This window comes from Balaenoptera borealis (genome assembly GCF_965194805.1).
Source record: "Balaenoptera borealis genome assembly, chromosome: 4".
NCBI classification, from domain to species: Eukaryota; Metazoa; Chordata; class Mammalia; order Artiodactyla; family Balaenopteridae; genus Balaenoptera; species Balaenoptera borealis.
The window spans coordinates 98,221,608-98,287,622 of NC_138861.1; the positions used below are offsets into that span (position 1 = coordinate 98,221,608).

The following is a 66,015-nucleotide window of genomic DNA, read 5'->3' on the forward strand; positions in this document are numbered from 1 at the left end:
CCCTGATTGCTGAGCTCTGCGCACAGTCAGGGGTACAGCTTCGGCAGGTTGCCCCCAAGGGGCAGAGGCCCAGGAGGAATGCTCAGGCCCGTGCGGGCGCAGCAGAGGCAGCGGGCCGGCCGGCGGGGGGCGTCTGGGGGTGCCGAGGGGCGCTGCCCCGGCCTGGCCCGGTCCACGGTTGCCCCCGTCCACCTGCGGGGAGCAGCGGCTTTCCTCCCCAGCCCGCCGGCCTGGGAGCTCGGCTTTCGCGGGGCGCTGCTGCCCCCTCCCGGGTGCGCTCGCAGACCCCGGGCGCCGCGGGAGCTGCTTCGCCGCCGGGAACCTCAGGGCTGGGGCGTGGCCTGCGGGCCGCTTCCCGTGGCGATTCCCTCCCTGGTGTCCGACTCCGCTGCTCAAGCTCGGCCCCTCTAACGCATCTGCCTTCGAAATCACTTCAGTCCCTCCTCCGTCCCGGGCCGCATCCCCGTGTCTTCTGTGGCGGCTCCACTGTCTTGTGCGTCGCACGGTGGAACTTGGTGATGAAGGTGCCACCGTGGGATCACACGCGCGTCCGGGCCCCAGGCGGTCCTTGAGTCCCTGAATCTCAGGTGCTCCCCGGGCGGAACAGGGTCCCAGGGAGGATGCTTGTCAAGGGGCTGGTGGCACCGGTCCTCCCACAGGGGAAGTTCAGGTCACTAGTGTCCACCTTCTTCTCCGTCTCCCTGCACCCCTCTCTCTCTGCCCTCCTCTGTCCACAGAAGCTCAGACTGGAGATTCTCCCCACAATCTCCCAGCCCATCCCCGCGGGGCACTCGGGCTTCCCAGCCCCGCGGTGGGCCATTTTCCACCCTCTGGGCGTGGGGCAAAGACCCTGGCCCAGCTTTGGGTCCTCTCACAGACATCAAGCCCGCACTTCTCATCTTCCTAAGGCTCTTTCTAGCATCTTACTTTCCTTGCATTTTCTTCTCTTTATTAGTTCCTACTACAGCATAACTCTTTCCTCACCTTCACGCAAACCCTCTCCCCGATCGTTCACTCTCCTTTACAGCTCCACTGACCACACTCTGCCTTCCAGCCCCATCATCACCCTGAGTTCTGATGGCCCTGCTGACCCTCAGTTAACAACCCTGGGGCCCCAGTGACTTCTTTGCTGCTCAACCCCAAGCCCAATTCTCAGACCTTATTTGATAGCTCTGCCACACTTAGGACTACTGACGCTTCTTTGTGCAAATTTTCTCTCCTTTGAATTTCCTGGGACACTCCTTCTGCTTTTCCTGTGACCTTGAACCCAGTCTTCTTCAGTTTCCTTGATGACTCCTTTTTGTCCACCAGCACCAGCCACAGGGCTCCTCCCTCTTGGCCTTCTTCTCTTTTCATTCTACCCACTCACCTGTGGGCTGTGATCTCATCCCCCATCCCGGCTCCAGCTCAGATCCTTGCCTGGCTCCACACCTACCCACGCAGGTGAACACTGGTCATCTCCATGTGGACAGCCAGAGAGAACACCAACTCTGCAGATCCGAAACTGGAATCATTGTCTTTCTCCCCAGATTGGTTCTTCCACAGAAGTCTTTTTAATTCCTTTCTCTCTCTTACTCACCCCTCCTACCATCCAACTGGTGTCAGCATTCTGTTGATTCCATCTTCTTCTACATTATTGCCTAGAATCTGTCTTTCACTGCCACACACTCAGCAACAATTTAGTGGGTGCCAGGTACTGCTCTAAGCATTGTGCATGCATGGCCTCATTGAATTCTCTTAACAATCTCATGGAGATAGGAAGGGACTGAGGCATTGAGAAGTCATTTGCTCAGGGTCATATAGCTAATAAGTTGCAAAGCCCAGATGGGACCCCAAGTCTTGCTGAGAGTAGAGCACTTGCTATTTTTTTCTTAGCACTGTTGTACTGCATTATTTCAGGATCATTTCATTCCTTGCAGAGACTGTCACATCAACTCTCATACTAGTTTTCCTGACTCCATTCTTTCCCCTCCTTTAAGTGTAGCTATCAAAACCTAAATTGCTTCCTAAAGCTAAAATTCAATACCGAGACTCTCCTCAAATCTTTGCAGTGGCCTCTGCTACTCTTAAGCTAAAATCTGTACTCTGGAGCTTCCTCCTACCCTTTTACCCAATTCTTTCCTACTTATTCTTCATAATCTGCAGCAAATTGTCCCTGGATCTCCAAGAGTGTATCAGGTGATTTATTAGCTAGGACTACGCGCAGCTATAATATGTAACAGACACCCCAATTAATGGCTTAAATGAGATAGTTAATTCCTCCCTCTTAAAGAGTTTGGAGTAGGCAATTCAGGGTTGGTATGGTGGCTCCACTTTATCACCAACGACCCAGGATCCTTGTGTCTTTCTGCTCCATCATTCCTAACATTCACTTCCCTATTTAATACCTCCTCATGGCTGCAAGATGGCTGCTGCAGCTCTAGTTATCACAATGATATTCCTAGCAGCAGGAAGGAAGAAGGGTCAAGAGCCAAAGTGTGTGCCTCCCAGGTGGCTAGGCTGTTTTAATAAGTTTTCCCAGAAACTCTAACCAATGACTTCTGCTTATACATCTTTGGTCTCTCAAAAGAGGAATTGGAGAATGTAGTTTTTGAGTTGGGTACATTGGAAACCCTAGTAGTACAAAGGCCCAGTTAGTGAGGAAGAAGAGGAAGCTGGATATGGGATAGACAGCTAGATGTCTCTGCCCAGATTTCCTTTCTCTACATTCCCCTGGCACTCCTGCTTGCATCTGCCATTGCTCTTTCCAAGTTTCAGTGTAGATATCTGCCTATTGATTTGCTTCTCATACCAGTCTGAACACTCAGTACAGAGGATGGCACCTTGCACACAACAGGTGCTCAGTACAGGTTTGCTGTTGAAGGCCCTTGACACTTAAGGAGAGCATAGGACTCTGGATTGCAGAGCCAGTCCTGAATTTGATCATTGTACTATGGTCATGTAAGAGAATGCTCTCATTCGTAGGAAATGCATGCTGAAGTGTTTAAGGATGAAGGTTGTGTTGTTTGTAACTTACTCTTAAATGGCTCGGCAATAATATGTATTATAATTAGATATGGATATTATATATGTATGTACAATGTATTGATTAATAGGTAGGTGGATGATAGAGAAAGCAAATATGGCAAAATTTTAATAATTGGTGAATCCTAGTGGAGATTTATAGGAGTTCATTATTCTATTCTTGCAATTTTTCTATAGAATTCTTTTTACAAAAATGAGAAGTTAAAAGGGTCACAAAGACTATATTTTCAGGGATCATTTCTACAGTTTATTATTAGAGAAGTTCCTCTGAACATGTCACCACCAGTATCATCTTGAAAATTTAAAAAAAAAAAGAAAAGAAGAGTATCACCAAACTCCAGAATGTGAGACTATGTAAAAGGAGGACCCTGTAAATTGCTTAGTCTATTCTCCCAGAGAGGTGACAGGCCTTTCCTGAGACACAGGCTTCCCTGGTGTTCCTCAGCCGTAATGAGAGTTAACTTCTTACATGTGCCTGCAATCCCTTCTCCACAGAGCTTTGCACATGCTGTTCCCTCAGCCTGGAACGTTCATTCTTCCCCTTGTTACCTAATGTCTTCTATTCATCCTTCAGGTCTCTGGTCAAGTGCCACTTCCTCAAGGAAGCCCTCCCCGACTCTCCTGATTATGTCAGATTCCCCCGTTACAGGCTTCCTGACATCATGTATTTCTCTGCATCAGCTCAGCACAGTTGTAAATTTGTATTGGTTTCATCGACGCCTGTCTCCTCTACTCCAGTGACCGTTAGTGACAGGTCAGCGTCACACAGTGCTTGCTGTGTACCAGGCTACCTTCTAAACACTTTGTATACAGTTAACGTCCACTGCAAGTCCCAAATCCACACGTCCAGGTCGATCAGATCTCTCTCCTGAGCTTCCGACCTGTATTTCATTCTGCGAATTGGTGATGTCCACTTGGATGCTACACAGGCATCTAAAACTTGGCATGTTCACCGTTGAACTCCTTGTCTTCCTCCCAGGGCTTCTCCTCCTCCTCCTCTTCTGTTTCTACTTCAAGAAACAACAGCACCATCCATCCAGCTGCTCCCCGCTCCCCACACACACCGGGCGCATCTTAGACTCCCCATCCTTCCCCCGCCGCCTTCAAAGCTACTTTACCGCCAAGTTCTGTTCCTTTGCCTCTAAATGTCTCAGTACATCCACTTCTCTCCTTCTCTGCTCTGATTCCTCTTATTCAAATTGCCATTTATCATCTCTGCAATGGAATTAAATCAGCTCTTTCTGTCTTTGTTTTACCCCACACCTGAAACCTGAAATCCATTCTCCACACTGTAGCCAGAATTACCTTCTACTGATAAATCATCCAGTTGACCGTGCCACTCTCCTGCTGAAAATCAGCCCAGCAAACTGATGAGCTAAACTAACTTGGAAATCCATATATATATGTAAAAACACCTAGAAATTTAAATACATAACTGAGTTGATAAGAAAGAAAGATAAATGTCCTCCTGTCCAAACCAAAAAGGGACACTGAAAACGAGGGCAGCTAGCACATGAGTGGTTAGTGCATGTGGTTGGCGCATGAGTTGATGCCATGGCTGTCCTGGGAGTGATCATTTGACCTTGAATGGACCCTCATGGTAAGGGGCTGGGTTTTATCAAGAGATGCAACAAAGTGCAACTTTGGCCTCCATATTTGGCTAATATCTGCTCTTCAGCTCTGGCTTTAGCTTTGGCCCTTGGAAATCCAAATATTCAAATACCTGCTTCATTGGCATCCTGGCATCCTGGAATTTGTGCATCATCAATAATCATGTGATTGTATCCACCCATTTACTCACCTATTTCACCAGTTTTTCTATTTACGTCCTTTCTCTTTTCCAGGATCCAATCCAGGATACCATATTGCATGTAGATTTATTCAATTTTTAGCTACGTAGTCTTTAATCACCTCTTCATGTGTGATTTTGTAATATCATTTTCTATAGATAGACCAGAAAGACAATACATTTTCCCCTCTAACATGATTAACCAAATTTGTTTTCCATTATTGATAATTTAAATTTTTTTCTTTCAGCTTTACAACTCTTTTTTTGGTAGTGTCACGTAAATATTTAGGATTGTTGTCAACTTTGGGAAAACCTCTACAAAATTTCTTTCACATACGGGGTGTAAATATGTAGTATATTTATAATTGTATACACTGTATTATCAAATATATTCTTAATGGAAGAAAACTTCCATTTTGATTAGATATTGGATAAGAATGAATCCTCTACATTTCTGATGTCAGGAGAATTTTCCACAGACTAGAAAATTATATATGGCTCTATACATCTTAAACCTTGTTTCTCAGCCATCCACATATTTTTGGTGCCGGGCATTGTAGGATTTTTTGCATCTCCATCCAACCTCTGACACTGTGTGCCAGGCAAGGCAGCATTTGGATGGTAGGAGTATTTCTGGAAGACATTCCAAAATCTGTACGCCCGTAATAACTAAATTATACACGGAAATGACTTCAAACCACCTAACATATCCCATGAAACCCAAAATAAATGTAGGCGAACTCATCTTCCTCCTACTCAAACCCCAAAAGGCTTATGGTCTTTCCAATGCCACCATCATGAGGAGAAGTTAGAAAATATTATAGGTAATTAATAAAAAAGTTATTTTTCTGGATTTTGTACTGTTTGTCTTATTTGTCAGCTTTCTAAACTCTGTGGAGATTTCTTTTCTTGTCAATATTTACTTTCTTTTTTTTTAAGTGTGCTTCTTAAAAAAATTTTTTTTATTGCAGTATAGTTGATTTACAATGTTGTGTTAGTTTCTGCTGTACAGCAAAGTGAGTCAGTTATACATACACATATTTCCACTCTTTTTTAGATTCTATTCCCATATAGGTCATTACAGAGTACTGAATAGAGTTCCCTGTGCTATTCAGTAGGTTCTTTTCTTCCTTTTTTTGTTTTTATTAATTAATTTTTATTTTTGGCTGCATTGGGTCTTCGTTGCTGCACACGGGCTTTCTCTAGTTGCGGCGAACGGGGGCTACTCTTCGTTGTGGTGTGCGGGCTTCTCATTGCGGTGGCTTCTCTTGTTGCGGAGCACGGGCTCTAGGTGCTCGGGCTTCAGTAGCTGTGGCACGCGGGCTCAGTAATTGTGGCTCGCGGGCTCTAGAGCACAGGCTCAGTAGTTGTGGCGCATGGGCTTAGTTGCTCTGCGGCATGTGGGATCTTCCCGGACCAGGGCTCGAACCCGCATCCCCTGCATTGGTAGGCGGATTCTCAACCACTGCACCACCAGGGAAGCCCCTTAGCTTTGTATTTATAGTTGGCATTGTTTCTCTTAAAGAAGGACCCCAAACTGCATAAGCTCCAGGCTCCAAGAAAACTGGATCCACCCTTGACTGAGTGAGTTCACCACTCACAGTCGTCAGTGAAGAGCTACTAAAAGACGGTCTTCAGGAAGAAAGGAATTGAACGCAGAAGGAAGAGGTGGGATTCAAGAGGCAATGAAACAGATAAGTATTGATAAATGTTAATTAAATAATAACAATAACAATAATACCAGGCCATTCCCCATTGCTCTGGTATACAGCGTAAACGCTGTGAGGTGGCCGCCAAGGTCTTGTACGATCAGGTCTTTGTTGGCGTCCATCTTTATCACGTATCACTGCCACTCACCACCGACTAGAGAACAGCCCCGACTCTGTACATGTGCACTGGTGCCTCCAGGCATTCTCACACTCTGCTCCTTCTCGCTGGAATACTCTTCCCCTCCCTTCTCAAGGAAGGGACACCTGACCCTACCAGCCTAGACGAGGGGCCCCTCCGGCCTGCTGCCACACTCACATGCATTAACGCCTTGCTTGTCTGCTCCCGCCACTAGACTGCGGTCTTCCAAGGCAGAGCCAGAGCTTGGCTTGCTCCCCACTGAACCCCAGCACCAAGCACACAGCCTGACACAGGTGGGCCAGCTGTAAATATCTGCTAAGTAAATGGATGAACAGCAAACTGAGAGTGGAATCAAAGCCTTTTGCTTTTCAGCCCTTGTTGTTTCTCCTAGTGTTAACAGGTATTCATATTCGCCCACTTCCCTGCCTTAGTAAACACAGTCCAGGGAGAATAGTCCCGTCTCTTTCTGATGACTCTGCCCTTCCTTATGTCACCTTAGGGTACAGCAGATGCTGTAGACACGGCTGGTGCCCCTTCCATAGCCCCTCACCCTACCCTGGAAGTGATCTCCAGAGAGTTCCACGCTGGCCTGGGGCTTCATGTCTCTCTCCTCCTGAGGACATCCTCTGGCTCCAAGAGTGGCTTCCACTCTGCTCCAGGGAGCTAGCACACCAGGAGCAGACCCCAACACCAGGGGCAACTTCCTTGCCCGTCAGTGACACGATCGGAGTCATATTGCACACAGTCTGTCACAGGGTGCCCGGCAGGACTGAGCTCCAGCTGCCCAGGGTCACCTCCTCTCTCCCTCACATGCTTCCTGGGCTCACCTCTCTGCTAAACTACTTGCACCCCCATCTTCTAAGACACAGGGCCATTGTCCCAGCGCCTCCTGTCATGGCCCAGCAGTAGAGCAGTAGCAGGTGCAGGAGATGGGGCAGAATTTCGTTTGGCCCCGGGATACAGCTCTAGAAGACAGTGGTTTGAAAAGAAATTCCTGAGATGCGTGAATTTCGATAGAACAAATCTTTCTCCTAAAAGCTTCGCGAGGTTTCAAACTTCAAACACTGAAGGAGGAGAGTCTTAAAAGCGGAAGAGTTTACAGACTCATTCAGAGGGAGAGGAGCATTGAAAAACCAAATCGTGGTTAACAGAAGTTTCGCTGCAGTGACTCAGTATAAAGTGCTTCTCTGGCAGGCACGCCGGCCGGTCTCCTCCATTTAACATGAGCGAGCCGAGCAGGGGAGACTGCCTCTCAGGTTCTTAGGCTGGGATCTAGCTTCCAAGGAGTTTAGGAAACCTGCTTCTGCCACCTACATAAACTCTTAGTATTTGAAAACAACCAGGACTCCTTGGGCTGTCCCTGTCCTCTGACTTATCCCACAGAGGCAGGGCTACTGGGAAGAAGCCTCCAAGAAGGGACCCTGGAGTGGTCCTCGCCGTCGTCTGGTTTGCATCTTGCTCAAAGGGGAGGGGAAAGGCTACTGCCCAGCGCCTCCAAAGGCTCTTCCCAATGCCTTGGATGTGGGTTCAACTGACCAGGAGCAATCCGTCTCCGCGGAGTCGCTCGCCTTACGCAGAGGAACCCAGCCAGGTGCTCGGCAGCTTCCCAGACGGTAAATATCTCTGCATTTCGTTGGAGGTGTCAGACCCCAACCCGCGGCAATGAAAGTGGGAAGGCTTGAAAGCTGAACAGTTTATAGGCAGAGAGAGATTCCAAAGGAAGAGTCCATCGCCGGACTCGGTCGTCTGGAGAGAAGGCGGCAGACTCACAAAGAGGTTTCCAGAGAGGACCAAGCGTGCAGATGGTAAAGCTGTCAGCGGAGGCCACGCCGGAGATCCACACAATGGGTGCCCTGTGTGCTGTTTGGGGAACTTTGTGTTTATATGTTAGCGATCCCTGTGCCCCCTGAAACCCCAGGCTGGGGTCTGCTAAGAAAAATAACCTGGTTTGCAACAGCCTTCTTCCAGCTCCACTTGAAAGTTTGAAAAACCCTTGGATAGGAAAATAACCTCAGGGAGCCAAGGCTTTCTGCACTTGGCGAAGCCCTGGACCCAAAATACACATAAGAACACTTTGCTTTGAAAGGCCTGCAGTATTCCTATCTGAGTCATCTGAAAACAAATAAAAAGAGACCTAAACAAACAAACCTAATTGTGCACGGAAACACGGCCAGGTTTCCAGCCTGGCTTCCCCTCTGTTTTCATTAGTCAGAAGCCAATATATGCAGCTCTCCCAGTATCCAGAACAAGCAAAATAGTAAAAACAAATTGCCGAGGTTTCTCCCCTCCCCTCCTTCCCTCATGGTGCACTGCACAGGCCAAGCTCCCGACTTCTCTCCGCCTTGGCTTTTGAATCTCTTTCCTTCAGTCTTGATGGGCAGCTGCCTGCTTACCGGGCTGCCTGTCATCAACCAGCAACCCCGGTTGACAGTGACCTTCATAAACGTCAGCCATTACTGGACACTCAGATGAAATTTAGAAAGAAATGTCTAGGTGTTGAGACATTATCATTTTTACTAATAGTCAATGCAACTGGTTTGAAAATCAGGCCTGCCAACCTAAATTTGCTTAGCACAGACCTATCCATTGCTCTTTGCCTGCACCCTACCAGCTGCCTTCCTTTTTCCCCATTCTAGTGATTTCACCATTAAGTAGGCATTTTATTGTAATGCACATCTCTTGGTTTTGCCCAATCATTGCCCTTTCTGGGAATATCATCTACTTTTTCTTTGGAGAATCAGTCCTCCCCCAAAGTTTAGTCCCTGTAGTTTGGTTGGGGTTTGCCTCGCTCACCTTGCTTGAGGAGTGTGTGATCAAGGCCTGGCCAATCAGAGTCACCAAAACTGGTGTAGGGGTGGACATATCCCTTTAGGCTATTGAGACAGAAGGCTGAGACTTTTGCAAAGACTATTGGTAACAGAGCACATCTATTTCTCCAGGGTTTTGAAGCTGGCAGAATTAAGTCTGAAGCTGCTGGCGGTCATAATGACACCGTGTGGGAAGAGCTTGTCTGACAAGAAGAGTAGAGCTGAGTGATAAAGAGGGAAAAAAACTCATGCAACATCATCTGGATCTAGCCATGACTGAAGGGTAATCTACCACGGACTTTTCTGTTATGTGAACAACTGAAACCCCCATTTTCAGTTGGGTTGTTTGATCTTGCAACTGAAAGAGACCTAAAAACACACGCGTGCACACACACCTTTCAAAATGCCTTGTGAAATTAAAGTTTTGCATCTTCCAAGTGGACTGTTAAACTCATGTTTTTGTTTCAGGAGATGATATTCTCAAAAGGAAGATCTTTTCCCCCTGAATTTCAGTTTCAGCTAAATGTGGCAGGGAAGTCTAGGAGACAATCTACTTTAGCCCTGAGTCCTATGAGGAAAATTGCCTCTGTCACTCAGTGTAGTAAGAGATGAATGAATTCTTTCACCTAATTCATTTTTGACACAAAGAACCAAATAATGTAGTAATTACTGAGGAATTTCTTTGCAGTCCTTGGCTTGTTCTGATGACCAATTCCAGGCATCTTATTCTGTGAGGCCAGGGGGACATCTAAGTGCCAAGATTAGTCTAGATCCAAAGCATGTGAAAAACACCAATAAATCCCTGCCAAACAAAAACCAAAGTAACCATGACACATAGACAATTTGAAGGGAGCAATTGAAACTATAGGGCCAAGATTCTTTTCCATGTTTCATATGACATGAATAGGGAGAACTTGGGCCTCTTGTCCCCTCCTGATAACTATCTAAAAAAGGAACTCATGTTAACTCCTTTAGTCCAGTCTCTAATTGATAGTGAATATCAGGATGGGGTGGGGGACTGCATGAAGGGATGTAACAGGGGCCTGAGGAATTAGACTAAGTAATCAGAAGAATGAACACATCTTAAAATCATTAGTTTTAAAATTACTAACTATCTTTCTCGAAGGAGTTTCATTAGAGCTTGGTTCAAATGTCACCTCCTCCAGGAAGCCTTCCTTCATGCTTTCATTAGAAAGTATCACTCTTTCCTGTTGCTCTTGCACAAAGTTCAAAATGCTTGATATTAGAAGTGGTTGTAAGAAGATGGAGAAAATTTTTACTCATAAAAGTCTCCTTGGGGAAAACACCAGAATAAATAACTCAGTAAGTCCTTTGGGATGAGGTAAGGGATAAGATCTGGAAGTGCATGGTTGAGTAGCACAGGATGGTTCCTATCCTGACTTCTAACGTGGGTGGGTCTAATTTTGCAAATAGAAGAAGAAGAAATATTTTGATGTGGGAGAGCTGAGAGAGAGCTGTGTTACTCTGCATGACAAAGAGGAATGGCAGTTCTTCAAGAAAATCTGGGAAGAGGGGAAGGGAGCTAGTGAGGCTGCAGGCTGCTCCAGGGAAGTGTTAGGGAGGTAAGAGGATAAAACTCTCCTGGAAGTAAGCAAAAGAGGAGGAGCTTTGAAGAACAGAAACATCCAGATGGGCTGTTTAAGCTGATGACTGTGATGGGTACCAGGTGCCCCTTTTTTGGTTTCCTCAGTGAAGCCTCCAGTAAAATCGCCATTGCTCACAAACACATTTGTCTGATGTGGAACTTTGAAGGGGAAGGTTTTCTGTGTGCAGGTTGACACAGGCAAAAGCAGAGAAAACACATGCAGACAGACATAAATCTGAAGTTCAAGTGGACTTCTGGGTTCCATTTACCTGCATGCCTCTCGAAGTGAATGATAAAGCTCCTGGGAAGAAAGGCGGGAGGCATTTGCACTCATTTTAAAATTTTCACTGGGGGCTTCCCTGGTGGCGCAGTGGTTGAGAATCTGCCTGCCAATGCAGGGGACACGGGTTCGAGCCCTGGTCTGGGAAGATCCCACATGCCGCGGAGCAACTGGGCCCGTGAGCCACAACTACTGAGCCTGCGCGTCTGGAGCCTGTGCTCCGCAACAAGAAAGGCCGCGATAGCGAGAGGCCCGCGCACCGCAATGAAGAGTGTCCCCTGCTCTCCGCAACTAGAGAAAGCCCTCGCACAGAAACGAGGACCCAACACAGCCAAAAATAAATAAATAAATAAATAAATTTATTTAAAAAAAAAAAAAAAATTTTCACTGGGATGAATTAATGACCTAACCCACAAAGGAAACATTTGCCACAAAAATGATGGCCTGCGCATCAAAGAAATTTTTGTCAGTGACTTAACTCCTGGGGCTCAAAATATATTGTGACCTTTATTATCATTATGAGCACATGAGTACTAAGGAAAAGACCAGGAAGGTCCTAGTTGCTGGGGCTGAAGCGCCAGTGGGGCTTTTATTTTATTTTATATTTCATTTCATTTTATTTTATTTTATGTACATAGGTATAGCAAGGTGAGCTATGTTGGTATTTCTCCCACACTGACTCTGGACTGGCCTTGCCTAGCCTTGACCAACGGAACATTAGCAAACAGAGGCATGAAAAGTACATTGTGGTTCCTTCCCTTGCAGCTTCCAGAACCCCATGACCGCCATCATGCGAACCAGCCTGGGCTAGCCTGCTGGATGATGGGGGATGCAGACACCAGCCGAGTCACCTCTATCACCCCAGCTGACATCAAGCCAACTGCCAGACATCTGGGGTGGCCATCCTAGGCCATCCAGCCCTGGCAGAGCCAGTCCAGACCAGAAGAGAGACCAGCCATCCCACAGAGTTGCGAGAAAGCTTAAACGTTGTGCTTTCAGCAACTAAGTTTTGGGGATGGTTTATTGCCCAGTAGAAACTAATAGACCATTATCCCATTTTATTGGTTAGGAAACCAAGGCTCAGAGAGACTGAGAAAATGGCCTCAAGTCAAACCTCTAGTTAAATGGTGGAGCTGGGATTTGAACCCAGGTCGGTCTTATGCCAGCCACTAGTTCCTGATCTATGTAGTCCTAAGGCCTCCCTTCATCAGAAGGAGCTTAGTTTCAAGCCCAAGGTAAGAAAGAGCCTGCTCTCCAGCACTGGGGGAACCATGATTAGAAGGGGCCTGATGGCAGTTCTCACTTGAGGCTGAAGTGCTGGGTGTTAACCTACAATTCCTGCCTCCGGTGGTTTCCAAACTTGTCCACACGTGAGAATCATAGGGGAGTTTTTAAAAATCCTGAAGCCCAGGCCCAGATCAAATAAGTCAGACTCTCTGAGGATTAGAGTCAGTATTTTTTAAAAATTAATTAATTAATTTGTTTATTTTTGCCTGCATTGGGTCTTTGTTCCTGTGCGCGGGCTCTCTCTGGTTGTGGCGAGCGGGGGCTACTCTTCGTTGCGGTGCACGGGCTTCCCATTACAGTGGCTTCTCTTGTTGCGGAGCACGGGCTCTAGGTGCGTGGGCTTCAGTAGTTGCAGCACGTGGGCTCTAGAGCGCAGGCTCAGTAGTTGTGGCGCACAGGCTTAGTTGCTCTGCGGCATGTGGGATCTTCCTGGACCAGGGCTCGAACCTGTGTGCCCTACGTTGGCAGTCGGATTCTTAACCAATGCAGCGCCAGGGAAGCCCCAGAGTCAGTATTTTTAAAACACCTCCATTAATTCTAAAACAGAGCCAAGGTTGACAGTCAATGTCTTCAACTCCCCTGAACAGGGAGGGTGGAGGTTGGAGAAAATTGGTGCTATTTAACCTAGAAATGTCTCCGAGGAAGTGAGGTTGGGGCCTCCTGAGAAAGAGAGATTGAGAATAACGCATAACTGATTCAACAAATATATGATCTGCACCGGGCACTGCCTTATTATTCCCACCCTCCAGGATCGCAGAAGTGACAGTTACATAGATGTATCATCGCAATCACATTGTGACACATATCATGCTTATATGATCTAGGTCAGAGTAGTGGCCTAGAAGAGGCAATTACTCTTTTCAGTTCGGTCCAGTTTGGTCCAGTTTGGTCAGCCCTGGAAGCTGCAGAGGAGAACCTAACACTTAGAGGACAAATCAGAGTGGGTAAAGGGGAATAATGACCCTGAAGACCCCATCCAAACATTTATCTTATGTGTCTCTCAAGGGATTGGGTACCCAAGCTTGGGGAGGGGTTCTGCTGGTGGGGGCTAAGTGGCCCAGGCAGAGAGTCAGCTGCTCATTATAATGAGGGTGCTGTTGGGAACCCTGTTCCTGGAAATTCCAAGTCCTGACCCCATAGCAATAGCTGCAGAGCCTTCTGTCCCTTTCCTTCTCCATGTGCGGTCCCGCTGATGCTGGGGCTTCCTGGAAATGCAGAAACTTGGGATCCACCCAAACACTGAAACACAATTGCATTTTAACAAGAGCCCTGGTAATTCCTAGGCACATTAAAGTTTAAGAAGTACTATTCTTGTGCCCTCAAGCCCCCAGCGGGATGAATATATTCCCAGCCCGTACATGATCAAAATCCAGAGCGCCCCGTGCAAATTGAGCCAAGCCACCCCTCCCCTATCCCATCCTTGGATCCTTTTACCAAATGTTTGCAAACTATAAACGTTGGCACAGCCAGCAAAACTGCAAGTATGGATCTGCCTTCAGCCACCATTTCCTCCCCCTATTGTCAGATTCAAGGACTTATGAAGTTAAAAACAAAGTTGGGGTGCCAGAGCCTCGCTCTGCCAGGACTCAGGTGGTCAAAGGGTCCTGGAAGGCCCATGTCCACCCGTACATGAGCCCCAGGATGCTCAGCTGAGAGCCGGCCGAGGGCAGAGCCTTCACTCGCTAAGGCAGACCGAGGTCCCTGGGCGCACGCTGATGGTCCTGCCTGCTGATCACGTCCCCCCCTGCTCTTTCCTTCAGAATCCCCAGCAAGCTGCATTCCTGACCAGAGATGTCAGGGGGACCTCATGTGAACTGCCAGCTACTGACTCGCTTCTGAGGTTAGAGGAAATCGCTGGGAGGCTGCCTCACCTTCCAGCCTGGAACTGGGTCCAGTGCAGTCCCATTGCTCACTCACTGGGTCCAGTATAGTTCTGGCAAACCTTGCCCCTGGCAGACTGGACCCACAAGAACCCTGTCTTTTCTGAGCGAGTGTCAGGGCTTGTGGAGGGAGAATGCAGTTTTGCCAAAGGGGAAGCCAAGGCCAGGGAAATGGCCCTGCATGAGGAGGGCAGGGAGATCCAGTCAACAGCAGATATGAGGGGGTTGGGAGTCAGAATTTCTGGACCCTGAAATTATCCTGGTGAGGCACTGGGAGGTCAATTCTGAGGATCATGAGATGGACTGTGGGGTCAATGGTGACCTCCAAAGCCAATTACAAGCATTTGGCTCAGTGACATAAGCTGATTGACAAGCCAGCCCAGTACCACCTCCTCCAGGAAGGCCTCTTTGGTTCCCCCCACCAGCTTCTCTGTTGGTGGCTGCTGCTAAGACCCCTAGAATAAGAGGGGATAATTCTCTGCTAAATTTTTCCCACCACCAAATTCTTCTTGTAAGGTTTTGTTGAGCTTTAGGGCAACAGAGTCATAAACCAGAGAGGGCTTTATGACCACTGTCTGAGCTCGGCATCCCCACCTCCTTGGCAGAACTCCAGGTGACATGGGACCATGGCACTCCTGTTCCCAAAATGGCTCTGTGAACTTCCCTCAGAATGTCACTTCCCAGGTGTCTTCTCCCATCACCGTATAGGTCTAACTGCCCTTTGGCCCCTAAGAGAAGAGGAAAGTTTCCTGCTCTCTAGACTAAGACCGTGTCCTTTTCCTGGCCCAAAATGATTGGTAAACTATTGCTTGTAGGAAAAAGCCTATTGATCCATTGACTCATGGATCCATTGACCAATTAACTTATTGCTTGGAAGAGAAACCCCATCCTACACACTGGGATGCAGTCTTGTCCCCCTGCCTCGTATAAGACACAGTCAGTACGTTTTCACAGCCTGAGTTTTTCTGTCTTAAATGATGCCACCTGGTAGCCTGACTAGCCTGGCCCGGGCCAGGTCTTGGTCATAGTTTTTCCTCTGGCATCAGGAGCAGAGAAGATCAGGCTTTCTGTCCTCTAGCCATAGCTGCCTCCTAATCTCCTGTGATCAAAGGTAGGCCAAGGGGACACACAGTGCCCAAAGACGAGCAATTCTTTCCAGTTGTGATGCTGCATAAATATGGATTGAGGAAGGAAAAGGTTCTCTAACTCAGCAAGGATACAAAGCTGGGAGCATAATATTACTATTGCGTATGTATGTTACTGTTGCAAAATAAATAGAGTACAACTTCTCAGTCTTCCTTTCCGTCACTTCATGCTGTTGTGGCTCCCTGCACCCCCTCTAGTAGGGGGTAAAGCACTGGTATTAGGACTAAGAGTTCCCCAACGAAAACAAACAAAAAAAGGAGTGGAGAATGTGCCCCACCAACAAAGTGTTTCCTGCAACCGCCTCCAGCCTGGCAGATGTCCCAGCTTCAGTACTTGTACTTGCTACAAATACGTAACAAATATTTACTCTGTGCCAGGCATGGAGTTGAGTTCTTTTGCATAAGACCTTGTTTCATTCTCACAGAAAGCCTGGCAAGTGGCTTTCATTGTTCTTTTCAATCAACAGATGAGGAAACAGACTCAGAGAGGTTAGATATATTGTCCGAAGTCTCATTATGAGTGGCTGAGGCAGATTCAAACCTTTGTCACCGCCAAGCCCATTCTCTCAGCCAGCACACTGTATAACCTCCAAAGTGGGGTGACATCACCACGTGCAGGAGAACCTCACGCCCTGGGATTTCCAAACGCACATACATTTCAAATATCCTGTACTTTGTTTTCATAAAAACACTTGAGTTTGTCAGACATGTCTTGATCTGGGTGTTGGCAATATGCTCACTCTAATGCCTTGTTTTCTAAACTTGCCTCAATGAAAGCCTATATCATGGTACTTTTGAAAATCCAGGTCCCAGCATCTTACCCCAAGCCTACTAAGTCAGCGTCTCCGGGAGAGAAGTCATGGTATCTGTATTTCTAAAACAGATTCCCAAAGTGATGCTTGTGATCAGGTAAGTATAAGAAACTATCTCCTGCCGGATGCCGAGATGGAGGGAGGGAAATAAAAGACGGGCAAGTGATGGTCCTTACCGTCAGGGAGCATATAATCCAGTTAGGAGGCAGGATGGATGGAGTCAAATCCCGCAACGTGCCACAATTAGATGATAGCTGTGTAGTTCTGATTATGGAACAACTATTATACAGAAAAAGGGTAAATTGTAGGGAAGGAGACTCAGAAAGAATCAGGGAGGGCTGTATGGAAGAGGTGGAACTTAAAGTGGGCTTTATAGGATTGGAGGTGGGAGGAAGAAGAAGGAAGGGTATTTTAGACAGGGAGAGCATCAGGTACAGAAGCCTTAAGAGGAGAATGAGTTTGGCATTTTTACGAGGCGGGGAGTGGGTCAGCCACCCAGTCTGGAGTGTGGAGAGAGACTATGCAGGAAGGAAGTTAGTCTAATTGGGGCAGTTTCTATCGGTAGCACTAGGGAACCATGGCGGGCTCTGGAGTGAGTGCTCGCATGATAAAAGGGGTGATTAAGTAAGGTGGAGACCCCTGTTCCCCAACTCCTTGAACTATGACCGCAGACAAGAGGTAACACCTCCAGCTTCAGAGAACACCCAGTGGTGCCTTAAATCTGGGGGCCCCTGGGACCTTACACAGAGTTTGCAAGCAGGGCTCCTGAACCTGCAAGAGCTGTCTTCACATGAGGCATCAGGCTGAGAGGGAGGCATGCAGGGAAAGAGGTGGTGAGGCTGTGCACACCTGTGGCCTAGATGGAGAGGTAAGGAAGGAGACAGTGTTGACAAATGTATATCAATGTAGGGAAAGGCTACAGACAAAGCCAGCAAGCACTGGAAATTCTGCGTAAGTGACCTTCAGCAATTTGATGTGCCTTTAAATTATTTTAGCGTCAAAGCCCGATTGACTATATGGAAAAAAAAACTGCCAAAAAAGAGAGGCTTATGCTGAAAGAAACCACGATCCTGGCCTGATTGCCCCGACACAGAGCAGACATGAACCAAGGCTTTCTAGAGAAGATGTGGGACATTCAGAGGAACCAGCCTTGCTGGTTGCCATGATATGTGCCACACGATTTGTCCTGAAAATTAGAGGCTGAGTTGGTTGGACCCTTGGTTTAAGTGACAGGAACCCAAATTCAAAGTAGTTCAAGCAAAAGGGAAATTTACTGGCCCAAGTGGTAGAGTCATGTAGTCATTTGGCTTCAGGTACGGCTGAATCCAGGGCACTCTTGTGATATCATCAGGACTTTCTCTGGGCAGCTCTCAGATTTGTTTTCTTCTGTGTGGCCTCATTTTCTGGCACTGTTTTTCCATGTCATAGAAAAGGGGATGTCCATCAGCTCCAGCCAAGGTCCTTCAGAAGGAGGGAGACCCTCTCTCTCCTAGGACCCATATTGGTCCTTTGCCCACCCCTGGACCAATCACTGTGTCCCATGAACAGGGCACTCTGATTGGTCAGCCTGAGTTTTATGTCCATTCATGTAGTGGGGGAATCCTGGCCCTCCTTTGACAGCGCATCAGAATCCCAAAGTGCTGGAAGGAAGGAAAGTCCCCAAAAGGAAAAAATGTGGGGCAGAAAAAAAGAATCAGATATTCATGACAGTGCTATAGGAGTTCAGAGTCTAGAGCGGATAGTCTTGGAAGGCTTCTCCAGGGAGCACAGGCATTGGAAGAAGACAATGAGGTGATAAGGCAGAGGGATGGCTGGGGCAAACACGTTAGCATTCCCTGCTCCAAAAAGTTTCCTCCAATTTGGCATATTCAAATGTTAATTTTTGTCTCCTTTTCCTTCCTTCCTTCCTTCCTTCCTTCCTTCCTTCCTTCCTTCCTTCCTTTCTTTCTCTTTCTTTCTTTCTTTCTTTCTTTCTTTCTTTCTTTCTTTCTTTCTTTCTTTCTTTCTTTCTTTCCTTCTTTCTCATGTGTGCCTACCTAGTGATAGCTGACATACTATATAGCACAGGGAACTCTGCTCAATACTCTGTAATAACCTAAATAGGAAAAGAATTTGAAAAAGAACAGATACATGTATATGTATAACTGAATCACTTTGCTGTACACTTGAAACTAACACAACATTGTTAATCAACTATACTCCAATATAAAAAAAAAAAAAAAAAAAGAGCACAGGACTGAGGGGCACTAAAAAGCTGGATCACTTATTCCCCCAGGCCACAAAATGAAAGAGAATCAGTTCCCCCTCTCTCCCCAAAAATTGCTGGGCAGGAGGAAAGATTGTCCTTATTTCCCAAGAGCACACTCCCAAAAACCAGTAGCCTTGCTGGAGGCGGCCAAGCTCAATGGGAGCAGAGTTCTGAGCAGTGACCCCCCTGCACGGTGCTTTAGGTGATGGTCACATTTGTCCTCCAAAGGGGTCCCATCGATGAGGAAAGTAGTCAACTGCTACTTCTCTCCTTTCCCATTCACTCATTTGGGGCCTGGTTGGGGAGGGACTTCTGTCTCAAACTGTGGGATTCCAAGTGGCCTTGGGGAGAGGAGAAGATGCTTCAGGCTGGCAGGTCCTGGCTTCCACTCACTCACTCGCTCATTCTTTGGTCATTTACTGAAGCTCTGTGACATGTAAGGCACAGCACTAAGCTCAGGAACTGCAGGAACAATAAAACATTTCCTTTGCCCTTAAGGAGCTCAGTTTGCTGGGGAGACAGACGGGTGGCAGATAAAAAATGCTTTTGGTACTGAAGCTTCCCATCCATTTTGAGAGAATTGCTTCTTCCTTGCCTCAGCCATGTGTAATATACCATAGACTGTCAATCACAGACCCCATCTTCCCCCAATCGCCCCACCGCCAGCATCATTGGCCAAGGCACGGGTACATGAAGAAACCCGATAAAAAATCCTTTATTGGCATTTTCCCAATTGGAGCCTGCCAGCACCATATTCTTTTCTCTTTGTTTCTCATGGTGATCTGACCCAGGGTGCTATGAATGAGATTTTGTTTTCCAATTAAAATTTTGAATTAGTTATTGGTCTTTATAAAAAAAATCGTTTTTAAAATGTTGACTGCATGAAGCAACCTTGTTAAACTCATTTATACATTCTAATAATTTGACAGTGGATTTTCTTGGGGTTTTTCTTGGGGTTTCTACACAGATGATCATTCTACCTGCAAATAAAAAGAGTTTTGTCTTTTTCCTTCCAATTATTATACTGCTCATTGTTTCGGCAAGGAGCTCCAGTAAAATATTGAATAGTTAGTTGGTTGGAAGTGGGCATTCTTGTCTTATTTCTGATTTTAATGGAATGCTTCTAAAGTTTCACAATTAATACCAAGCAGCCATTTAAAACAAAAAAAAAAGAAGGAAAATCTTCAACATATATTATTAATTGAAACTTGTATATGTTCCTTATAACTTTTTTATGCCAAGGGTAGCATACTACAAACATTGTTATGCACCTTCCTAAGCCTATATCTATATGCTTGTATATGTTTTTGAATATCTATGGAAGGATCCAGAAGAAACTGGAAGTAGCTGGGGGAGTGGGACTTCCCTGGTGGTCCAGTGGTTAAGAATCCACCTTCCAGGGCTTCCCTGGTGGCGCAGTGGTTGAGAATCTGCCTGCCAATGCAGGGGACACGGGTTCGAGCCCTGGTCTGGGAAGATCCCACATGCCACGGAGCGACTAGGCCCGTGAGCCACAACTACTGAGCCTGCGCGTCTGGAGCCTGTGCTCTGCAACAAGAGAGGCCACGACAGTGAAAGGCCCGCGCACTGCGATGAAGAGTGGCCCCCACTTGCCGCAACTAGAGAAAGCCCTCGCACAGAAACGAAGACCCAACACAGCCATAAATAAATAAATAAAATTAAAAAAAAAAAAAAAAAAAAGAATCCACCTTCCAATGCAGGGGACGCAGGTTCAATTTTTGGTTGGGGAACTAAGATCCCACTTGCCGTGGGGCAACAAAGCCTGCATGCCGCAACTACTGAGTCCACTTGCTCTAGAGCCCACGCTGCAAGTAGAGAGAAGCCTGCACACCGCAACAAAGGATCCTGCATGCCGCAACAAAGATCCTATGTGCCGCAAATAAGACATGACGCAGCCAAATAAATAAATAAATTTTTAAAAAAAGTTCCTTTCTGGCTATTTTTGTTTCACAATTTTAAATCTTACGCATTTCATATTATTCATTCACTTTCTTATTTAAAAGCCTTAAACACATTTATTTAAAATTCTTTTGCAGACTGTTTTATTATCTTAGTTTCACCTGAAGTGAACAATTTATCAATATTGATTTGTTGGTTATTATCTGAAAAGATAGATTTCTTTGTGTCTTTTGGATTTTTTGTTTGCCGAGTCGTTTTAAGCTTGAGCCCTCTCTCTCTTCTCTCTTTTCTTCTTTTTCTCTCCACTCTTCTCCTTTCCTTGTCTAGTTTCATAGCTTCCTCGATCAGCCCTCCCTCTAACTGAACCTTAGATTGATGATCGTAGCTCTTGCTAATGGACACTGTGTGTGGCTCACTCCGTGAGCAGATTGCTCAGTTCAGGTTCTGGTTCCTGTGTTGTCCTGGTCACGGTCCACCTAGACATTCGGCTTCACATAAGCTATAGCCTTGAGCACCGGTTAGGAGAAGCCTTATCAGTCTCTCACCCTAAGCAGAGAAACCATCAGTCCTACTTCCAGCCTTCAGTTCGACCCTGGCCCCTGCCTCACCTGGAATATGTTTAGTCCCTGTTTCCTGGGAGCCAGTCTAGCTTAGTTACATACAGGAGCCAGAGCCTGTTCATTTCTGCCTGCTTCTGCCCCAGAGCCAGCAGGCCCAGGGCTTAGCCTCACTCACTGCTCTGTGTTTTTCTTCTCTTTCTGGTCTGCAAAGATGCTTCTCTTCTCTGTGAGCTCAGTTATGCCTTTTTATATCTTCAGTATTTCAAAGTTTAATTTATACTGTAACTGCTATGTGTTTATAGCAGAATGGGTGCCACAAATGGTTATTTACACCAACACCATCTTGACCAGAAGTGCTTTCCTAGTATTTTTGTTTTTAACAACGAACAATTGCTACTATGTTATGATAAATATATAGTTGGAAGGCCACATCCACTGGCTTTCATAATATGGACATCATCCATGACCTTGGTCAACACTGTTTCATCGTTCTGGAGTCTGCGGGGGGAGGCCATGGGGTGAGGAAGGGTAAGAACTGGAGACACCAAGAGCGGGCAACCTTTTCAAAGGCGTTTCCCTGGGAAGGAGAGGAAAGAAATAATGGGACATTTTTGTTTAGTTTAATCAGAGAGATTTCAATCATAGAATAAAAATAGAGAATCAGGAGTGCAGTTGGGAGGTGGTGTGGTTTAGAGAGTAAAAGCATAATCTCCTGAGTTAGTCAGACTTGGGTTTGGATCAGACGTCTGCCACTCACTGTGAACTTAATGTCCTCATTCTGTAAAATGAGAATAACAACAGGATCTACCTCACGGCATTACTGAGAGGATTAAATAAGATATTGCATGTGGTGAGCTTAGTACAGCACACTGAGTAAACACACAATAACTGTTGACCATGGTTATGATTAATGGTATGATGGTTCATTTTTTGTGGGTCAACTTGGCCAGCTCATGGTACCCAGACATTTGGTCAAACACCAGTCCAGATGGTGCTGTGAAGATACTTTTCCCATGAGATTAGTATTTGACATGGTGGACTTGAGCAAAGATTACTCTTCATAACATGTGTGGGCCTCATCCAATCCTGCTGAAGGCCTTCAGGAAAAATGACTGAGGTCCCCCAACGAAGAGATGCCTTCAGACTTAAGTTGCAACATCAAGTCTTCCCTGGGCCTCCATCCAACCTGCCCACCCTGCAGAGTTCAGATTTGCAGCCCTCACAATCATGTGAGCCAATTCCTTAGTACAAACTTCATTACAGATATAGATATAGATACACCTACAGATATAGATATAAGTATAGATATAGACACACATCCTAGCAGTGGTTCTGTTTCCCTGACTGATACGGAAGGTATAGGAGGGACAAGGGGGAGAATCATAAATTGTAGCTGGCTTTCCCAAGGAGTCAGAGCGTTAGTGCCCTAGACAGGAAGAGGACCTCCTTAAGTGGAATTTTGGGATGGAGGGGAAGCGAGGGGCGGGGGCAGAGGAGTAGGGGTGTTCCCTCTAAGGGCTATTCACTCTGGGAAGTAGAGAGTGAGATCACATCCGGGGCCTGCGGGGAGGTGGCGGGTAAAGGATGGTGGGAAACCAGGAGCGCTCGTGCTCAGGAAGCTCCCTGGAATCAGGGAAGCCCTGCTGATGTCACCGACCACCATCTGTGATGTGCCACCCACGGAACAGGGAGGGGGGCCTGGCATGGGAGGAGAGAGCAGCCCGCTAAATCACGGTTGGTCTCTAAGTGGAGGGAGCTACACATCTGTGAGCACGCAGTGAGAGTGTGGACAGGAGAGCAGAGGCGGGGCACTGCCTTCTTGGTAGAGTTTTATCGAATGGCTGCCTATTCCTACAGAAGGAGAGTTAGAGAGAGGATGCCTACTGAGGGATGACCACTACAGTTATCCTTGTCGTATACACGATATTTATTTCCCAGCTGTTTCCCTCATATGCAACCTGGGAAGGTTGTCAATAGGTTGCTTTTAATAACACACAAGCTGAGGGGTGAAGAGCCAGTACTGCCCCCAAGGTTATACGTCCAAGGACTCACAGGAACCCAGAGTTCTTGAGCTGGAGGCATCTGGCAAAGGCCAGAGAGGTCTCACTGGCAATATTCAGGCCTCAGGAATCCCAGGCCTGCGGAATCTGGAATCTGAGTCCCAATCCCTAGGTTTGAATTTGGAGGGTCATAAATGACCCAGAAAGTTACCCAGAGACGACTTCCCCTGGGAGGGGTTGGTAGGGGGTGGGGGAGATTCCAGCCTCCGTGAGCAACTTGAGGGCACTTACCCCCCGACTCCTGGCTGCTTTGACCCTGAGGCAGCCCCCGGCTAGCGAGCAGCCAGCTGAGAGAGTCCCTTTTCTCTAGGTGTGGCCATCCCCCTTCGCCATCGACACTCAGGGCAGGCTTATCTCCCGGGTCTCACACCAACTTCAGGGTTGTCTTCACTTATCCTTGCGTCTGGCGAGGGCTTGAAGCTCAGCTGGTGGGTGTCTGAGCCTCTGTGCTCTGCTGCAACCTCCAAGGGGGCCACGGCGGGGCACCTGGTCCCCCCGGCCTGGCCTAGCAGATGGCAGTGAGGGCTGGTCAACCAGAGGTGCTGGCTGCCTGCGTTGAACCCAGGGGCCGCCCCTGTTCAGCTCTTTACCTCCAAAACCATAAGCATTTCACAGATGACTTCTCTGAGCTAAAAGAGATTGATATGCAAATACAGAAAAGGGTTAAACGCCTTTCTATAGAGATGGACATGGGTTTCAATACTGGCTCTCCTATCTCTTCCATATTTGACAACCTTGAGCAAGTTAGCATTAGTGACTGTTATTTATTATATTTAGATTTAATGTAGGAGGAATTGTGGGTTCTAGGTTGTGTTTCAAGGGATCTCATTTGGCCAGGTATGATGCCAGGCTTGGGGCTGGTGACCCAGGTGGGTTTGCATGTGCTGGTTTACTTTGGTCAGTTGTTTTTATGCAACTAAGGGAGAAGGGAGTTTTATGCACAGGTATCTGAAGAAGAAAGGAAAACAGTTCATACATTAGGACACTTAGGGTTACCAAAAAGCGAAGACCATTTAAAGTGAGCATCAGCAAAAGTTGGGAGTTGCTGGGTAATTCCAGTGTGTCCTCTGACGTCCAAGGTCAGGGATGCAGCAGAACCTCAGGAAAGACCTAGAACCAGGAACTAGATGGGAGGCTGCCAAGACTGTCTCTTCTCTCTGCTCCTTTCTGTACATCTGCTCCACCCCTGGTCCCTGCAAACCAGCTTTCTCTGCACCTCCATCTACAAGGTAACACACAGGCCATCCAATAGCTCCTGGATTTTCTTATTATAGGTGTAGCCCCATGAGCTCCTGCTTAGAAATCACAATGAAAAATGAGAGTATGGAGCTTCTGAGTTGGTGAACACATGGAGATTTGGGGAGAGGAAAGCTCTGGAAGAGGGTGTGGAAACTCTGTATGCTCCCCGCACACCTTACCCTATTCATCTCTTCCACCTGACTCTTCCAGAGTTCTATCCTTTTATAATAAACTGATTATATATATATATATATATATATGCATATCTCTATTTATCTATCTATCTGTCTATCTATCTATCTATCTATCTATAGAGAGAGAGAATGAATATCTTTCTGCCCTGGTCCCAGGGATCAATACCAAGGGTTCTGAAGCGTCCTGTTTGGGTCCCATGTCACTTCACCGCTCACTGTTGTCAGGGGGAGAGGGAGCTCTGACTGGCCAGGCCTGGGTCATGGGACCTATTAGCAGAAAAAAGGAAATGGTGAAACTTGTTGAACACCAGGGTGATTCCCTTCCCTGCTTCTCCCACTCCCGTGGACCTAGCCCAGCTCTGATGCCTGGAGTCCGGGGGCGGCCACCCCAAAGGATGGCTTCACACAGAGGAGCAGTGTTTTCCCAGAGAGGCCCGGGCAGTGGTGAAATGTCTCAAGGAGGAAACCAGAGCTGAAAAATACAAGTGAGCCTGTGCTTGAACTTATGTGAGATAGCACCATGGGGACCCCCAGATATAACCATGGGGAACTCTGGGTGGAGCTGGACCACTGTGTGGGTATCATATTCTGGGCATTTACATCACTAGACGTCACTTTTTACCCACAAACTTATGAGACCTGAGGTGGTTGTACAGGTGAACAATCCCTTATAATGGGCCATCTAAGTTTTTTCCAAAATTTTTACCATAATAAATAATTCTGCGGTCAGTCTCCTTGTTGTTAGATCTTCACACACATTCTGACTTACTGCCATTTGTGAAAGTTAAAAGTGAGAAAAGCCAGAAGAACAAGCCATGACGAAGGAAGCCTCTGGGTAATGAAGCAAGTCTTAGCCAGAACTCTTTGGGTTGCAAGCAGTAGAAACTCAAGTCAAGCCAATTTCAGCAGAAGGAATATTTATTGACTCCATAAACTGGGAGTTCCTGGAATGGAGTTGATCTCAGGAATGACTGGATGCAGAGACTCAGTAATATTCCCTCTCTGTGTGTCTTTGCATCCATTTCTCAGCCCTGCTTTTCTTGGGATATTGGGCTCATACGTATTGCAGAAGATGAGCTGCCGTCACGTGGCTTTTGGGGGTGTCGAGGGGAGAGGGCGAGTATGATCACGGACAGGTTCAGGTTTACATCATCCAATCTCAGTAAAAAGTAAGCTCCTCTCTCCTAGTGCCAGACGTAAAATCCCAGGAGTCTGACTGATCCTCTTAGGGTGGCATTCCTGCTCCATGAACCCATCACGACAGCCCAGGGTTAGCTACCCTCTGGGTAAGTGCGTCCTGTGATCAGTAGACCCAGCAGACCCATGTGGGATGGAGGAAGGTCAGCTGGCAAAGGAAAGAGGAGAATTATTACCAGAGTAGGTGGGTAAGGGCCAAGGACAGTTTGAAAGAAAAGACGAGTGAATGCTAAGTCCTGTAGGCTAGCCAGCAGTGTGTCCTGCTGCAAGGGGTCAGGGCTGGGACAAACAGGAAGTTCTCTCCCTAAAAACAGAATTGAAACTCACTTCTGTGCGTCATGGCACAAGTGTAAACCACACTAAGGTGTGGCCCCTGGGGGATATATATAGGGATATGTTTTTGCCTTGTGGTCAGTGTAAATTCAGACCTTCTTTGAAAGATGGAACAATTTTAATGAGAACATCATTTTCCCCCCAGACCATCTCATGGCTCCTGATTTCCTGCAAAGCCCAACTCCAACTCCACTCTAATGTGCAATGGCACTAGGATGCCAAGGAAAGACCTTGAGCTTTCGGGCAAGCAGACCAGTGTGGACTACCTACAGTTGTGTGACCTGTGGGCAAGTTACCTTGAACTTTTTGCAGGGAAGGTTGGCAGTGTGGTGTCATGTTGGGTCCTGGCTTCTGAAGTCACCCTACCTCCATCTCTCAGCTACATGCCCTTGAGCACATGACTTAACTTCTCTGTGCCTCGGTTTCCTCATCCATAAAATGGGGATGATGATAAAACTTACTTCACAAGTTTGTTCAGTGGATTAAATGCGATGATGCATGCCAGTTGCTTAGAACAGCATCTGGCACACAGTTAAGCACTCAGTAAATGTGAGCTATAGTGATTATTACTGCTGTTATCTTTGAATTTTCAGTACCTATCAGAGTACCTGGCCCAGAATGAAATATTTGTTTAATGCACCAATGGACTTAACACTTCATAACCTCATTTTCCTAATTTATAGAATGAGGACACTACTCATCTAACAGGTTCTTGTAAAGCTTAAGTGAGATAGTGTATGCAAAACTTCCAGCTCAATGCCTGCCTTATGATAGGCAATTTATATCGGTTCTTCTTCATTCTCTCCCTTCCTCTGCCCCTGGCATTCAATGTCCTCCATCACTTTATGGGTCAAGTCTCTTTGAGCTGCAAAATGCTGATATTCAACTTAAATTGGCTTGTACTAATAAAGAAAAAGTACTGGCTCAAGAAACAGAAAAGTCCAAGGTAAAGCTGACTCCAAGGGCTCAAATCCAGGGACTCAAGTGACATCAGCGGGACTTGGTCTCCTGGTAGCTAATTTTTTTCCCTTCAACGTTGACTTTACCTCAGGCAGATTGTCTTCATCTAGTGGCCTCCAGCAGCTTGAGATCCTCACCAGATCTCTTAATCTCTCTGTGCCTCAGTGTTCTCATCTGTAAAAGGGGGACTCATTAATAACAGATAATAATAATTAACATATGAGTAAATATGTGTAAAGGGCTTAGCACACTGCCCAGCACATAGTAAGCTTTCAATATCTAGTCTTCTCATTGCTGCTACTATTCTTTAGCAATTCCAGAGGAAAAGGAGCGTCTCCTTCTACCTCTAGAAAACTCCAAGGATGGAATCTCATTGGATCAACTCAGATCCCCTTCTTTGAGGCAACCACCATGAGCAAAGAGTAGAACAATCTGATTGTTCAGACCCGGGTTATGTATCCAGCCCTGGAGGTGGAGACAGACTTGGGATCAGCCTCCCACTCACATGGCTAAGAATAGGGGAATTTGGTCTCCCAAGAAAAGTCAAGGCACTAATAACAGAAGAAAAAAGTGGGCCCCGGACTGGCAGGAAGAGCAGGTGTTCCAGAGGTTAACCCCTTGTCTCCTGAGTTGAAACTGATGACCATCTTTCACTCCTGCCCCCAACCGTCTGCCGAAACGTTGAATGCCTGAAACTTGGGCCTGTTACTTAACCTCTCAAAGCCTCAGTTTCCCTACCTGTAGAAATGAGATACCATTTTTTTCACAAATGTTTGCAGTTGAGTTCTTCATTGCAGAAATTTCAGGCATATTCAAAAGTAGACACAATAGTAAAATGAATCCCCAAGTACCCATCACCCAGCTTCAATAATTATCAACACATGGCTGATCTTTTTTGATCTATATCTCCCACTTATTTTCCCCATTGGGAAATATTCCCAGAATATTTTTGAAGCAAATCCCAGATATCACATCATTTCATTCATAAATGTTTCAGTATGTATCTCTAAAAAATAGGAATTATTGGGTTTCCCTGGTGGTACAGTGGTTAAGAATCTGCCTGCCAATGCAGGGGACACGGGTTCAAGCCCCGCTCCTGGAAGATCCCACATGCCGCGGAGCAACTAAGCCCGTGCGCCACAATTACTGAGTCTGCGCTCTAGAGCCCGCGAGCCACAATTACTGAGTCTGCGCTCTAGAGCCCACGAGCCACAACTACGGAGCCCACGTGCCACAACTACCGAAGCCTGTGTGCCTAGAGCCTGTGCTCCGCAACAAGAGAAGCCGCCGCAATGAGAAGCCTGTGTACTGCAACAAAGAGTAGCCCCCAGTCACCGCAACTAGAGAGAGCCTGCACGCAGCAATGAAGACCCAACACAGCCAAAAATAAAATAAATAAAATAAAAATAAATTAAAAAAAAATAGGAATTATTTTTTTTCTTAAACATAACCACTATAGCTTCATCACACCTAAAAATACTAACAATATTTCCTTAATGTCAATCAAAATTTGGAGTTCAAATTTCTCTTACTGTCACCTGGATCGTTTTCCACTCTTGATTTATTTGAATCAGGATCAGAGCAAGATCTATACATTGCACCGGGTTGATATGTCTCTTAAGTCTTGTTTAATCTCTAAGTTCCAACAATTATCAACACAAAGTCAATCTTATTTCATGTGTATCTCCCCTCTATCCCTTGCCCATCCCTCCTTCTAGAATATTTTGAAGCAAATTCTAGACACCAACATCATAAATTTCAACTCTAATTATTTCAGTTTATATGTCTAAGACTTTCACTCCATCTCTAAAACACAACCACAAAACCATTAGTACACCAAAATAATAATAATAATACTACTTTAATATCACCAAAGATTATCTAGACATTGTTCAAACTTCCCCAATTGTTCACTTTTTTTTACATATAAATTTATTTATTTGTTTGTTTTTATTTTTGGCTATGTTGGGTCTTCGTTGCTGTGTGCGGGCTTTCTCTAGTTGTGGTGAGCGGAGGCTACTCTTAGCTGCAGTGCACTGGCTTCTCACTGCGGTGGCTCCTCTTGTTGCAGAGCACAGGCTCTAGGTGCACAGGCTTCAGTAGTTGTGGCATGTGGGCTCAGTAGTTGTGGCTTGCGGGCTCTAGAGCACAGGCTCAGTAGTTGTGGCACAGGGGCTTAGCTGCTCCGCGGTATGTGGGATCTTCCCAGACCAGGGCTCGAACCCCTGTCCCTTGCATTGGCAGGCAGATTCTTAACAACTACACCACCAAGGAAGCCCCTGTTCACTTTTCTCAACAGTTTTTTTTTTCTCAAATCAGAATCCAAAGAAGCCCAATCATTTAATTTGGTTGATTTGTCTGTTAAATCTCTTTTCAACTCTAGGCTGTCTTCCTTTTTTTTAAATCTTTCATTTTATATGTTGAAAGAACGGAGTCATTTGTCCTATAGTTTTCCCATTCAGCATCTTGCTGATTGCATTACTCAGATGCCACTTTACATGGGGTGGGAAGCTTATAGGCTCTGGAATCACACAGCCCTGGGAGGGAATCTGACCGTGAAATTTACCTGTGGGCAACTGGTGGCAAATTTCGAAATTTTTCCAAGCCTCAGTTTTTTCACCTTAAAAGAAGATAATGATATTCTTAAAGTTATTGGGAAGATTAATTGAATAATGCATGTTAGAAACTGGGTACAATGCCTAGCATATAGTGACTGCTAAATTAATATTTTTTCTTAAAAATGGCTGTTGATGGAAGCAACCCAAGTGTCTATTGATAGATGACTAGATAAACAAAGCATGGTATATACATACAATGGAATATTACTCAGCCCTAAAAAGGAAGGAAATTTTGACTCAGGCTACATGAATGAACCTTGAAGACATTATGCTAGGTGAAATAAGCCAGTCAGAAAGGACAAATATTGAATGATTAGTCTTACATGAGGTACCAGGAGTAGTCAAATTCATGGAGACAGAGAGTAGATGGTAGTTGACTGGGGCTGGGGGGAAGGTAGGAATGGGGAGTTAGTGTACAGAGTTTCAGTTGGAGGAGATGAAAAAGTTCTGGAGATGGATGGTGGTGACGGTTGCACAATGTGAATGTACTTAATGCCACTGAACTGTACATTTAAAAATGGTTAAAAGAGTAAATTTGTTATGTATATTTTACCACAACTTAAAAAAAAAAAAGAGCTGTTAGGTAATTTCATACTGTCTAGAAGCATAGCCTCCAGCTGCCTCTTGGAGATGGCTGCCGCAGTGCAAATGACGGGCTATGATCATGAAAGAAGATGAATTTAACTGATCTGAAATCCTGGCCTGCATCCTCGAATCCACAAATGTTTGTTAAGCAGCAGCTCTGAGCTGGGCCTGGCTGAGGGCCATGGTTTGGGTTTAGGGGAGAAAGGAAGAATGCACCGAAGTCTAAGCACAACCACCGGCTTCCAAGGCTCTTCTCATTCTCATCAAACCGGGGCAACATAAGGCAGCACAGGACAAGTGTCTCTTGATGGTAAAGGAGAGCGAGCAGGGCATCTGAGGGCTCGGTTCCTTCTTCGGTAAAATTCCAAAGAGCTCTCAGGGAGACTGTGGCCTCACCTACCCCACCGCCTTTCCCTGCTTCCCCACTGCACCACCCAGAGGCCTGGAGGCTCCACCCCGACCGCATGGGCAGCAGAGGGGGGCACTCAGATCCTCTGAGAAAGTGAACAAGGGAACCGAGAGAGGGGTAATGGCAGGGGTGGCCCGATGAGACTCAGGCTGGGGTGGGGCTGGTCCTACTGAAGCCTCCTGCAGAGAAGAGCCCATGGAAGAGGGTAGGTCTTCAGGGAGAATCTGCAGCATGAAGTCGTGGCTCAGAGAGGAGCTAAGGTGAGAGAAGGTGGAGAGAGACACAGACACACGGTCAGGCGGGTAGACAGAGGCTGTTCCCTCCCAGCTTCCACTTCCCGTTTCTGTCCTGCAGGAGGCCCGTGCACTCCCTGCCCTGGAGCGTCTGCGCCGTCTCCCCGGTGCCCTCCTACAGCCTCCCCGTTACGTCTAGAGCGAGTGCAGGCCCAGGGTGGGGCCTCGGAAGCTGACGCTGAGATGGAGGTGAGCGGGCGCCACGCTGCCCGGGACGGCGCTGGGGACGGACACCGTGCACGGGAAGAGGAGGAGGCAGGCGTGGGCCGAGGAGGCGGCCGAGCTGGGGCGCAGCCCACGGCCTCAGCCGGCCCCTGTGGACTAGTTTGCTGGGCTGCCGTAACAGAACACACTAGGTGCCTTACACAACAGAAATGATTTCTTCACGATTCTGGAGACCAGAAGTGTCATCAGAGTTGGTTTCTTCTGAGGCCTCTCTCTCGCTCGTAGATGACCGTCTTTTTTCTGTGTGTGTGTATGTCCTAATCTCCTCTTTTTATAAGGACACCTATTATACTGGATAAGGGTCCACCTTAAAGTCCTCTTTAAAGGCCCTATCTGGACATTCTGAGGTCCTGGGCTTTAGGCCTTCAACATATGAATGGCAGGGGGCCACAACTTGGCCATAAAACTGTGGGAAGCTCTAGAGTTAGAAGGACCCTTCAAAATTGTTCCCGTTGGGCCCAAATGGCCAGGTCTCTACAGACCATCACTGGCTGGGGGGGGCTCTCTGGGAAGGGCATGACCTTGGGCAAAGCCACTGCAGCTGAGTCAGTCCCTAAGGGGTCTGACAGTTGAAGACGATCTGCCGACAGTGGCCCGCAGCTGGGGCAGCGGGTCCTTCACTGAAGGGGGCTCTGGGCAGTGCATCACAGGGACCATTTCTTACAGCCGAACAAACTTTAAGACAAGGTTGCCATGAGGGTTGAATAAGGCAGTACTGCGTAGCTCCTGAGGGCAGGGACTGTGGGCTGGTCACCGTGTGCCCCTACCCATGACAGACACCGTTGGCCGGTTAACCCAACACTCACAGTTAATCCTCTGCTGCCTCGCCTGCCTCCACCGCAGAGGCAGGAAAAGCTCACGTCTCATATTCTCAGCCTTTCTTCCAGAGGAGATGTCTGCTGAGGGGGGTTCTGAGGAAGCTTGTGACAGCAGGGATAGATGTGACTGGTGCTGCCACCCCCGTGCAGACGTGATACAGGAGCCGAGGTGGCTGTCTTGCGTGGTGAGGGAACCACAGAGAGGTGACCGCATGAACCATGGCTGGCAGCTGCAGGCCTCCAGACTTCTTGTTTGGTGAAAAGAGTGAAGTCCTTTGTATTTAAAACACGGTGCAGTGAGTTGAATGGTGTCCCTCCAAAGATATGTCCTTGCCCAGGAACCTATGAATGCAACGTTACTTGGAAAATGTGATTAAGATGTAATTAAGTTAAGGGTCTCGAGATAAGATCATCCTGGATTGAGGTGGGCCCTAAATCCAACAGGGACAAGTGTCCCAATGAAAGAAAAAGAGAAGACATAGAGGAGAAGGTGACATGAAGACAGAGGTGGAGATTGGAGTGATCCATCCACAGGCCGAAGAACGCCAACGATTGCGAGCAGCTCCCAGAAGCTAGGAGAAGGGCGTGAGAAGGATTCTCCCTCAGAGCCTCTGGAAGACACCAACTCTGCTGACACCTTGCTGTCAGACTTGTGGCCTCCAGATCTATGAGAGAATAAATTTCTGTTGTCTTCATCCACCAAGTTTGTCATGGCAGCCACAGGAAACTAACATACCTTGTTCAATTGTTTTTTAGTTGCAGCCTGTCTTAGTCCATCTAGGCTGCTGTAACAAAACTACCTGAGACTGAGTGGCTTACGAACAACAGAAATCTATTTCTCAGCTCGGACGCTGGAAGTCCAAGGTCAGGGTGCCAGCACTGTCGGGTTTCGGTGAAGGCCTTCTTGGTTACAGGCTGATAATTTCTTGTTATATAATCTCACGTGGCAGAAGAAGTGAGGGAGCTCTGTGGGGTCCCATTTATGAGGGTTCCACCCTCGTGACCTAAGCACTTTCCAAAGGACGCACCTCCTAACACCATCACGTCGGGCCTTAGGATTTCAACACATGAACTTGGAGGGGCTGTGGAGGACACTTCTACCATTCCATATGTGGCATTCGGCCCTTTCCCTGGAGGTAATGGCTGTCACTGCAGGGTTTTAATCCAGGAGGAACATGATAGAAAAGGTGCTTTAGGGAAATGGTTCTGTTATTAACATTGATTCCAGACCTGCTGGGACAACAGGGCATACATAAATGGTCCACATCCACCCTTGGAAGTGCAAGCAACTGTCCAAATGAGCCACACTCTGCAGTGACTGAGCCATGATTAGTGCAAATCTCCCAGTTGGAGAAGTCTCAGAGGTTTCAATTACAAATGCAATCATTTAACAATGACACAATGGGACATCCCAGTAATCACTCAGTGAAATCATATAAGGCTGCCAATTATCTGTCCTCCCAAGACCTTGGTCCTTTGAGCCTACACACCAGCCCTGCTCTTAGGCAAAGATTCCCAGTGTCCCCTTGGATGGTTTCAGACCTGGGGTCACTTCTCATATGCTCTTGGCTCTGACTCCATCTCAGGTTCGGCCTGTGGCCCGTTGACAACAGATTCTGGCCCTTCTCACCCGTTTCAGGCACATAGTATCAACCCAAGCTCCCTGCCATAAGTAAAAAGTGACTTCCAGTTCCATGGGCCGGGCTCCCTGCTACTGCCTTAAGAGGGGCAGTTTGGAGGAATGACCAAGCCCAGGCTTGGGTTCAGTCCTAGCTCAGCCACTGAAAGTTCCTTAATTCCTCTGAACCTCAGTTTCCTTGGCTGATGACAATGCCTAACTCTCAGGGCAGCTGCGGGGGTCAGAGGAGGGGTTCAATTAGTGAAGTAAGGCATGGACTCCACCCTTATGGAGCTTACACTGTAACAGAAGAACAGAGCCAACTTCCTTTCACTTATGGAAAGTTAAAATTCACTCAAGTGAATTTTGCCAAGTGCCTTTAGTCCAAATCTCATTGACAAATGCTTCAAAGCATCCCCACTTTTAGGCTGACCCTAAAGGTGCCATCCTGGGTTTCAGTACACTCTCACAGCACTTACACGCAGCCATCTAATTTTGTTCTTGAATTCAACACATACCTACGAGTCCAGTCATCCCAATGCAAATAGACAGAGGATTGGAGTTGTCTTGTGTTTCCTTGGATAAAATGTGGTGGACATACACCATGGGGATGTGTGCAGTGGTTAGAAGCCGCAAACTAGATGCACATACATGTAACATGGACAGATCTTTAAAAAACAAAAAAACAAAAAAACATGGTAGATAAGACTGAATGCTTGTGCCAGGCACCATCTAAGTACTTGACATAGATGAACTCATTTAGTTCTCACAAATCCCCTGAGGTATATATACATCATTATCATCCCCAGTGTACAGAGGAAGAAACAGAGACACAGAGTTCAGTAACTTGCCCATGTTATATAGCTAGTAAATGGAGGAGCTAAGATTTGAACTAGGTAGCCTACATGCTTCACCTTAAACTGTCCTAATTACACACACACAATGGCAAGGTCTTTTACTGCGCCCCCCCCCCCCATTCTGCCCATGAACTGCCAGTGTGTTCTCAGTCCATCTCCATCCTTCTCCTGCCGGTCTCTGTACCACAGGGAACTACAATTCCCAGGTTCCCTTGCTTCCAGCTTCCGGGTTGGTTGAGGCAATCGGAAGCTCTGGTAGAAGATTGGGGGGTAGGAGGACAGGAGAGTCAGGGTGTTTCTCCTTCTGTGTTTCCTGTGATGTCTCCCACAGCCTCTGTACCTTTTCTGTGGCTCTGGTTCCTTCTGGATAGTTCCTCCCCCAATTGTTCACATCCCACCAGTCAGTCCCCACCTTGGAGCCCCAGCCACAAGCCCTAGCTCTGGACTCTGGTGGCTTCACTCTTCCCATTGTCCCAGCCCTAAGGGTGGTGGTGGTTTCCTGTGGTGGGTAATCTCATCATCGTTTCTATCTTCTCCATGATCCCATCAATTGTCTAACCAATCCCCTATATTAAATTCCCTTTGTTTGAAAGTCCTAGAGTGGTTTCTGATTTCTTGCTAGATCCTAACTAATAAATCATTTATGTGAATTAAAAATACATGCATGCTCTGGTAAAAGGACTGGGCTGTGAGTCAAGATGGCTGGGATGGAATCCAAGTTCTGCCCCCAACCCAATGTGAACCCTTGAGCTCTTTGTCTATTCTCCTTGGGCTTTGGATTGAAATTCACAATGTTGGTGTTGGATTAGAGGTGTGTGTGTGTGTGTGTGTGTGTGTAAGTACATTCCCACACAAATGCATATGTATGTGTATACATATCCAAGAATACGGTTTTTTTTCCATGGATAATGTGAATTCTAGGATTTCTATGAAACATACGTGGTAGGTGCCCTTGGAATGGAGAAGGAGGATGAAAACAGGTAAACAGAGAAACAGCAAGTCCTGATACTGACCAAGAACATGAACATGACATAACTACTATCCAAACATGAGGTCTCGAACAACTAATTCTTCATGTCCCTTTGTACATGGAGACACCTCCCAAGTTTGAGGGAATTATGTCTGACCTCAGACACAGCATTCACACCATGGGTGCGATGCACGAAAGTGGGAGGTGGGCAAACTCCCTCATCTGAGCCTCTCTGCGCCTCTCCCCATCCTGTGGGTGGTGACTTCCATGTGCTGCGTGACCTCTGGCTGCTCAGAGCCCTCTAATCAAGTGGGGAAGAAGGAAAAACAAATAATTAGGGGACAACAAGCAGTTTCTCCCCAAAGAGAGGAGTAACATCTTTTAGGGAAGATCGCTGGTGGCTGGAGGAGATAGACTGTGCTGCTGAAGAGAGAAAAGCAAGATCAAAGAGTTTCAATGAGGGAACCAACCGTCCTTTGTCTAAAGAAACAACTGGAAAGCGACGCATGACCTTGCAAAGCGGTGGTTCTTAACCATTTGACCAGCCCACGTGCTACCACGCAGGACTAGACACATCACCGATCACCTTACACATCCTGGTCCCGAAGCCAGGTCAAGCGGTTCCGGGCTTGTATTCACGGTCACTTCTTCGTGGACCTCCTGCTGAGAACCGGGAGCGTGCTCTTTCTGACCCGGCCGCGCCGGGGGAGGCAGCCCAGCCCGGGAAGGCTGCTGGCGCCATCTAGTGCCCAAATGGAGAACCGGCTCAGCACGCACCTCTGAGCTGGGATTTCAAGCCACCGGGGGTCTGGGCTTTCCAAACCCCATCTGCCTTTTCAAAGACTTCACAGCTTGCAAATTTGCAAATATTGGGAAATCACTGTGCCTTGAAATCTTCAAGGAGTAAACCTCCTGAGCGCATTGCCGGTAGAGCCCGTGAAGGCTGCCAATTACCTAAGCCCCAAGGAGCTGCTGGCAAATTGGACATTCTGGGCATTTAAAACCCACCATCCACATGCACAGAATCACAGGAAACGTGGCATCCAGATTTTATCCTCAGCATCTCTCAGGGGCTACCTGAGCTCTTCCTAAGAGAAAAATCTCTCCCCTGAGACGTGAGGACATCGGCTTTCCAGAGCTCCCCACCACCACTATCTCCAAATAACAATTGCAAAAACAGTTGTTGGTTCACATTTAAAATTTAGAGCCATGTGTTCTTTTCTCCTTAGAGGGGAGAAGAGGGTAGCTGTTTCAGGGTTCATTAAACCCTAATTTCTTCACCAGGATTCTAGGCGTAAATGGTTTAGCTGTTCCACCCCCTTTATGTTAAGACACTCTGCAATCAGACCCAATCTTGAAAAATGAATTTTCAGCTGCAATTGCTGGAAAAGGGCCTTGATTTATTTATAATCAGCTAATGTTGCCATTCAACAGGAAAGAATAATAATAACACAAGAAATAAACGTGAGCCCTGAGTTAGGGTGCCAGATTTAGGAACCCACAGTTGTTCTTTTTTGTTATTGTTGTTCTGAAATAAGCGAGGAAGAGAACAAGCTCCCAGTGTGGACTGGAATGAATTCATAAATATCAAAACAACTTATTTTGACACTGTGCTTCCAGGGAAAGAAATAGGATTTGGGAGGGCCTTTTTCATCAAGGACTTTACTGCTATTACAACCATTCAAAATTTGTCAGGAACATCTTTCCCTAACAACCTGGCCAGTGTTTTCATTTTGATCCAAGGCCATGGTCACTCAGCAGCTCCCGAGGTTCTCCTCCCCCTCCCCCTCCCCCTCCCCCAGGCAAAGGAAGGTGCAGGTAGGACGGAAGTGGGGAGACTTCCCTCTCCTCTTTTCCAGCATCAGGCTCATGCCGAAGGTGCTGGAAGGAATTGCCTTTTGTCTTTCGGTTTAGGTTGGAATTTGACAGGCCCCTTTTACTTTGCCATCAGCTTCTCAATTCAGGCAATTTCATGGCTTCTTTACTGCCGCTGAGACGAGTTTGCGGCAGCGGGGCTGTTAGATGCAGCCTCGGCTGAGGAGCAGCTCAACTGCTACGCAGCTTGGCTCTACTGGCAGCCCAGACCCACTCTGGAGGCTGTGCTGGCAACTCAGGAACAGCCCAGCGTTAACGGGCAAAGCCTGAAGAGGGACAGTGTGTCCTGGTTAATTATCCGGCAGAATTGGATGGCTGAGAGCTGTCTCTATACTTACTTTCAATGAATCAGACAATAATAAAGTGGAGCTCATTCACCCATTTAACAAGTATTTATTGAGAGCTGTGTGAAGCTTGGCTGGAAGTAATTAGCCAATTAAACAGAACTGTGCTGGAGGGGAGGAGCAATCCAGGCAGAGAGAGAGGCAAGTCCCGTGTCTAGGCCGTTTGCTTGGCCTGTTCTGGGAAGAGCAGGAAGGCGGGTAGAGTTGGAGGCAGATAGGGAGGCACAGAGGGGTGGGTGATGAAGGTAGAAGAGGAGCCCGGCCAGAAGGCCACATCATGCAACGCTGTCTAGGCCACGGTAGGGACTTGGGATTTTAGTCTAAGTAGGATAGGAAGTGACTTCCGAGCTTGAAGACCATGTTGCTTCAAGTCCCACGGGGGCCTTAAAATGCCATGACCTCTAGGTCGAGACCCCCTCCTTAGCATGGGGCCCTCCTCCTCCCCCACCCCACCCCCATCTCCACACACACCAGCCCTAGAGCTCTTGTGGCAACATCCCTGCCTCTGCCCGGCAAACTCCTACCCACCCTTTAAGACCCAGTGTGCCCGTCACTGCCCCTCGCCAGCCTTCCTTGCCTTCCTCTGACTGTGAATTCCCCTCTTTGCATCATGGACACACTCCTGTTATACAGGGTCAATGCCATCCCTTTAAGGGGCCTCCTGCCCTCCAAGCCTGAAGGTCCTAGTGGGAGGAACCCAGTGCTGGGCCTCAGTCAGAGCAAGCAGAGTAGGTGGATGGGTGAACAGATGAACCAGTGAAAGAGTAGCTGGGGGAGTGGGACTTCCCTGGTGGTCCAGTGGTAAAGAATCCCCCTTCCAATGCAGGGGATGTGGGTTTGATCCCTGGTCAGGGAAGTAAGATCCTACATGCCGCAGGGCAACTAAGCCCCTGCGCCACAACTACTGAGCCCGCGCGCCTCCACTAGAGAGAGAAGAACCTGCACACCACAACTAGAGAGAAGCCAGCACACCACAACGAAGAAGATCCTGCATACCGCAACAAAAGATCCCGCATGCCGCAGCTAAGCCCCGATGCAGCCAAAAATAATAAATAAATAAATAAATTAATTAATTTTAAAAAAAAGAGCAGGCCAACTGACGGTGAACAATTAACCTCCTCAGATTAAAAAAAATAAAATTAAGAAAAAAAAAGAAAGAGTAGCTGGGAGAGTTAGCTCATTAGCTCCCACCCCACAGTGGCCAGGAGTGGTCCAGAGCTGGGCTGGCCACCAGCTACTTGGGTTTACATCCAAACTCCACCAATTACTCCTTTGGGGACTCTGGGCCAATGGCTGTGCTTTCACTTCTTCAGGTAGAAAATAGAGATAATAATAATGCCACTCCCTGCCCTGTAGAGTTGTTGAGAGAAACAAATAAATCGATGAATAAAAAAACTTAGGATGGTGCCTAGCACACAGTGATCGCCTGGAAAGTGCCAGTAATATTGGGGCAGCTATTGCTGTTGCAAGGGGAGGGGCTGCAGGAGGCAAGGAGAGGGTGGTGAACTCTGCTGCCCTCTTCCCAGCTTGGCTGGGGGCAGTTCTGGACCACAGGTGCCCTTCCTGGAAACTGTGTGTCAGAGGCACTAGAGGAAAACACATGTTCATTAATCTCCTTGTAACACCAGAGTCAAAGTGGCTTTCTATTCCCAAACTCTTGTCTTGGGACCAATTGCTATGCCCTTTTCCTATGGAGGGAGCAGATTTAGGGAGGTAGGGGTGGGGTAGTTTAAAGAAGTTGGACTCGGAGCCAGCACACCGGATTGGAGTTCTCACTGTGCCCACCTGTCAGCTAAGCGGCCTGGGGCACGAGGTTTCTCCTCTGAGTCCTGATTTCCTTGGCTATTTTTTTTTTTTAATTTAAGTTTATATACATATTTAGTCACATATCATATGTGTGATTTTGGTTGTTTACTTTTTAAATTTTTATTGGAGTACAGTTACTTTACACTGCTGTGTCAGTTTCTGCTGTACAGCAAAGTGAATCATCCGTACGTATACACATATCCCCTCTTTTTTGGATTTCCTTGCCATTTAGGTCACCGCAGAGCACTGAGTAGAGTTCCCTGTGCTATACAGTAGGTTCTCATTAGTGATCTACTTTAAACATAGTAGTGTATATATGTCAATCCCAATCTCCCAATTCATCCCACGTGCCCCCCTTTCCCTGCTTGGTGTCCATATGTTTGTTCTCTATGTCTGTGTCTCCATTTCTGCTTTGCAAATAAGTTCATCTGTACCAGTTTTCTAGATTCCACATATATGCGTTAATATACAATATTTATCTTTCTCTGACTTACTTCACTCTGTATGACAGTCTCTAGGTCCATCCACGTCTCTGCAAATGGCACAGTTTCGTTCCTTCCTATGGCTGCGTAATATTCCATTGTATGTATGTACCACATCTTCTTTATCCATTCCTCTGTTGATGGGCATTTAGGTTGCTTCCATGTCCTTGGCTTTAGAAAAAGGCTGATGGCTTGAGACCTACCTCTGAGGGCCGTGGCGAGGTCTGGGCCGTGGTTCCATGTGAGGCGGCAGAGTCAGGCTATTATGGCTCAGATTCTGCCCTCTGTTAGCTGTGGACCTGGGTGAGTTACCCAGTCTCTCTTTGCCTCAGTTTCCTCAACTAAAAAAATGGGATGATAATAATAGCTCTTACCCTGTCTTGGGTGTTCCCCCAAATCCATTTAAGTCCTAACAATTCATTAAGTCCTAACCCCCCATACATCAGAATGTGACTGTATTTGGAGATGGGGTCTTTAAAGAGGTAATTAAGGTAAAATGAGGTCATTGGGGTAAGCCCTTGTCCAACGTGACTGGTGCCCTTATAAGAAGACGAGATGAGGACACAGACACACAGAGGGAAGACCATGTGAGGACACAAGGAGAAGGTGATCATCTACAAGCTAAGGAGAGAGACTGAAGTGGAAACCCACCCTGACGACATCTTGATCTTGGACTTCCAGCCTCCTGAATTGTGAGAAAATACATTTCTGTTGTTTAAAGTACCAGTCCGTGATACTTTGTCATGGCAGCCCCTGCAGATTCAGATACCCCAGAAGGGGTTGTGAGGATTAAATGAGAAGATTGCTGCACATCGGGTGCTTTGAAGAGGGCCAGGCAGGCAGCAAGGGCTCCACACGTGCTCCTCCTGGGAAAGGGCCTGGTGCACACAGGGCTCAGGGAGAGGTGTCACATCTGAAGGGGACCCCGTCTCCTAGTTGTCCTCAGACCCCATGGCACTTTCGGTACCGACTGCAGGCCACGTTGCCAGGCATCGCCGGGGGTGGGTGCAACACAGCCAGAGGCGAAGCAGGTGTTCTCCTGCCTTCATGAGGAAGGCGGCCTCACAGTCTGATCTGTGGAAAGAGAGAGAGAAAGGAACCGTGGAAGAAATAAATCCTCACCGCAGGGACCAGAGCAAAAACAGCAGCATGATAGAGAAACAGGGGTCCAGCGCGGGGCTGAGAAGGGGACCCAGAACAAGCTGAGGTGGACCTGGGGAGAGCAAGCAGGCGCCAGCAGCAGCATTTTAAAAGCCTGAGGTGGAATCTAAACAAAAGATACAAATGAACTTACTTACAAAACAGAAATAGACTCACAGACATAGAAAACAAATTTATGGTTATCAAAGGGGAAAGTGGCGGGAGATGGGGGGGGATAAATTAGGAGTTTGGTATTAAAATATATACACTACTATATATAAAATAGATAACCAACAAAGACCTACTGGTTAGCACAGGGAACTCTACTCAATATCTTGTAATAACCTAAATGGAAAAGAATCTTAAAAGAATATATATATATATATATATATATATGTATAACTGACTCACTTTGCTGTACGCCTGAAACTAACACAACATTGTAAAGCAACTATATTTCAATAACAATTTTTTAAAAAAGCCTGTGGTGGGAAGGAGCCGGGAAGCTGGGGAAACAAGAGGCCAGCAGTCGGTAAGGAGTCAGGACCCCCTCCTTCCTCCTTTTTTAAGGGCATAGACAGGGGTGCAGCAGGCTGGGATTGTGTCCCAAATGGGCCTCAGTTTCCTTATCAATAAAATGGGGGGGGCGTAATTACAGTGTCCTCGTAGAGTTGTGAGGATAAAAGAGTTTATATATGAAGAGTACTTGGTACAGCACCTACACATAGGAAGAGCTCTAAGTGTGATCTTGTATCGTTATTATCCTCCAATGAGGATAACAAGCAGCAATTACTGAGCACTTACTATGTGCCAGGCATCTAAAAGCTTTACCCGGAACATTTCCTTTAGTCTTCAGAGCTGCCCTTGGAGACCAGAACCGTCATAATTTCCATTTTACAGGCGAGGACCTAAGCCCTATGAACATAGTGTCCAAGTGCCGAGTATGTGGCCAAGCCAGGACATTACCCAGGACAGCTGGACCTGGGAGTGGCCCCAGGAGTGGGCCCCCGGCAGCTGAGGCCGACACCATCCTGGCAGAAAACACCACCTCTGTCGGTGCCCTCATGCAAGTGGTCTCACAGCCTCTGCCAGGCGGTACCACTCCCAGGGCTCCCCAGCCCGCTCGGCATCTGCAGAGGAATCCAGTCTTCTCCTCCAGAAGCCCAGGAGGAAGCAAAGCTGAATTTTAAATTTCTAGCAGGTTCAGAGGCTCTGTGCTCTGCCTTGTCAGTCTCTGTTGAAGAGAAGTGTTTTATTCTTGTACGGCTGAGGGGGCAAAGCCCAGAGGAGCAGAACAGAAGGTGTTTCCTCTTCACAGTCGCTGAGATGAGAACCCAGGGTTTCAGAGATCTCCTCGTTACAGTTGGGTGATGTGCCGTTTCTCTCCACCTAGAGGAGGAGAGACCACGGGTGCCTGTGTGGAGCCGTCATGTCTCTGCAGGCAACTACAAAGGATGCCGTAAAACGGATGGGCGGGCAGGAGTGGCAGAAGACCCAGGGGCAAGTCAGGGCGAGTGGTGGTTGGCAGCACTCGTTCACTATCTATCTCCCCGACAGCTCCAACTGCCGGGCTCTCCAGGGCCCTTCTGGTTGGTTCTAAGAATCAAGGCCATCCCTGGGCACTTCTGTGAAGAAGGCCAACATTGCCTCTGAGGGTCCCTCTCCACTTTCTTTGTGCTGTATCAGGATTACTTTTGGTTGCAAGCAATAGAGATCCGGAAAAAAAAAAAAAAATTGGCTTACATAAGACAGCTGTTTATTGCTCCCTCACACAAAATCTGGGAAGTCAGAAGTCTAGGGCTGGTGTAGTACTTGGCCAAGCCTCCAGGGACTCAAGCTCCTTCCAGCTCATTCCTCTAACTTCCCCAGGGCCAGGATCATCCCCATAGTACAGGATGGCAGCTAGAGCTCCAGACATCACACCCGTGTTCCTGGTAGGTGGGTGGAGGAAGGCATAGAGAAAAAAGTGCTCAACTATCTTTTAAGGGAAGTTCCTAAAAGAGCCACATGACAATTCTGCTTACTTCCCATTGGCCAAAATTTAATCATATGGCCACGTGCAGCTGCAAAGCAGACTGGGAAATGTAATCTTTATTAGGGATGATCAGGGCCCACTTAAAAATTGTGGGATCTATTATTATGGAAGAAGGGAAACGGATGCAATTTCATGGGGTTACCTACCAATCTCAACCACACCTCCTCACCACTAAACTGTCCAATGGGAGAGAAATTAATATTTTCTGTAATGTGTGGGGCATGATTGACTTGCCCATAAGCTCAGTCACTTCGTCATTGAGGGGTAGGTAAGTGCGGGGGGGCTTCTAATCCTGACTTAGCCGTGTACAAACAGTGATACCTTGGACAAGTAACTAATTCTCCCTTTTCTAATAAACAAAATGGATGGGGTTGTCTGGAGGATTAAACAAGAGGTTGGGTAAAGTTCCTGGCACACGATATGTGTCCCTGGCTTTGCCGAGCTGCTAAGCCTCTCTGAGCCCTAGACCCTTCATCAATAAAATAAAGATCTGCTTTATTAGGTCGTGACAAGGATTCAATGAGAGGATGGATTAAAGCATTTAGCACAATGCTTAGCTCTTAAGAAAACACAGCAGTTGGGGAATGGTATTATTTAGGCCTCTCAAAATTCCTGCAAGATGTCAAAATATAATTTTTAAAAAGTTAAAAACACGGCTGTTTAAAAAAAATGGCCCTTATAAAATATAAAATGAATACAAGTCAAAGTCGTATTGAAGACTTGTTAAATAGTGAGGGAACCAGTAGGATGGCAAAGCTGATTAATAGACTATTTGAAGTACTGATAGGCAAGGGGAGGAAAAAAAAAAAAAAAAAGAATGTTAGAATAAGATCCACAGGCTAGGTATGAAACTGGTTAATATTCTACATGGCAATAAAGTCACAGGTTATCTTTTCTACCAGGAAGAAATCATCTCCATCTTTATAGGGCAAAATCAGCAAGTTAACATGTAATATTCAGTGCCGGGGCTCTATTCGATAATAAACAATATAGTCAAACACAGGTAGGTTCTCCTAGAGGATTAAATAACGCTTGGTGAAGCTGGCTGCTTCAGCATGCCATTGAAAGGGTATGCAGTCACTTTCTTGCTTTATTTCCACATTTCGGAAAATTTTTCTTAGAGGTAATTCTCAATTATTGAAGAGATATTTGCCGATTCTTTAATGGGCACCTGGAGGAGGACAAGAAATGACCGCTGCCCTCTAGGTTCTTCCTGTCTGGCGTGTGCGTGGTGGGCAGGAAGGAGAGTGGGCTCGACTTTACTATGTGAACACAGTGTTCGCTGGCCATCCAACCCTGGGAAGACGTCCAGGGAGTCAGAAAGATGAGGAGTCAGGTGGAAAAGGGAAGAGGAAGTTTCCAGGCCAAAGAAATGCCCAGAGTTAGGGCTGGGGACTGCCTGGCATGAGACGGGAGCCGCAGGCAGCTCGGTCTGGCCGCAGCAGAGAGCTGGTGTTTTTACAGATGAGAGGGAAAAGAACTTGTTTTAAGTCCCTCGGGTAGTAAGCAGAAGAACTGGGCTTGCACGAGGTCCACCCTTTCTCACAACCCCACCTCTCCTCTCATTGCTTTTTAAAATCTGCCCTCGAGGGACCAGAGGTCTGCGCTTAGTCATTTGCGCTTTGGCATTCATCTAAACCAGCCTGTTGCTTCTCGTGGGCGGTCTGAATTTTAGGCCTTGTTCTTCTAAAGTGAGATGGAAAGCATCGACCTGCGACCTGCGTGAAGGGAATTCCTGGCATCCCAGCGCTGGAGGGGAGGGAGCTTCGCCCCTCCTTGAAACCCCAGGACCCCCTGAGGGGCCGGCTGGGGCTGCTCAGCGCCCAGTAATCAGACAGGAGCAGGGAGACACCGCGTCTGCTTTATCACCCAGACGTCGGCTCCTCTTACAAGCCCGTGAGGTTTGATGAGAATACGGCCTCTGGGCCCAAAGATGGAGGTAACAGGATCCTTTGACATATTCGGACTTATAAAATTGGAGGTAGTTTAATTGCCTGAGAAGCAGTTACTTCTAAACTCGCCCTGGCCTTTGCTGAGACTGAGATCATCGGTGAGACTGGAGGGGGTGGAGGGGGAGAAGCCCAGCGACACAGCCCTCGTCATTCCACACTTCTAATCGTTTCTTGTGAAGTCCCTGATGCACAGTGCTGGGAGAAAATATACGTTTCACTTCACCCGGCATTTGGGTAATTCATGATCAGACGCAACCACTCTGCCTCTCTACCTTCCAGGCCAACCTTGTTCTCATCCGGTCTCCTGACTTTGCAGACGAGCCTTGCCCATTGCCACCCACCTGCTGGAACACTGTCCCTTCACCGTCCCACCGTCCTTTCTGCCCCTCTGAGCTAGAAGGCGCCTCTTCTTTTCCCCCTCCTTCCAAAATCCTTGAAGGTCCAGCTCTGTCCCAGCCGCAGCCTTCCCTAGCTTCTCACTCCCCGGAGGCCAGAACAGCATGGCTTCTGGCTGTCCGGGCAGCTTTTTTCCTCATCCATTCATCTCACAGATATTGATCAAGGACCTTGTTTTTTGTTCCAGGCACTGGGACTCTAGCAGTGAATCATACGGCCATGGTTTCCTGCTCTCATGGAGCTTAGGTTCTAGGGGAAAAACTGTCCTTCTTCTACTCCAATCATGTAACTGAGAAGGAGCTGCCACTTTACGTTAAGCTATTCATTTTTTCAATCAACAGATATTTTGGACTCCTGCTATGTGCCAGGCACTGTTGTGGGCACTGGGGCTGCAGTGATGAACAAAATAGACAAAGCTGTTGCCCCCTTGGAGTTTACATTCTAAAACAGGTAAGACAGACCATAAACAAATACATATGTGAGATAGAAATTTAGGTGAAGAGATAAATGGGGATGGTAAGGTGGATGGCTCTAGTTTCGATACAGTGGCTGGGGAAGCTCCAAGAGGGTAGTGGCATTTGAGCAAAGACCTGAAGGCAGCAAGGGCCAGGGACATGGGTGTCCTAACGCATATCTATGGGGCTTCCAGGAAGCCAGCGCAAGTCTTGGTATTGATCCCCCTAGCCGTTCTCTGAGCTGGGTCAGGCAGCATCTGTGATCTTGTCTTATGGATGGAGAAACTGGGTTTCAGAGAAACGATCTGACATGAAGGAAAGGAGTGTGAAACCAGGGCATGCAACACGGAGCCAGTGCTTCCCTCGGGAAGCCTCGGTCTCAACGGGTCCAAAGCTCTTAACACAACGGGGCTTAGCCTTCCTTTCCCGGCTCATCGTAAGCTGAGAACGGTGCTGCTCAGTCCTGGTGAAATGCCGAGTCTGTCCCCTGCTGTGGTCTCAGGGCTGCTCTTGGTAGCTGCGTGTGACTTTGGACAAGCTGCTTAACCTCTCTGGTCCCCTGCTTCCTCATCTGTAAGGTGGAGATGATAATAGAACCTGCTTCACTGTGTAAGTCCTGGTGAGGTTTACACAGTGAGTGAGTCGGCACACAGGAAATGCTGTCTAAGGGTCCCCAGCAGTATACTCACTGACTGAGTTTTGGATGATGTTGTGGGTTGAATTGTGTCCCTCCCAAAAGATATGCTGAAGTGCTAACTTCTGGTACCTGTCAATGTGACCTGATTTGGAAATAAGGTCTTTGCAGATGTAGTAAAGTTAAGATGAGGGGTGGACCTAATCCAGGATGACTAATGTCCATAGAAGAGGCAACAGACAGAGACAAACAGCATGAACCCATGTGATCACAAGGCAGAGATTGAAGTGATATGTCTACAAGTCAAGGGACAACAAGGATTGCTGGCCACCAGAACCTAAGAGGAAGGCATGGAGCAGCTACTCCCCCAGAGCCTTCAGAGAGAGCGCAGCCTTGCTGACGCCTTGATTTTGGACTTCTGGCCTCCAGAGCTGCAACAGGATCCATTTCTCTTATTTTAAGCCACAAAGCTGGTGGGACTTTGCTACACCAGCCACAGGAAACTAATATAGGTGAAACAACTGGTCTTTGGAAGAGCTGAGTATCTAGACGGGAACCAGAGATCTGTGTCTTGGGACCTGTTTTTTCGGATCAGATCCTTAGAGATTTGCTGGTGCCTGCAGTTCTGGGACAAGACGACGGAATCCTTGGGGGCTGCTTTGGAAATGGAGAGAGAAAACTGGGGAAAGCTCTAGTTTAATCCTAAACCAGAGCCCTTCAATCTGGGCCTTTAGCCCTGAGTACAAAGGCTGAGAACAGGGGCTGCCACACACTTCCTGGCTCAGAGAAAGAGTTCTTTAGCTTTTTTGGACAGTATGACAGAACTCACGAAGCTGTCTGTTTAAGTAAGGATGAAATCGGAAGCACGGGCCTTCACCGGAGCTTACCGGAAACCCAGAGTGTAAAATGCGAAGGAGAAAGAATCAGAACGATCTGGCCAGGGTTTGGGCCAACATTCCAGAGGACTGATTCAAGACAGGGAACAGATTCCTGGGCCCCCAGCAGTCTCAAAGCTCTCAGTTAAAATATCAACACAGGCTAAAATGAAATCTCATGGGTGGATGCAGAATGATTTCCCAGTGGAGATTTAGAATTACAGCGTCTTGGGGGTGGGAGGGACCTTAAAAGTCAGCCTATATCATACAGCTGTTGGAAGCAAGACCTTTGGAGGCAGGCAGGTTTGGGTTCAAGTCCAGCTCCTTGACACTGGGGAGTGACAGCTCCAAGCTCTGTGACCCTTGGGCTTCTTTCCTTCTGTAACATGGGGACCAGGTACCAACATCCGGGCTTTAAAGATGTTTGTAAAGCACTTGGCACAGTGCCTGACTCATCACAACTACTGAGAGAGTGCTAACTCTTGTTATTAGAATTGCTGTTATTTAATCCAACTCCCCAGTGAGGGGAGGCCAGGGTCCCCTTGATAAAGGGCCCTCCTGCCTTCAAATGTCTCCAGCCCACGCCTCTCTGAACACCTCTGTCAGAAGCCTCTTTTTACAGTAGGAGAGTTCCTTGTAAGGAAGATCCACTTGGCTGAGCTGTGCTCCAGTGTTTACGGACAGGCAGTGTTGTCAAATGGTTAGGGGCATGGGCCCTGGGCCACATTCTAATCCCAACTCTCCCACTTAAGAGCTTTATGCCCTTGAGCAAATTACTCAACCCGTAAGTTAACTCATGGTCACAGTGGTCAAGTAACCATTTCCATTTTGGTTACATAATGGTTTTATATTCATTTCAGTACCTCGGCTTTCTCATCTGGGAAATGCTGCTGCTGCTGCTGCTGCTGCTGATGTTGATGATGATGATGATGATGATGATGATGTTGATGATGATGATGTTGATGATGATGATGATGATGATGTTGATGATGATGATGATGATGATGATGTTGATGATGATGATGTTGATGATGATGATGATGATGATGATGATGATGATGTTGATGATGATGATGTTGATGATGATTATAGCGCCTCTCCCCTACAGTTGTCATCATATTAAATTGGATAACATACAGAAGGCACTTAGAAGAGGGCCTGAGATACAGCAGGTGCACAATAATGAGCTGTTATCGATGTAACTTCCGTCCCTCAGCTTAACCTATCATGTCCCTCCCCCAGTTTTTTTTTTTTTTAATTATTTATTTATTTATTTTTGGCTGTGTTGGGTCTTCGTTTCTGTGTGAGGGCTTTCTCTAGTTAAGGCAAGCGGGGGCCACTCTTTATCGCGGTGCGCGGGCCTCTCACTATCGCGGCCTCTCTTGTCGCGCAGCACAGGCTCCAGACGCGCAGGCTCAGTAATTGTGGCTCACGGGCCTAGTTGCTCTGCGGCATGTGGGATCTTCCCAGACCAGGGCTCGAACCCGTGTCCCCTGAATTGGCAGGCAGATTCTCAACCACTGCGCCACCAGGGAAGCCCCCCCCCCAGTTCGTTTTTAATCTTAATCAACGACATCTCCATCAGCCCAGTGACCCATCAAAACCCCAGTCTCAGCACTGGACTCGCTCGCGCGGGACCTCACACTTACTTTCCGGCTCTGCAGTCACCGTCTTGAAGTTCTTAATTTTTGAACAAGGGGTCCCACAATTTTATTTTGCACCAGGCCCCACAAATTACGTAGCTGTTCCTGTCTGGAAAACTGGCCCCACTGGCTTCTTGGCTTCATGCATATGCCGAGCCAGGCAGGGCAGCCCTCAGTCGAGCTTGGTTCTCCCCGTGGCGCCGTTGGCCACTGCGTGCAGCAGGATTGGCGAGTCTGGGGCTTGGGTGTCCAGCGCAGCCCCTCTCTTGTCTCTTCACTCACCCCTCCTCCCCCTGTCCCTCGGTCTCCACCCTCCCCTCCAACTCTCCCTGCTTCTGCTTGACAGCCAAGCTCAGAACCATTGGCCCCTCCAGAGGCGTCTCTCTCCTCTCCCCGCAGCGATGGTGGAAGCACTCTACATTTGTGGGCTTGCAGTGCTGAAAGTGGATACTGTCTTTGGCAGAGTGGAAATCACGGTGGACTTTCTAAATCCAAAGAGATTATCGAGTAAGAATTCTGGTTTCCTAGCCTGGAGGTGGGGTGTGAGAGTTAGCAAAGAGTTCCCGACAGCGAGGATGCTTGAGTGAAGGATTCGTAGGCATCGGGCTTTCCTCCCAATCAAGGAAATCGTTAATGATCTATTATCGTTATTAAACAGGAGAGTCTGTCCACCCGTCATTTCCCCAGGGTCAGTCACTGTCTTACTTATCTGGTTTCTAAGACGGTAAGAAAACTGGGTTGGTTTTTGGCAAACACGGCAGCCAGCAGGAGTTTTTCGGTCTTGTTTGCCACATAAGAAAATCTGCAGGGGAAGAAAGTGGATTGAAGATGAAACAGGGCGACGTGTGCTTTAAGACGCAGAAAAAGAGCTAAAGGGGTCTACACTTGGAGAAGGCTCACATTCACCAAATGTTTCCCCCTGGAAGAAAGACACCGGCTAGACAATGGGGTAAAGCAGCCTGGTGTCTAAGGCAGAGCTATGGGAGGGAAGGAAACGCCTGGCTGCCAGGATGAGAGTGGGTGCCCTGCCTCTGCCTTAGGCCTGGGCCCTGGGGGATCCCCGAGGCTGGGTCCCTGGCTCAGTAATGGGGGAAAATAAGGCCTCGGGATTCCATTCATGCTGCTTAAATATTAGGCCCCAGGGCTCTGTAATCAGGCGGGAGCCCAGGACTCCTCAGGATGGCAGATGGGGTGCTGGGATAATCCCTCTCTCATTTCATACTGAGTGAGCTGGCTTTCAGCTGGAAGAACCGCTCCCTGAGGCAAACTCTCTCTCCACACAGGGGCAAAGCCTCCCTCAGATTCCCCTGGTAATGACAATGCAGCTAGAAGGGCAGGGCTGTCTTGGACTCCTGGGGCCTGCTCCAACCACTGCAATCTGCTCCATGACTCAGAGAGCTTGGAGGCCTGGAGCAGGTCTTTGTGGCTTAGTGACAGTCTGCAAAGCTGCTGGCTCCTTCTCTGTTGCTTCTCCAGAGCCCAGACACTTCCCCAGCATAGGCCCTAGAGACAGGAAGGCCTGTTGCTGCTGGAATGTTTACTCAGCCTCAAGGCATGGCCACCGCAGACAGCCAGAAAAGCAGCTGTTCCAACCACACCACACCCAGGGATGTGAAACCAGGACTTGATCCAGAAGGAGGCTGGGTTGGGGTGGGGGGGGAGTGGGGGGCGGGGGTCAGCCACATCCCCCAAGGTTGATCCTTGGGCTGGGGATTTAGGTTTGCAAACTCCATCCCGGGTTTGAGAATGCCATGAGACCTCGTCCTGCAGGGCGGATGGGCCCAAGAGGAGAACCCCAACTCCCGACAGGCATTGGGGTCACAGCAAGAAGAGACTGGGCTTGGCCACAGGGACACAAGCTTGAGTCCTCACCTTGCCCCCTGCTCCCTGGCCGAGTGTGGGCATGTCACTTCCCCTCTCTCGGCCTGGTTCCTTGTTTCTAATTTAGGAGACTGGAGCAGTCTCCTAAGGGAGCTTCCAGCTCTGAGTTTTTGATGATTTGAGTTTACGGAGCCCTGAGCTGGCTTTGCAGAGAGCATGTGGGGAATGAGGAAGCTGTAGAGGGCTGACTGGTGATTTCCCTGGTGAGTCTGGGGCCCTTGGGGAAGCTCCCGCCATAGCAGACAGACCAGGCCCCATAGGGCAGCTATCCACATAGGTTTAGCTGAAATTTTGTAGCAGGAAGAAAGATGAGCTCATTAGATTTAGCTGTGTAAATCAGTGCCTTTCACAGCTGAGTGTCCTGGGGAAGGGAGGGCTGAGAATTCATCTCATCAGGGCAGGAAGCCCGGTGTCTGAAGGCCGGCTGACCTAAAATGAGGCCGTACGAGCATATTTAATGTCACGGAAAAATGTTCAGTGATAAGGTGAAAAAAGCAGGTTATAAAAAGCAGCATATGTAGGACGGTCTTCTTATTATGGGAAGAAATATTTCCCTCTAAATGTAGAGACACACACAGAAGGAAAGGCCCTAAAATGCAAGGAGTGATTATCTCAGTGCTGGGATTTCCTGTAGCTTTTATTTTCTTCCTTTGTGCTTTTCTGTATTTTCCAAGCTCTTTTGTAACCATTAAAACAAATTTTTTTTTTCACAGAGAGCTGGGACTACTAACCCTGTCAAATACGTTGGCCTCACGTACACAGCCTTTTCCCAGAAAAGGTCCTGCCCACAGCCTGGCTGAGGGCCAGTTCCTAGGCCATGTCTTAATTTATACAAACCCACGGTGGCTTCAGAATTTCAGCACTGGAGTGACCTAGTGGGACACTCTGATTGGGAAGGAGAAGTTGAAGTTACATTTTAAATAAAATTGAGAGGGAATTCCCCAGTGGTCCAGTGGTTAGGACTCTGTGCTTCCACTGCAGGGGGCACGGGATCGATCCTTGGTTGGGGAGCTAAGATCCCGCCATGATGGGGCGGCACAGCCAAAAAAAAAAAGAAAGAAAGAAAAGGTAAGAAAAGAGTATACTAGAATTGAGAAAGCATCAACTGTCCATATAAAAGATTCCTGTGCCATCTCCCTCCTCCGGCACTGCTGATTGGACCAGCTGTGAACAGCTGAACCGAGCGCAGCCAATCCATGGGTCAGCTAGTGCCCTATGCAACAAAGATGAGCTGGGCCATCAAATTCCCTCTTGTGGGATTTGAACTGAGAAATTAGAAGAGCGAGGCAGTTAGCAGTGGGAATAGTAAATGAAAGGAGATGTAAGGAGACATAGCACGTGGTAAAGCGAGGGCCATGAGGTGCAGATGGTGCAAGTTATGAGAAAGTAGAAATAATTATTAAAATGTGTAAGCAAAAGACATGAAAGAGCAGAGCTATGAAGTTTTTTAAAAAGGTTCCAGAGATTAGAAGAAAGGATAAGTCAAATTGTAACAAGAGAACAGAGCAAAACTTCTAGAGAACAGAGTTGTCATGTTTCTTAGTTCGGGTTCCCTCAGAAGCAGACTCTGAGACAAAAATTTGAGCACAAATTTGCACTCAAGATATTTCGGCAGTAGTCCCAGGACATTCCAGAAGAGGAGTCGGGAAGGGATAAGGGTGAGGAAAGGTAGTCAATAAATGGTGCACGGATGTGGGCGACTGGAGCTTCATCCGGGGGGAAATTGGAATATGCACACCTCAGATTTATCCCCAGCCAAGAGGGAAGGAGGTTGGGGCATCTATACAGCAACTCCTGGGAGTCACTGGTTGAGGGCTGCACCCAGAGAGGTTGATTTTCTAGCATTCCGACCTGCTGCTTGTGGAAGAAGCTGCCTTCCATGGCTCCAGAATAACATTCCGTAGGCACAGAGACGCACATACTGGCATTTGGAATGATCAGAGGCACACTGCAAGGTCTGAGGGCTCTGGGCAGGGCCCTGGGCGTGTCTACTTCACCAAGAGAGGAGCGACAGACAGACAGATGGACGCTGCAGCCTGTGTAAGAGAGATGATGAGGGAAGAGTCAGCCCCTTGAGCTCTGCATTTTTTATAACTGCCTGGTTCTTGAGCTTCATTACAATAAGCCCCTGAGATCTGAGCTGCCTGGAGTGAGGCTAAGACACTGAAGGGGAAAATAGAAGGAGTCACTTCCCTTCTCCAGGACTCCACACCCTCCCCAGCTTCCTCTAAGGAAAGGACTGTCCTATATTGCCTAAGGTTTAGAAGCCATAAAAGATTAAGTTGCCTTGGATTGATCTGTAAGTAATAGAGTTTGGATTACTTACATAAACCCCCATTCCCTCCTCTAATTCCCAATTACCATGCTGAGAAATTATGCGGAAGCTCCTCAGGTATGGGTTGAGAAGCCCTAAAAGACTTCTATGCCTGTTTGCTGTCAATGCCACCATCATGACCTCATTGGAGAAACATAATGATGTCTACTCTTTGCCAGACACTGTGCTTAGTAGACATGACAGGACCTCACAGTGTAGCTCAGGGTGGACACAGACACTCCAAATTCCCTCACAATGTGGCAAGTGTTAAAATGGAGCTGTGCTCACAATGGTGGGGATCAGCCAGGCAGAAGAGATGAATTCTGCTTATGGGAATAAAAAGAGACTTCACAGAGAAAGGGGTTTTTGGACTGGGTTTTGAGGGGTGAGTAGAAGTTCACTGGGAGATAGGGAAGGGAGACCAATTCAGGCAGGGAGTGTGGCCAAGCAAAAACACTGAGCTAGTGAAGAGCCTGGTTGGTTTGGAGAATGGAGACAGCAAAGGATAAATGGGAGAAAAGACTAGAAAAGCCCCCAGACTTATTGTGAAGTGCTTACATGTCAGGCTGAGTTTTGATTTTATTCAGCAAACACTGGGGACCCACTGAAGGTTGTCCATGGGAACTACTAAAACGCAGAAGCTCTGGCAGTGTAATAATCATCAGATCACTTTCCCACTCAAGAGCCAGATAAACCAGGGCACTGGGCAAACATGAGAGCCAAGTTTATTTCCTAATATTTATTAATGTTAAAAGATAAACTGAAGCATATTAAAAATGTTTACAGTTTACTTGAGCAAAAATCAATTTGAATAGGGGAACATCCTATCTCATAGATAGAAAGGAGTTCTGAGGAGCTGTACAAAATGAAAGACTTTTATAGGCAGAAGGGAGTAGGAACAATAAAGTCACACTAGGCAAACAAGGGATTTGGTTATTGCAAAGTTACTTTCCTTTAGATAATGGCAGGGGTCTATCAGGCAGATGACCTAATTAGTGCTAGTCAGGTGATTCCTGATTGACTGGTTTAAGACTCCATTTCTGGGAGAGCTCAGTTTAGTGATGTGGGGCTTAGCATAAGCAACTCTATTCTGGGCCTGTTGTCTTGTTTTTAACAATTAGCACCTACTATGGGCATGGCACTGAGCTAAGGACTGTGGGAACATACAGGGTCATCATATACAATCCCAGGCAAAATGTCACTTCAGAACAATTGGGGAAACAAAACTGGTAGCCCTAAGAAATTAAAGAATTATGGTAGTGAGGAGAAAAAATATATTATTTTTAGAGCGAAAAGAGGAGTTCCTTTTAGGGAGAGAACTAGTCTTTGCTCAGCAAAAAAAAAACACTTAAAAACCATTTGTACTGGGTCGAATAGTGTCTCCTGAAAGTTCCTGTCCACTAATCAAGAAAAGACAAAGTCATACTGGGTTAGGGCAGGTCCTAAATCCAACAAGACTGGAGTCTTTATCAGGAGAGGGAGATTTGGAAATACACAGATGCATACAGAGGGAACGGGGCCATGTGATGTTGGAAGCAGAGATTGGAATGATGCAGCTGACGGCCAAGGAGTGACAGGATTGCCAGCCACCACTGGAAGCTGGGAATAGGCAAGGAGAAAGTCTTCCCCATCCTTCAGAGAGAGTACAGCCCTACTGACACCTGGATTTTGGACTTTGATTCTCCAGAACTGTGAGAGAATAAATATCTGTTGCTTTAAGTCACCCAGTTTGTGGAATTTGTTACAGCAGCTCTAGGAGCTAATACACCATTTGAGTGAAGAAAGATTCTTGGACAAAATCGGAAAGAAGAGGAATGAATAACAAGAAGCCTGAACTTCTCCGCAGGAGGAAAGGAAAATAAGAAAAGTGGAGAGGTGGTGTGGGGGGAGATAAGGAATGCAGGGGGAGAAAAGGCCAGCAGGAAGTAGCATATGAGGGGAAGCATGGCAAACGTGGAATTCCCACTGGCAGAGATGGCAGAGGGGCTTTGAGAAAAGCATGCTTAATGTGTTTGCTAAATTTTAGGGTGGCAGGATAAGTGACAGTTTCAATCTCTTCTTGTACCAAAATCAACCTCAAACAACAAGGAAGGTGAAAACAGATAACTTTGTGATGTACCTTTGTAACCTTAAACTATAATATGTGAAAATGAAAAACAGATGAAGGAAATAGAAGGAGGAATGGCCAACCACTTGGCAGAACAAGGGAGGGTAAACCTGAGTGTCTGAGATGGGGACACTGAAAAGGATCCCTTCCATTTGCCCACTCTGAGGTGGGAGTCATTGGATGCAGGAAGGGAGGGTGCGACTGTGGGTTAAAATAGGAGACACCTTTGAAAGCCAGAATAAGGAGCAGTTAGAACTTCCAGGTCCCCACTTCTGCCTTACCTGTCAGGCAAACAAATCCAGTCCCCCCTCCAGCATAGATATGAGATATAAATTCTAGAAAAAATTAATCAGAGAGGCCCAGGAAACCACCCCCAGCCCCACCTGCAGTGTAGACATGAGATATAAATTCTAGAAAAAATTAATCAGTGAAGCCCTGGATTCAAGGACACCAGGCATAGAGGGCGGGGCTGAGATGCTGAACTAAAACCAGGGAGAAAGTGAAAATCTGTTGAATGGTGATACCCTCAGCACCTTTTCTTGCTCAGTTTCCAAACAGGTCTACAGTTACTGACATTAGGGATTCTCCAGGAAATAATCAGCTAGCCCCTTAAATTACCAATGAGTTGAACCCACAAATAGACAAGTGCCCTTGCCTCGTTTCAGAAATTCTAATCATCTTTGAGCTTCCAATCAGCTTTGAGATTCCCAATCTTAAGTAAAAACAGGTAGTCAAGGATCATCAGAATATTCAGAGGAAAAAGTAAAAAAGGAGCTCTAGGAAATTAAAACTATGAGAGCCAAAATCTAAAATTAATTTTTAAAATTGTAAGAGAAAGACAAATATGTTTATCAGAAAGTAGAGAAAAGGCAACATGATAAATAGGAGAAAAAAATTTAAAAATTAGGAAACTCACCTAGAAGGATCATCTTCCAAAGAATAAGAATTCCAGATAAAGAGGAAATAGTGAATACAGTACAGTGACAATTACTAAAGCAATTATACAAGAAAATGTCCCCAAACTGAAGTGCATTCCCTAAACTAATAAGCTTCCTGATTAAAAGGACCCATGGAATGACCAACAAAATGAATGAAAATAAACAGATCTTTGTGAAATGGCAAAACACCCCAAGACACTAAAAGCTTCCTGAGAGATGGAGGGGGGAAAAAGTCATACATTAAAGATAAGGACTAACAAAGGCATCTGACAGCAACACCAGGAACTTAAACACAGTAGGATACGTCTTCAGAATTGTGAGTTAAAAAAAGTATTTGCAACCTAGAATTCTATACCCAGCCAAACTATCAAGTGTGAACATACATACATACATACATAAAGACATTTTCAGACATCCAAAATCTCAAAAAAGTTATCAGGAAACTACTAGAAGATATTTCTTAGTCACAATTAGGAAGTAAACGAAAAAGAAGAAAGTCAGGAAATAAGATTCACAGGAGAGAGTTAAAAGGAATCCCTGGGAGGATGGTGAAGAAAGATCCCAGATTTATATTTGGGCAGTTGGAAAATAGAGGATATCTGAGGGGAGAGGTGTGGTGTTATGGACCGAATGTTTGTCCTCCCAAAATTCATCCGTTGGAATCCTAACCCCCAATATGATGGCATTTGGAGGTGGAGCCTTTGGGAGGTAATTAAGTCATGAGGGTGAAGCCCCCATGAATGGGATTAGTGCCCTTACGAGCAGACATGAGCACTTGCTTTCATTCTCTCTGTTTTCTGCCATGTGAGGATACAATGAGAAGACAGCCATCTGCAAAGCAGGAAGCAGGATCTCACCAGACCCAGATCTGCTGGCACCCTGATCATGTACTTCCCAGCCTCCAGAGCTGTGATAAAAATATTTGTCATTTAAGATATCCAGTCTATGGTAATTTGTTATAGCAGCCCAAACCAACTAAGACTGGTGGAAAATGACAACAATAAATTATCTGATTGCTATAACCAAGTGGAAGATTGTGTGGAAAGACATTTTGTACAGAGCTGTGATAGGATGTAGGAAACTTAATCATAGATTCAAAGAAAAGTGATCAAATGATGCAATTATTAACTACAGAAAAATTAAAATTTACACAAAAGTGAATATGTAATGTGGGACACTGGACGTCTCGCAGTGGGTAAGATTAATACAAAAATAATAAGATGAGTGAATAAACACTCCAGAGATGGAGGAAATAGAGAATTCAGTACAGAGGATGAAATTATTAAAGAAATAATATGAGAAAATTTGCCCAAACAGAAAGGCATGTTCTTGATTGCAGGGATAACTTGAGTATTGAAAACACCAAATAATTGGTTTGACCAAAAATTGGGATAAAACTATATTTGGAAAATGGACAAAGGAATGGATTTTTAAAAAGCTAAATCCTCATGTATCAAAATAGGAAGCCAAGAGAAAAAGTTTAAAATGATTGAATTAAGAAATGGCGGTATATGGAGGTTTCCACCTGAAGAAAAACCTAAAAGAATGTTTGACATTCCAGAGGGAGATGGGGATGGAGGTGAACAGGGCATTACTGTTTCTTAGTTTTGTTTTTGTATTTTTTAGTCTTCATTGACTTTTTAAACTCTGATGTGATACTTTGATTAAAAATATAATTTAGGGAATTCCCTGGCAGTCCAGTGGTTAGGACTCGGTGCTTTTGCAGCGGCCCAGGTTCAATCCTTGGTTGGGGGACTAAGATCTTGCAAGCCATGTGGCACAGCCAAAAAAAATATATATATATATATAATTTAAAGTATATATATATATATATATATTTTTTTTTTTTTTTTTTTCTGTGCTGCAATGTAATAGCCCAGGCCTTCAGTAGAGGTTATATGTGCTGCTATGGGAAATTCAAGGAAGAGGGTGTGCTCTCAAGAATGGTAGAGCAGAAAGAGGACAGGTGATGCAGAGATTGAAAGTGTGAGATGAACTCCAATCCCGTGTCCCAAAACACAATAATAAGAGGGCCATTCTCTGGGCACAGCTGGTGAAGGCAGTTTCAGATGGTTGGCAAGGACCACGGGAGAGCAGTCAGAAGAGGAATCAGTCATGTAGGTCAGTGTCTCTCAAACTGCAACATGCAAATAAGTTACATAGGGGATCTTATTAAAATTCAAATTCTGTTCAATAGAATCCTGCATTTCTAACAGGCTTTCAGGAGGCGCAAGGCTGCTGACCACACTTTGAGTAAAAACGCTGCAGGCTGAAGGGGTCTAAGTGGGGAGGAAGGACTTGGCCTGGGGACTTGACGGTTTGGGAGAGGAAGGAACAGGTTTGAGGCAGCCACAGCCTGAGTTCATGGGACTAAGACCCTAGACTTGTGGGGCTAAGACCAGACAAGCTGGATATCGGGGCGGGGATGGGGGGGATACACATCAAAGATGAACCCACCTCCCATGGGGTTACCTCTGACCAGGCCTGACAAAGTGTTTTGTTCCGGGCAAAGCTACCCCAGATATGGGCCAAATGAAAAGATGCTGGGAGTACCCTGGCCAGCTGGCCTCACCCACCCTTTACTGCCCGCACCAAGGAATGACACATACTTGATCTGTACTGGAGCCCTGATCCAGGGAGTGGCATGGGGACAAGTTCTCAGTCTGGCGTTCCATACCCCTCAAATCTGCCCCCCCAACTCTCGAACTCCAACCCAAGCTTGGTCTCCTATCTTCCCTACCCCATCAGCCCTTCAACAAGGGCTCCTGTGGGCAGGAAACAAGCTCCCTCCTGCCTTTCCCACAGAAACAGTCTGAAAGGTGGTAACACTGCTGCTCTAAGACTATTTAAAATAACAGACCGATAAGAACGATGACGAGGACTCCTATTTAAAAGAATACTTCTTATGTGCAATCACTCACCTAAGCACTTTATGTATGTCGACTCATTTATTTCTCCTAAGGGTATTATTATTCCTATTTTATGGATGAGGAGACTGAGGCAAAGAGAAGTAACGTGGTCAAGGATACACAGAACGTGGAGCTGGGATTCAGACCAGGCATTCTGGTTCCAGCATGTGTTCTCCTAAGAGGCTATGCTCCTTGCAAATAGTAAAATTGCATCATATGTAAATTTTCATAACTACGTGATCAGAGAGAGAGAAAGAAAGAGAGAATAACAATTTAAATGCGTAGACAATTGCCTGCCATTCTTCTCAATTAGCCATGGCCCAGAGAGAGTGTGATACCTGTGAGACGTAAACCTGGAGATCCCTTGGTGCATCTCAATTCCTTCTAGCTTCTTAGGCTAATGGTGCAAACATCTTGGTGCACTGAATTCCATTCTAGTTTAAAGACGTGTATTTTTTTTCATGCAGCACAAATCCTCAGATGCAAGTCAAATGTTTCATCTTGTGTTCCGCTAAAGAAATAGCTATCTGTTCTCACTCTGGAAGAAAAACTGGTGCGTGGGACTCACTGAAAGATGCCGTGGATGCAACTCTACTATAGTATTATTGCTACTGTTATTCTTCATAAATGTATAGTATTTCAGGTCCATATTAAATTGCATGGGCTAGCCTGGGCACCTAATCATCATTTAAAGCATCATCTTGCGATCCCTCACCTTTCTGCCTTTCCCTGGCTGGTCTCTCTTCTTGGCTTGCCCTGAATACTTTTTTGACTGGCTAATATCTACTCATCTTTCAAAATTCAGCTCAGGCAGGAATTACCCCTCCTGGAAGCCTTCTTTTATCCACTATGGTTGAATTGAACATCCTATCCTGTACCCCAGCGAATGCATTGCTCTGCGTGGTCAAGGCCCCCTAACATGTCTGGTTCCTTCCCTGTTAGGGTCAGTTCCTTGAGGGTAGGATAATGATTTTATCTCCATAGTCCCTGAAGGCTAACCCATGCCTGGTTCCTAATAGACTTTGAATGGATATGGATTTGAATGGATATGGAGACTACTTGAGCTTGTGCTGCCTCTCTACCTGGGATGATGTTCCCTTCTCCAATATACACAGGTTCTCGTTCTCACCCACCCCTCCGCAATCTAAATTGTATTCATCCTTCAGTCTTCAGTTAGAGTCTCCACTCCAGGTCCTTCAGCTACACGTGCCGACACCCATACTTGCGCTTCTCTAAGACTCATCGCTCAAGTTACTATTTTCTCAACATTTGTCTTCCTGGCCAGACTATCAGCCCCATAGGGACCAGACTTCATCTGCTGCCCCTTCCAGCGCCAAAGACAACATCGGGCACCCAGTAGGCACCTTATCACTGTTTGTTTAATAAATGAACAAACAAAGGAGTCAGTGGACAATTATATTTTTGAGTGCCCCAAAGTCAAGACTTCCATTTGTGGCCAAATACTGGGATTTCTACCCAGGGCCAGGAAGAGTGAGGAAGAAGAAGTGCCAGGGACACCAAATTTAAGAAGGGGCTCACATAAGATGCCAGCCGTGCAATTTCAGGAGCCGGAGTGAGGCCTCGTTGCACTGTGGGCCGGGGTGCCTCGCTCGCTCGCCCCAACCCTGCCCTGTTCCCCTCCCTCCTTATATAGCTCAGGCCTCTCTTGATGTAGGCAACAGAAATCTAATATACTCATATCAAGCAAAATGCTGGAATTGATTGGCTCACATAATAAAATCAGAGGAGGAGAGGGCTTAGGCGTTCCTGGAACCAGGAATTCCAATGTTATTGGAACGCTGTTTATTTCTCTTCTTCACTTTCCTCTGTTCCTGTGTCTCATTCTCTCAGACCAACTTATTTTATACGTGTAAAATCTCCTCTTGGTTCTGTTTCTCGGGAGAGCCCTGACAATACAATGCCGGTAGAAGTTTTTGGAGAGAATGGATTCATACTCCCTCCTACTTAGCCACCCCTTCTCCTGCCTCACTGTGCGTTCGGTGTGTGGAGAAAGTGGCAGGCAGCTTCCCGGGCCTCCCTGCGCTCCTAGGTGCTTCCTTCTGTATTTCTCATATCACGGTGCTAAGACCATCCAGAGGGCAAAGGGGGCCCTGAACCTCACGAGGGAGTGCAGAGTCTGTGGCTCTCAGAACGCCTGCTCCAAATAATTCAGGGAAGCTACAGGGCTGGGAGGGAAATTGCAGCTGAGATGAGATGGAACGGCTGGCCCTCTTCCCATCGGGAAGAAGCGGGACAGTTTAGCCCTTCTTAGCAACCCGCCCAGAGCCTCCCCGAGTCATGCTGCTCTTTAAAGACCACAGGGGCTTGAGGAGAAGACAGAACCTACCAACGCACAGCCGTTCCATCCCCTCCTCTCCTTGCATCATCACTTATGGGGGGTGTTTCCAGATTGTTAGAGAGAAATAAAGTCCCTGCCTCAGAGAGTGGCTGGGACCATCGGAGCTCTGTGCAGTCAGAACCCAGCCCCTGCTACTATGATTATCGCTCCAGAAGGAGGGCCAGTCTGCGCAGAGGAGAAGCAGACAGACGGGTGGTCGTTTCTGCCACCAAAATGCGGTGGTTCTCGCACTTTGGTGTGCGTGAGGATCACCTGGAGGACTTGTCGAAACAGTTCATCGGGTCCCACCCCCAGAGTTTCTGGGGCAATAGGGCAGGGCAGGGCCTGCGAATCTGCATTCCCACCAAGTTCCCAGGTGCTGCTGCTGGCCTGGGGGCCACACTCTGAGAACCGCTGGTGTCACGTGGCCACGCTCGGGCCTGGCGGCACGCGAGACTCACCAGGGAGCGCTCTACACACCCTCGCTGCCATTCTGATTGAAGTGGTTTGGGGTGTGGCCTAGGCACCACATCTTCTAACGCTCCCCACCTTTTCTGCGTGCGCAGCGCTGGGGACCCCTGGCTGTGGTGGCTGTGCGGGGGCAGTGGCCGTGCACACGACGTCTCGGTTAGGGGACTGGGGGCTCCGCCAGCTTAGCCTCGAGTCTTCCCGGGGAGGATATGGTCCAGCTCCCACACTCAGTTGAAAATTTTCCTCTCCTGGTGCCTTCACCCAGCCTCGCCTCCCTTCCTCCACACTGGCATCTCCCGCTGCCCATGTCTGGGTCCTGTGAGGTTGCCACCCAGGTCCTGGGCACCGAGACCCAGGCCAAGGCTGACTGAGGTGGCAGGTCCTGCTGACAGGTTTCTGTCTCTGGGTTTGAATCTCTCTTGAGCTTCCAGGGCCAGGAGCCCCGCCACTGACCACCGGGTACCCCCTGGACTCTGGGCTCTGACCTGACGCGGGCCGAGCTCTCCTATCCCTGGGCCCGGCTGGGCGCTCGCCCCCTGGACTTGCCTCGGGGCCTGCTCTCTTTGGGCCCAGCTCATGCATCAGGGCTTCTGCTTCCTTTGTGAAGCCTGTGATGTTCTAGGCATTAATTTAAAACAGCAGCAAGGGACTTCCCTTGTGGTCCAGTGGTTAAGAATCAGCCTTCCAATGCAGGGGATGCGGGTTCAATCCCTGGTCAGGGAACTAAGATCCCACATGCTGTGAGGCAACTAAGCCCCCGTGCTCTGGAGCCCACATGCCGCAACTAGAGAGAAGCCCGTGTGCCGCAATGAAAGATCCCGCATGCCACAATGAAGATCACGTGTGCCACATCTAAGACCCAATGTAACCAAATAAATAATAAATAAATATTAAGAAAAAAAACAGCAGCAAGACAGGTAAAGCCTTACATTTAAATTTCAGAAGGCGACCCTCCTTACCCTTTGATGGTCCTGGTACAAAGCGATCTTCAAAGGGTATAATATTTACCTCAGCACCTCAGCTCCTTAAAAGAAAAAAATGCTTTATTGTTGAAACACTTCATTTCTAATTAGAGCCTCGGCCAGGCTGAGGACGCAGGGGAAGTGCCCCTCCCACCTCCTGCCTCAATCCTCCACACCCGGGAGCCCCAGACCCTGGTCCACACCCCAGCACACACTGCACCTTCAGTCTCATCTCCCCACTCCCTGCCCCCAAGCTCTCCTTCTTGAGACCCGCTCACTAAGAGGACACCGTTAGCACCCTAGGAACCAGTCAACTTCCAGCCACCTTCTGGGATGGAGGTGGGTGGGGTGATTTTTTTCTTTTTAACTATTTCCAACATATTTCCAAGTCTCAGCAGGGACTTCTTCTCCACTGCCTAGGGCACCTCCTGGCCTGGGTCATGTCCTTCCGTGTCAGTGAGGATGTGGTAGGTTATGCCCTATCCCCAAATCTCAGAGGCTTACCCCACTCCTGGGGTTTCTTCTCACCTAGGCTAAATCTGATATAAGCTGGGCTTTCCTCTTCCATCTTGAAGCTGCCCTGTCTTGAAACTGTGGCCTCCACAGTTTCACTGTGTGACAGCAAGAGAGGGATGGAGGAGGTACACTGGCTCCTAACCGTTTGGGCCAGTACGTGACACATGTCACCTCTGCTCCCAGACCATTGGCCCAAAGTAGTGGTGTGGCCCTGAGCTGACCATAGGACACACGTGGAATTTGGGGTGAGCACCAGCTGCTACATCTTCTCTCCCAGTCGGTGTGACTCAGGGAGTATCTACCGCTTTCAATATGTTGCCCTGGATTCCCCAGTAAGAAACAGTCTTTGGGGGGCAGGGGGCTGTGGATTTTGCATTTACCTTTCTAGATCCATCCTCTGTCCTTCTAGGCCCTGGAATCTGCTGGATTCCTCTGTCCTTTGACTTCCAGGTGGGTTCAGTCAGGGGAAAATGCGTGCTGGGAAATCACCAGCGGGAATGGGAAGTTACCAGCAGGAAGCCGGGAAGCTGGAGGAGAGGGAAGGCAGAAGGCACTGTTCCTCCCACTCCCTCCCTGCCAGCCTTGGTTTGGCAGCGCTGCTTCTCCCCACAGCTACAGAGCCTGTAAGGCAGCCTGGGTCCCTACGACAGTGCTGGTCGGATTCCACTAACCCCCCTTGCTCTTCCTGACATCTTGCTGTTGCTGGGCCCTGGATGCTTCATCATTCTTTCTTGGCTCCCTTAACTCCACCTAAGCCTCTGAAAATATAGCGTCTTCGTCTTCATTAACCTCTTTTCAACTTCCATTTGAATTAACCATCTTTCCACGTGGAAAGGATCATCTTTCCCAGCCCTACCCCAGGAACAACATCCACGAACATGTGGGGGGCAGTGACGAGGGGCCAGGCACTATTCTAAGCTCTTCTTCTGGATAGACAGATATAATCCTCATGATAACCCTTTGAGATGGATTATATTATTTTCCTCAATTTTTGGATAAAGAAACCAAGAAACAGAGAGGATAAGTAACTTGCCTAAGATCACACAGCACTTGAATTTGAACCTAAATAGTCCTTGCTCCTAACACCTACCCTACTATCCCACACTTCAATCCACAGGTTAAAGAATAGGCTCTGGTGCATGTTGGAACAGTGGATCCCACCCGTATAGGTGGGATCGTGTGGCCCCAGTGTACCTCCTCCATCCCCTGTGGCCTTGCCAAGTGTTCCTTTGGCCTCCATCCCCTGGTTTCATTGATTACTCTGGATCCCAGATCCTTAAACTTCTAGGCTCCAGGGAGGCTGCAGTTGTATGGTCTCTGGGCCTCTATCCAGTGTGAGGCTTCTGCTATCTTATGGTTAAATAATGCATTTTGTTTCAGCTCCCCAGTTCAGCAAAGTATTGCCCTTTGTTATGAGCTGAACTGTGTCCCCCAAAAAGATTTGTTGAAGCCCCAACCCCAGTAACTCAGAATGTGCCCTTATTTAGACATGGGGTGGCTACAGATGTAATTACTTAAGATGAGGTCATACTGGAGTAGGGAGGGCCCTTAACCCAATATGACTAGTGTCTTTATAAGAAGAGGGAAATTTGGGCACAGACACGCATAGGAAGGATGCCATGTAGAGACAGAGGCAGACACTGGAGCAGTGTATCTACAAGCCAGGGAATGCTGAGGATTGCCCACAACCACCAGAAGCTAGGTGAGAAGCCTGGGATGGATTCTCCCTCACAGCCGCCAGAAGGAAATGACCTTGCCAACACCTTGATGTTGGTCATCTAACCTCCAGAACTATGAGACAACAAATCTCTTTGCTGTTTGAAGCCACCCAGTTTGTGGTACTTTGTCATGGTGACCTTAGTAAAGGAATACACCTTTTACCACCACGGTTACTGCCTCTGTCCCCATCTCACACCACTGCCCTCTCTCTCAGCAGTGCTCCAGCCCCACTGGCCTCCTTGCTGTGGTCAGGAGACTCCAGGCAATTTCCTGCCTTAGGGTCTTTGCACTCACTGTGCTCTCCTCCTGGAGTGATTTACCTCAGATGTTCACAGGACGCCTTCCTTCATAAAACATTCTGAGGAGGTGGAAAGTTTTAAAGACAACCACCCACACTTCAGGCACTTGGAGCCTCTTGGAAAATACAAACATCTGCCAATACTATAAAAAGCAATACCTAAAATCTCAAAAAATATTCACTAAAAGAACGCAAACCTATTGCAAATATATCTCTGAGGAGCAGACATTCTAGAGCTAAATTGAATCAGCTTTCCCACCTTCGCTCTTCTGAATAAACTATGCTACTGCTTCATGTCAGAAACTGACTCTCTAAATGGAAACTTTACAACATGTCTGTCAGA

General features: G+C 47.2%; 2 long non-coding RNA genes across 2 annotated transcripts; both read right to left on the minus strand.

The window, feature by feature from the left end:
* Positions 1–25,599: 25,599 nt before the first annotated feature.
* On the minus strand, positions 25,600–32,092 carry LOC309628140. The gene is made up of 2 exons (XR_014244197.1): positions 30,131–32,092; positions 25,600–27,363 (listed from the first exon to the last, which is right to left on the minus strand). It is a non-coding gene; the product is annotated as an uncharacterized lncRNA (long non-coding RNA).
* A 2,510-nt stretch (positions 32,093–34,602) lies between these two features.
* On the minus strand, positions 34,603–50,713 carry LOC309628139. The gene is made up of 2 exons (XR_014244196.1): positions 48,440–50,713; positions 34,603–41,163 (listed from the first exon to the last, which is right to left on the minus strand). It is a non-coding gene; the product is annotated as an uncharacterized lncRNA (long non-coding RNA).
* Positions 50,714–66,015: the final 15,302 nt, after the last annotated feature.